The sequence below is a fragment of the Carlito syrichta genome, unplaced genomic scaffold (genome assembly GCF_000164805.1).
Source record: "Carlito syrichta isolate Samal-C Ts95f unplaced genomic scaffold, Tarsius_syrichta-2.0.1 Scaffold305794, whole genome shotgun sequence".
Lineage (NCBI taxonomy): Eukaryota > Metazoa > Chordata > Mammalia > Primates > Tarsiidae > Carlito > Carlito syrichta.
Genome location: NW_007249890.1, coordinates 592,678 through 664,766, shown reverse-complemented (window position 1 = coordinate 664,766; position 72,089 = coordinate 592,678). Strand labels below are relative to the sequence as shown.

General features: G+C 39.9%; 2 protein-coding genes across 2 annotated transcripts; both read right to left on the bottom strand.

Moving 5' to 3' along the window:
- Positions 1-16,467: 16,467 nt before the first annotated feature.
- ADGRF4 (adhesion G protein-coupled receptor F4) lies at positions 16,468-27,644 on the bottom strand. Its single transcript, XM_008062680.2, has 8 exons — positions 27,558-27,644; positions 26,647-26,701; positions 24,077-24,228; positions 22,738-22,983; positions 20,403-21,782; positions 18,069-18,110; positions 17,576-17,635; positions 16,468-16,515 (listed from the first exon to the last, which is right to left on the bottom strand). Exons 1-8 carry the CDS (start codon positions 27,642-27,644, stop codon positions 16,468-16,470), a joined length of 2,070 nt encoding a protein of 689 aa, XP_008060871.1.
- Positions 27,645-34,211: 6,567 nt separating this feature from the next.
- Positions 34,212-61,163, bottom strand: ADGRF2 (adhesion G protein-coupled receptor F2). The gene is made up of 8 exons (XM_021714814.1): positions 61,092-61,163; positions 56,839-56,881; positions 56,282-56,433; positions 54,054-54,287; positions 51,524-52,885; positions 45,580-45,621; positions 42,576-42,635; positions 34,212-34,397 (listed from the first exon to the last, which is right to left on the bottom strand). Exons 1-8 carry the CDS (start codon positions 61,161-61,163, stop codon positions 34,212-34,214), a joined length of 2,151 nt encoding a protein of 716 aa, XP_021570489.1.
- Between the last annotated feature and the right edge of the window lie 10,926 nt (positions 61,164-72,089).

Genomic DNA, 72,089 nt, shown 5'->3' with positions numbered 1-72,089 from the left:
TTTCTTTTTACGGCTGAATAATATTCCGTATTATTGAAGGCTGAATAATACTCCATATATAGAGACTATATATATATATATATATATATATATACACATACACACCACATTTTGTTTATTCATTCATCTGTTGATGAACATTCAGGTTTTTCTACCCCTTGGCTATGGTAAATAGAATTGATATGACATCTTACTTTCTATTTTTTCAGATATATGCCTAGAAATTGAATGGATGGATCATATGGTAGTTCTATCTTCTATTTTGAATTTTTTTTTAGGAGGTGCCATACTGTTTTCCACAGCAATTATACCATTTTACAATCCTGCCAACAGCACTGTCACCAATGAATGGTGATTCCTAAGCAGGTCTTGCTGACTTCTTGTTTTCTGTCATGTGTCCTTGCAACAAATACTGTATTCCTCAATGTTTACAAGTTGAGCTTCTTTCTCCACTGTATTATTTGGCGATTGAAATGAATCTTTTTAACTTTGTCACTTAACCACAATCAATAGGCCTAGTGCTATGCTTGGAGCATTTTACTTCTAGTCCTTTAGAGCGAATTGCTACACGTTGTCATTTCAACTATCATTCACCGTAAAATTTCAACCAATAGGTGTCACCTAAGTGTTTAAATTGTTAGAGTCAATTGTGTCAGCACTGTTAACTAACCAAGTTTTAAATTAATTTGCCAGTTAATTACTTGTGACTATCTAGTTAGCAACTACTGTGTTGGTTGCATATTATTGTAACAAACTGCCATGAACTTTTTGGCTTAAAACATCACAATATATTATCTCACAGATCTGCAGACCAGAAGTCCAAAGTGGGTCTCACTGGGCTAAACCCAAGGTGTCAGCAAGACTGTGTTCCTTCTGAATGCTCCAGGGAAGAATCTAATTCCTTGCTATTTCCAGCGTCTGGAATTTCTACCTGCATTCCTCAGTTCATGAAACTTCCTGCAACTTCAAAGCCAGCAGCAAAGAAGCATATTTACATCTCAACACTCATTTCTTTCTTTCACTTATAAGAACCCTTGGAATTACATTGGATCCACCTGGATAATCCATAATCACCTCCCCACATCAAAACAAGCTAATCAGCAAATTTCATTTGCAACTTCCCTGTAACCTAATATAATCTCAGGCTTGAGGGCCATTATTCTGCCTACGACAGCTACCATATATTCTGGAATTATTATTTTTTGAGATGTCGTCTCACTCTATCACTCAGGCTAGAGTGCAGTGGGATGATCACAGCTCACTGCAGTCTTAACCTTCTGGACTCGGGTGATTATCTACCTCAGCTTCTCGAGTAGGTATAAAATGATATACTGGAGAAAGCTTTGTACTTATTAGAAAACCTGAATTTTGACACTCAGTCACTAGTCCCAATTTTCTATCCATAACTTGTACCCTCTTTCTCATGGAAAAAAATGTTGATGTTCATGTGCATTTTTTTTTTTCATGTTTCTACTTGGTAATGAATACCAGTCATGGTGTCAATAAATTATTTTGGGGAGTACATGTCTAATGACATAAATCTAAATATCTGAACCATAAAATCTTATACTGGATAAAGCTCTTCATCTCATATATCTCCACAATTGCTCCACTAATAAAATACAAGATGTGAACAATTATCATAATACTGTAAGAAAGGGATTGACAGTAGCAGGAAACTGCCAGGGGAGGGGGGATGGGATTGACAGTTGAGGAAAACTGCCAGGGGAGGGAGGGGCACACCACATCAACAAGGGTACCTGCATAATGAACATTTGTATACTTAACCCTGAATTGTACCCCACATCTTCAAAATAAAATACAAGATGAAAACCTTAGACGGTGATTATCAAGATTATCATGGCCAGGCTCGGTGGCTCAGCCTGTAATCCCGCGCCTTTGGGAGGCTGAGGTGAGTGAATTGCCTGAGCCCGCGGGTTCGAGACCCGCCTGGGCAGCGAGACCTCATCTCTACAATAAATCAAAAAATCAGCTGGGCGTGGTGGCGCATGCCTGTAATTTCGGCTACTCGGAAGGCTGAAGTGGAAGGATCACCGGAGCCCAGCAGGCCGAGGCTGCGGTGGCCGGGAGCGGCCACTGCACTCCAGTCTGGGCAACAGAGTGAGACTCCAACTCAAAAAAAAAAAAAAAAGATTATCATGGGGGAAGAGGGGATATCAGTATTTGATACCCAGCCAAAAACAAGTAGAGTATTTACTAAGATTAATGATAGGGTGGTTCTCTGAATTGGGGGCTGGGTGCTACTTCCTGAGACTCTCCAAAACAGGAATAAACAATGGCCTCTTCAGCATAGGAATAAAGCAAGCATTGAATTTACCCAAAGTGAATCATGATTTTATTTCCTACTCCCTACTGTGACTTCATAAACCTCACAATAATATAGTAAGGTTCTCAAGGCACTATGACAGTAATGGCTGTAAAACAGGAAAACGATGTTTAGGAAAGTTTTTAAACAACATCAATCTCTCTCTCTCTCTCTCTCTCTCTCTCTCTCTCTCTCTCTCTCTCTCTCTCTCGTTTTTGAGGTGTTGTCTGTGCATTATAAAAATAAATACAAGGTAGTACTAACAAGTTTTTCTGTGAGCTGTGAAAAATAGAATGAAACCCTTAGTCATAACTATGTCACAGAGAAAAGCTCTCATACAGTTTCACAGGTCCACATCTTAGCTCTGTGTGCCATCTATTCCTAACTAGCTGACATCAGAGTGTAGACTAGATAAGGGTCACTGATGAACAAGTCTCAGTGTTATATAGTAAAGAAAACAAAAACTTGTGAAATCAGAGAAGAGTTTATCCTATGACACCCTAATTATTCATCATTCATTCAGATAATTATATGATGTCAGAATAGTAGAGCAAGAAAAATAATAAACAATGTAAGTATTAAAAAAGAGAGATGCTGTCTTTATTTGTATAACACTAGATTGTATACATAAGGAAAATCTATTTTAATAGATAAGCTATTAGAATATATAAATTAAGTGGGCTCGGTGGCTCAGCCTGTAATCCCGCGCCTTGGAAGGCTGAGGTGAGTGGATTGCCTGAGCCCGCGGGTTCGAGACCCGCCTGGGCAGCGAGACCTCATCTCTACAATAAATTAAAAAAAAAAAAAAATCAGCCGGGCATGGTAGCGCATGCCTGTAATTCCGGCTACTCGGAAGGCTGAGGCAGAAGGATCGCCAGAGCCCAGCAGGTCGAGGCTGCGGTGGCCGGGAGCAGACACTGCACTCCAGTCTGGGTGACAGAGTGAGACTCCAACTCAAAAAAAAAAAAAAAAGAATATATAAGTAAATTTAGCAAGGATGCTGGATGTAGAAACAATATACAAAAATGATTTTTTCTACATAACAGAAAAACAATAAGAAAGTGATATTTTTAAACATCAAAAATACTAAAAACCTAAAAATTAAAAATATGCAAGAGACACAGGAAACTATCATGTAGAGAAATTAAAGAAGACCCTTTGACCAAAAGAATAATGTTATTGAATTAGAAGACAAAATCTTGCAAAAATCCTAACTCTCCATAAATTTGATGTAACTTCGATAAAAACACAGCAGACTGTTTTTGTGTTATTGACAAACTTTATTTAGACCCATTATTGCACAAGATTAGACTTGGCAGTATAGCAGAGCTTGTCTGACTTGGGTTTTAACCCTAGCTCTGCCTCTTTCTGTCTATGTGACCCAGACCAACCTACTTTACCTATCTGAGCCTGACTTTCCATTTCTAGTAAAATGGAGATAATGTTTCCCTCATAGAGTTCTTGTGAGGATAAAATAAGCTAATTTTGATAATATATTTTGCTGTTATATGCTACTAGTATTTCCTGTCTAATTCTCTCTCTCCTTCAGTAGACTGTAAACTTCTTGAAGAGGGACTTGGTTTTGTTCACAATGACAAGCCAGTATAGATGTTTAATAAAAGTCAAGTCAATAAATGTATTTTTGAAATATTACAATAGGAAATAAATGGCATTTCAAGCAAATATCGTGCAAGAAGGAGTTCCTAAAGAAGATAAGAAAGGTTTCCCAGTAAGTGAGAAGTACATGGTAAAGGCATCTGGGAGCAGACATTGTCTGCTCAGGTCAGGGTAGGATCTGGGAGTCAATCCCTAAGGAAAAGGAAGGGACTGGAGCACGGTGGAGGCCTGGATTTATGCGAACATAAAATTAGAGAGGTGCATCAACACATGGCTCAGGATTGCTATTAGGGCTGTTACAATATGGAAAGTTTGTTTCAAGTTTGTTTCAAGAGAAACAAGGCCAGTTACTGCAACTGGGGCACGTGATCAAAAAAAGCAATGAGTTGAATTAGATACTGAATCAACCAGCTCACACTGAACAAGATTCCTTATACTTCCTCCTGATTAAGATTAAAAGCAGTCCTAGAGTAGATTGCCTGAGCCCGTGGGTTTGAGACCCACCTGGGCAACTTGGCGAGACCTCATCTCTACAATAAATGAAAAAATTAGCTGGGTGTGGTAGTTCCGGTTACTTGGAAGCCTAAGGCAGAAGGATCGCCAGAGCCCAGCAGGTCGAGGCTGCGGTGGCTGGGAGCGGCCACTGCACTCCAGTCTGGGCGATAGAGTGAGACTCCAACTCAAAAAAAAAAAAAAAAAAAAAAAAGCAGTCCTAAAGCCTAAGGCAAAGCTAATTCTGAAGTTTAAGATAAAGTGACCTCAGCTGGGGAAAAACATTTCTTCAGAGCCTGCGGTCTAAGTAGGACCATTACATACTGGAGACCCTTGTTATACACACTGACTAAAACATAAAATAATAAGTGAAATCATTGGTTTGTTGAACCCTGTTGGGGAGGACTTGTTATTTTAAGGTCTTCCCTATTTATCTCCCTTTGGTGACAGGGCTGGATAGCAATAGTAAGGTGTAGGATGGCAAGGCTGGGGTTAGAAGAAACAGTCCTACCTTGAAGTTTTCTGAGATGTTAGTCAAGGAAGTTAATGGTAAAAGAGAGGAAGCAGCCAGAGCCTGCTTGCCTGGAGGACTGGTCCCAGGAGGAGCAAACAGGTCCCTGACTCTCAGAGTCCAGAGGAGCTGAGGAACTGGAGCTTAACTGGGCCATGAACCAGTTCCTAAGGTGTCTAGGGGTCTAGGATACTGTACAAGGCACAGCAGCCTGACCAGGAGTAACTGGTTGACAAGTGATCTCATGGGGGCTGACCAATGAGGCAGGGTTTCAGTCAAGGCATGGGATTGCATCCAAGGATGAAGCTGACCAGAGGTGTCAGAGCTCCTGGAAGGCGGAACTCAGATCAGGGAGCCACAGCTTGGCAGATGGTTAGTAAACCAGACTCTGCCGATGCAAGAGATCTAAGGAGAACAGCAACAGTCTGAAACCTCCTCAAACCCAGGGCTCATCCTCAGCAGACCAAAGTCAGGTTGATGGTAGCAAATCCCAGACAATAATTACTGGTGTGTGTGAAACTCTGACATGCATTCCAACATGCTTGGAATCTGCCCAGAAGTAGGCAGAGCTGAGCCGATAAGTAAAAGGCATCAGAATGACAGTGACAGATGCTGGGAGATAGAGGCTGATGGCAGATCCTCTGCAGAGAGCATGATTCTTAGGAGGCCCCAGTAGACCACGGTGGAAGCTTAAGCAGGAAACCTGGAGACTGCAACTTGGGCCACAGCTACAGTATCTAGAGAGAAAGATTCACTTATACTGAAAACACTCTTCTCTGAGTTAATTTTAGACACTGAGAGCCACGATTAGAGAGGAAAGAAACTAAGAAGGACATGCGGCCTTTAGACCAGAAAGACAATAGGAATCCTTGTGGTTCCCCTGTGTGTCGTCTAGCAACATTCAAGACTGACTTCCCCATACAAATATTACTGCACACGGAAGTCCTCGTGAGAAAGAAAAGTGGTTGAAGCAGCCCCTCTGCAGTTCTTCTTTGTGACAATAGCAAATCAAGGACTTGAGATTCAAGAGTGAGTGCAGCCAGCCTTCTTTCCACTTTGTCCATGGTGACAGGTGAGGAAACAGATGGAAAGAAGGGTCACGACTTTCCCCTGGTCATGTGACTGGTGACACTCAGGTACTCTCAGAGCTCAAAACAGTTTCTAGAGCCTGAGGCTTTTCTTGATTTGTTTACTATATATCACTCTGAAAATTAAGAACACTAGACCATGGACTACTTGTGCACTACCTCAGAGCTCCTTCCAAAATGTGTTGCCTGCTCCCTGGGTGAAAAATCACGTCTCAAGGTGCAATCAGCATAGGGGGCCATACTCAAGGTCAAGGGCAGTACTTTCTCTTTCTACAGTCCTAGCAGCCTGCAAGGTCATTCATTGGCAATTTCCTAATAATAGCCGAGTAATTCAAAATATTTGGATCTCGATTCCTTTGGCTGCTATGTGGCTTTTTTTTTTTTTTAAATGAGACCTATTTCCACAGAGTACATATTCTCAAATGTCAGAAAATGTTCACCAACATTCACTCAGTGTCGTGCAGAACAGTCAGACTATCAATTACTTCCACTTACTCTGAGCAAAGACTATCACTAGTATACCGATAAAAAAAGTTTTCTATAAATGTTGTCATTGATCACATGCCCTAGAAAGCAAATCCCAAGATGGAAGTTTGCTTGCGTAAAGTTTACTGGGGAGTATTTCTGGGAACACCTGTGGGGAACTGAAAGCAGCCGAATGGGGCAGAGGGAGGAGTTGAACAGTAGAGCAGTCAGCAGTGGCCTCAGTTGATCCCACAGGAAGCTCTGAAGCTGGATGATCCTTTAGAAATGTTCCAAATTGAGCAAGGCTCTTACAGTCGGCATCAGTCAGTCACAGATGCAAGCTGACACTGGTATGGAAGGGGGAGTTTTCTTTGGTTCTTGGTGGACAATGCTTAGAGAGAAGTTCAGCAGTGAACCCTCAGCCAGTAACATACCTAACAGCTGGAGGAATAAGTGCCTTGATCCTGAAAGGAGGGGCACAGAAGTTTGTCACCACATCTACTATAAGATGGCAGCTTTGAGGATGTAAATGGGTAGCCCATTTTCACAGTTAACTCCTTGTAATGGGGCTTTGCATCACATGTCTTTACATATACTGTACTATATTCATTGCCCTAATGCTCTCCAAATACTAAATTTCAACAAATATTTAAATTAGATTTGTCTTCAATAAAATCTGCCCTATTATTGGCATATTATTTTTTAATGGAATTAAAAGAATCTCCAGTGAAGCTGAGAATAAAAAATTAGATGTGCAGGGCAACAACAGGATTTTAATGACAGTAATACATTGTGTCCCCTAAAATGCCTTTTGTTCTAAGAAATAAATGCCCATTCTCATGAAGCTTTTCATTGACCTAAAAACATCTCTGGCATATATATTAGCTTGCTAGGCCTGCCATAACAAAGTACCACAGACTGGGTGGTTTAAACAACATAAATTTATTTTCTCATAATTCTAGAAGCTAGAAGTCCAAGATCAAAGTATTGGCAGGGTTGGTTTCTTCTAAGGGTTCTTTTCTTGACTCACAGATGGTTATCTTTCCCCCTATGTCTTCACATGATCTTTTCTCTCTATGTGTCTGTCTCCTAATCCCCTCTTTTTGTGAAGACACCGATCGTATCGGAAGAGGGGGGCAGGTGTTTTCACAGACATCATCTTCTTTAAACAATACCATAAGTTGTGTTTTATATTATCATTTTATGGATGAGCAAAGTAGTACACTTCAAGAGACTAAGTAGCTTGCCCAAGTCACCTGTTAGAAAGTATAAAGGACAGAATTGAACACTCACCTGTCTGTCTCCAAAACTTGGCTTCTTTCTAGTGACCCACACTGCTTTTGTAGAGAGAGTATCACAGAGCCAAATCCCAATTCAGTCTACCCACTCCAAAAATCCTCAGGTCCAAAGGCTTAGTTGTTCAGTCTTTACTCCCTGACTTTCTTACCCAACTTATATATCTGACCAAAGGTTCTATGTACTGTCTTAAAATATCTGTATCATAGACAGGGACACTTGATAATTTCCTGTTTAATGAACTTAAACACTCTAACCACCTCATTTTAACTTAAATATTTATTTAAAAGCCCTCTCTTCAAATTCTAAAGTAGTGGGGATAAGAATGTCAAAATATGGATTTAGGGGAAGACATAATTCAGTCTATAACCACATGTGAAAAGGGCTTATGTTCTTAATATTATCTTATAGACAGAGAAACCAGGACAGGATGTTGAACAACTTGGAGCACAAGTCATGTTACCTATCCCAAAGGTTGATCTTCTTAACTCTAATATGATTGTAGGGACATTGCTCTAGCTAGAATTTTAGCATACAGAATGTCCTCACCACTAATCTTCCCAAGAACTGGCACTGGATTGCAAAATTAAGTGACTAAAGTTATTCAAGAATGGAATTTATCTTCTCCTCAATTTGTTTCCTCTGAAAATTAATGTTCTCCCACATAGGGTTCATTCTCTTGCAGCAAGTTCCAGATCTAGTTTTAACTTTTATTCCTGGAGTAGATCTCTTGCTCTGAAACTCTGTCCCCTTTCCTATCCTGTGACTAGAGGGACATTTGAAGTCCTCCTCTAACTCTTGCTCTTGAGCCTATTAAAAGTCCTAATATATAAAACTTTGATTTCACTTCTCTAGTCCACCATCATTCCACTTGATATGCAGAGCTAACAGCACCTTTAAAGGAAGAGCAATTTTCTCACACCCCCATCCCCAGATAAATAGAGGGATAGGGGAGGGGAATTAACATATCTCAAGCATCTGCCATGTGTTAAATGTGGAGACCGGTGCTTTCACAGACATCATCTTCTTTAAACAATACCATAAGGTGTGTATTATATTATTTTATGGATGAGCAAAGTAGTACACTTCAAGGGACTAAGCAGTTTGCCCAAGTCACCTGTTAGAAAGTATAAATGACAGAATTGAAAGACTCACCTGTCTGTCTCCAAACTTGGCTTCTTTCTAGTGACCCACATTGTTTTTGCAGAGAGGATATCACAGAGCCAAATCCCAATATGGCCTATCCACTCCAAAAATCCTCAGGTCCAAAGGCTTAGTTGTTCAGTCTTTACTCCCTGACTTTCTTACCCAACTTATATATCTGACCAAAGGTTCTATGAACTGTCTTAAAATATCTATATCATAGACAGGGATAGTACTCTTCTGTACACACTTGATCATTTCCTGTTTAATGAGCTTCAACATTCTTCATTTGCTTTATCAGCTAAAATTTTTTCTTTGCCAGCTCATCACATCCTGCACTAAGGACTGTTACATCTCAGCATGCCCCTTCCCAGAGGAAGTTGTGAGAAATGGACAGGATGAGTTCCATTCTCTGGCCGCCTCTTTCAGTGATGCCACTCATTGACTGCCTATTCCCCAAAGGTCCTGGAACTCTCCACTCCAACTCTCCATTCCCTGGGCAGATTGCCATCTCCTGAAGAGCTGGGTTGGCAAACCAAACATAAATTAAAAGCTACCCCTTCTGTTTGCAATACATGCTTTCAGTCACATCTCTTAATGGAATGAGTGCAGTGTGGAGGTTGGAAGAGATGATAAAATACCATGTCACAATATGCCGGTAGAAATGAATTTTTTTAAGGGCCATAATGAAACCACAACCAGTGAGTCATTGAATTATGCCCAAAGATAACATTTACCAAGAGGGAGAAAAGTTCCAAGGAGAAAAGTTTGTATTCAAACTGAGTTGCTCAGGGCTAAGCTATTTCCACTTAAAGTTCATGCCTGGATACTGCAGTATGATCAAAGAAGTCATCCAAAGGCCTCTGCAGTGCCCTCCTAATGAATACCCTGTCACTCCACCCTGATATCCCCTCCACATTTGACTCTTTGGCAGCCAACCATTTTCCTCCTGTGCAGGACTATATATTATCTCTACTACAACCTCTCATACCAAGCCTCAACACCCCCACCAGTCATGCTAGGTCTTCCATAATCTGACATACTCTATGAACAACACAGCTCTCCACTCAGATGAGGCTCCTGTCTTCATGATGTCCCACGAGTGACTTCTTTATTCTTACTTACGTCTCATGCTCTCCTCCCTGCCTAAAATTAGCATCCACCCATACCTGTTCAAACTTTTCCCAGTCATTCCCAGCAAAGTTCCATCCTTTCTGAGAGCACTAACCAATTTCTCAATTCTCTGGTGCATTCATTGCATCAAGTCTTTGCATAATAATGTAACATTGGATGGCATGGTTTTATATCATATTTATTTTGTAGGTAGGCATTTGGTTATCTACAGATTTCATTTTCTCCACTCATACACCTCAAAGTAGGGACATATAGTATAGTAAGAAATCAACTAGTATTTATTTGAATTAAATGTATTGAGCAAGAATTTTTTCTTTTTTTGTTCTATCACCTAGGAAGATCCCACCACCACCACCCACCACCACCAAAAACTAATTGAATAAGAATCCTAGGGGAGTTGGGCTCAGGCTTTCATGGTTTGGGGGAGCTTTCCAGGCAACCTTCAATATGTTGCAGGGCTGGGAATCACTGTTCTTTGAGTGACTCACCACAAAGTAGAGTAAGTTCTGCTACAACCCTTGTTTTGAAAGCCAAAACTTGTTCTAACTGGATGGCTATATTAGGGAAGAATTTGAACATAATGTGAGGTTCATGTTTGCTTATTTGTGATATCATCTGCAAGAAACATTCGGTAAATGCAGAAGATTGCATGTACATGGACCAAGTCATAGAGGAATACACAAAACACACACACACAGTTATATAGACTTCAAACATCTGCCAGGTCTCTCAATTCATTGCTTGTGCCCCAAGTCACAACTTTCTGTCATAAGTAATAAGCAGCAACCTTTTGAACAGTCCCTTCCAAAAAGAAACTTCAGGGAGAGTGCCATATTTATATTGTAGTAGTTATGTATTTCTTAACCGTTTAACATGAGTAAAAGTGAGCTACCATTTTAATTAGATTATCTTTTTAAAAAAGCATGTCTCTGACAAAATTTCGGCATGATATATCTTTAATTCATTTTTCCCATAAACTCTGGTTTTTATTGCCAATTTTGCATAGCTAGAAGATCTTCAGAAATGCATATGTGGTGTAATTGCAAAACTGACTGCACTCAGTCCCATATTTCTCTTAATAGGTGCTAAAAAGACAAAGAGCTTAGGAAAATATGGCAAAGAAAAAAGACTAAATGGTATAGCATATGGGAATTATGGATTCGACCTTGTTAATAGTGGCAAATAAATCTACCAAACTAAAGGCAATTATGTGGCTTGGAATTGCAGAATGCTCTGGAATTTCCGGATTGGGAGAAATAAAAGATGTTTTTATAATGGCAAGAGTCAGGAAGGAAATGCAGATCAGTAAATTAGCACCCAGGGGATTTTATAACTCTAAAAGCTAAATCCATGTCCCTTCAAAAAAATATTTTAATTTTACAAGAGGAGAATAATTTACAATTGACTGAGAATTTTCATCTTTTTCTTTCTTTTTTAGTCAGAATCTCACTCTGTCACCCAGACTCGTAGCCACTGCAGCCTCTACTTGCTGGGCTCAGGTGATCCTTCAGCCTCAGCCTTCCAAGTAGCTGGAACCACAGGTGTGCACCACCATGCCCAGCTAATTTTTTTGTTTATTGTAGAGACTGTTTTGCCATGTTGCTCAGGCTGGTCTCGAACCCCTGAGCTCAGGCAATCCTCTCGCCTCCACCTCCCAAAGTGGCTAAGATTACAGACATGAGCCACCATGCCCAGCCTGAGAATTTTCATCCTTTAAATAATCACTGTTTGGTCTGAAACCAATCCTTGTCTTGTTTCTGCAACATTACTGAAGGCTTTGACAGCAGCTCTGCAAAATTATACTCACTCCGGTTTTTTTGTTTGTTGTTGAAAGGGTGACAATGGCATTTATGACTTCCTTTAGGAAAAAACTGCTCTACCCTCACCTCTATGCCCATCTTCAGCCTTTCCCAATGCCTTGCTATTTAAAGACAAATGGGTGATAGAAATTTCACTGAGACACTCTAAAAGACAGTAGTGCTTTTTGCCAAATATTCTGGGTTCCCACCTGGGAGGACAGCATACGGCCTCCTGTAGGTCTGGCTACGAGCTGAGGTGGATGAATAACAGGGTTGACACCCTAGAATGTTGCAATACCAGTGGAGAAGTCCACCCTGAACTCACACATGAGTAGGTTGTTAGAGGGTAAATATACTCATGTTTTAATTACTGAAATAACAGCCGGAATCTTCTCTATATATAGTGGTTTAAAATGACACACATACAAACACATATATACATGTAGGTATACACAAACACAGAAATATTCATGCTTACACAAATGTTTTTCCTGTTTCACAAATGAGGAAACTGAATCCTAGAAACTAGACTGTTTTACTAGAGGTCTAAAATAGACTAAAATAATCAGGACATTACATAGTTTTTCTACTTTTCTTCTGTTCTCTATCTTTAGGAAACCTGCCATGACTCAAGTGTCTCCAAAGTAGATTCAGTGTTCTTCCTGCCACCCCATCCTGCCACTCCCACCCCCAACTCAACCCCTGAAATTGGACCTAATCCCCATTTTCCAAAGTGTCCAGGATATACGCAGAACGATGGGTGACTGAGCCATGGAGCCACAGAGCAGGCCTGGGAGCAAAAACAGATCAAGTCCAGCAGGCCCACAACCCTCAGTGGCCACAGAGGCCACAGAATGGCTTGGAGCTTGATTCTGAATCTTTGCCAAGGTTGACCAAGAAGCCAGCTTCTTTCAGGTCACAGGTAGACCAAAGGGTCCGTGGATTAGCCTCCTTAGAACATAGTCACCAAATATTATCCTCAATTTTTCCTCAGCAAACGTTTTCACAATGAGTGTGCAGGAGTCACTCCTGGCAGGAAGAGAAACTATTTCAAGGAGACATGGCCGTCCCTCCTCATTCCAGCTGGGTTTCCACGTCCTCCTTCTCCTGGAGTTTCCCTCTCAGCCCCAGGATGTCCATGAGGAATGAGGCGGCCTGGGCAAAGGGTTGAAACACAGTTAATAGAAGGAAGAATCACTTGCACTGATCGACAACTTAATTTGAGGCAGGCCCTTGTTCGAGGGGTTGTTAATGTGTTTGCTCATTTAATCCTGAGACTGTCCTGGGAGATATGCACTATTATTACTAAACCCGTTTTACAGATGAAGAAATGAAGTACAGAGGCATTGAGGAATTTCCTCAAGGTCACACCGTAGAAAGGCTGTCCTCCTCGCTGTATTTTTCTGTGCTCTTTCCCTTCTCTGTGCTGCTCCCTCAAACCTGAAGTTGATGCTCAGCGTCCTCTCTCCTTCTCCACTGTCTGAACTTGCTCTTGGTAGACCTCTGCTGCTCTGAATTTACAAACTTACACTGTGAATCACGTTACTCCCTCAGGGTATTTGATCAATTCGTCTCATAGGTCATTGTGGAATGAAGAACTCTGTATCCTTTTAGGTGAATTTAAAGCATGAACAAATATGTGGACCATATTTGGAGTAACCAGAGCTTTCTCGTACCCTGAAATCAGACCGCCTCTGCTTTGGGTCCTATAAAAAGCCTGCTCTTGATATGAACAGCAGAGGGCGCTGTGCAGCTGTGGCCTCTTACAGAATGCTGTTCCTTCTGTCCCAGGAGAAGATCCCCAGTGAGAATCTATACCCAAAGCAAACTTCCAGGTTTTCACACCTCTGGAATTCTTTCTCTGACCCCAGGAGTATTCGACAGACCTGTCTCAACAGTCTAAAACAATCTGACCTGAGGTCATTGAGATTTGAGGAGCGTCCACCCACACTGGAAGCATCAATTCCCACTGCGAGTCCAGCTCAAGTCCCATTTCCTACCACCAGAATTCCACCTACCTCCTGCAGCCAGTCTTCCATCTTGTATTCTGGTTTAAGTCTGGTATAGTAACTTTTCCCCGGGGTTCAGCCCTGCACTGGACTGCAGCCCCTCCTTGTGCTTATCAAACATTCCGGGTGTACCTGGACTGTCATTATGCCCTGAACCCTCTGCTTGGACCCTACTCTCTGAGGAGAGACTGCCCTGGTGCTGCCTGCTGTCCATCCTGGAATCTGTAGAATCACCAACTGTGAACATCCTGTCCCTGTACACTAATGCTTTCCGTGTCCCCAATACGGCCTGCTGCACTTACCAACCCTGGCCACACCATGTGTATCCAGCCACAAGTGAAAAATATAGACCTCAATTTCTGAGAAAAGGCCATAGTCACAGGGCCACCATGAGGGATATGCTGGAGAAATGCAATCCTCAGTTCCTCACCTACCTCATCACTTCAAAAACAAAATAGGTTGAAACTTAGAGACATGTGGTTAGGGCTTCATGGGGGGGCTTGTTGTTAGTGCATTCCCACCTCCTTCCTGGGCTTCCTTCTAATCCTGGCAGAAGCCCTTGTACCTCTCCCACCTCAGTGAGTAGTGTAGCTCATCATTTTGCCTTCTACTAGTTTTCTCCAACTTCCACTGCAGCAGCCAACCAAGTATGCCCCACAGCTTAAGTTAAAGCCTGCACCACACTTTCCTCTCTTGAAGGACTGGATATAGTATCCCCCAAAGGCAGGGCCTCCTCGCCCTAAGACAGTGCAACCAACCTAAAACAGGACCTTACTAGAAAGACCAGCTGTGTTTTTAATAGGTCATCTGAATGAGTGACTCGATTGGCGACAAACTGAGACATGTCATAGTGATGACATGTCTATCCTGGAAGAACTTACAGACTAGAAAATGGACAAGAGTCGAGTCAGTCCTTTTATAGTTCTCCCATAAAACCCCAAATGTGAAGACAACTACTAAGAATAACAGGCCTAAGCCAGGCTTGGTGGCTCAGCCTGTAATCCCGCGCCTTTGGGAGGCTGAGGTGAGTGGATTGCCTGAGCCCGCAGGTTCGAGACCTGCCTGGGCAGCAAGACCTCATCTCTACAATAAATCAAAAAATCAGCCGGGCGTGGTAGCGCATGCCTGTAATTCCAGCTACTCAGAAGGCTGAGGCGGAAGGATCGCCAAAGCCCAGTAGGTCGAGGCTGTGGTGGCCGGGAGCGGCCACTGCACTCCAGTCTGGGCGACAGAGTGAGACTCCAACCCAAAAAAAAATAAAGAATAACAGGACTGATTTTTTCTATGTTTTCCCAGCACACCACACGTGTCAGTCCATTATATGATAGAGGCCTCTTTCTATCCCTCCCCTGGACCACATGCCAATGTCCCACACCAGCACAACCTCAGCTATGTAGGATCCATAACATGGAAATCCCTTAAGGCAGCAATCCCCAACCTTTTGGGTATCAGGTACTATTTTTGTGGAAGACAATTTTTCCACGGACTTGGGTGGGGGGGCAGATCATCAGGCATTAGATTCTCATGAAGCACACAGTAACACAGTTGAAGGATACACACACACTCAATAGGGTTCACAATAGTGCAGTTCACAACAGAGTTCTATGCTTCTATGAGAATTTGATGCCACTGTTGATCTGACAGAAGGCATAGCTCCACTTGCCTGTCACTCATCTTCTGCAGTGCAGCCCAGTTTCTAACAAGCCACAGACTGGTATTGGTCCATGGCCTGGGTGTTGGGGACCCCTGCCTTAAGGGTTCTTCCAACTCACAGTGTCTTTGGTTCTGTGACATTCAACCCCTTGTTCTGCTGCATTGCTCAATACACAAACTATGACTCAGAAAGAAAAGGAATGCAAAAGGGGATGTGGCTGCTGCCAATTTTTTTTTTTTAAGGTAGAGTCTCATCTATATCCATGGAGAAAGGCCATGACAAGCTCTCCAAGACAAAACCATTCCCAAGGTTCATCATCCCTGCCCACATTCCCCTATTACCTCTCAGGCTGCTGGCTGCCATTTTGTAACTTATTCTCCCCTTCGGGGCAGCCTAATATGTGTCCTCCCCTGGTTTTTCCTGTGTAAAATAACTCTCAGGGGTTGGCCGTGAGTAGGCAGGTAGTTTGCCACAACCCCACCCACAACCCCTTGGGAATGATTCTGGACTCCACTTCATAAGGGAGAGACAGGCCTGTTGCTTTGTGATTCCAATCAATCAAGTCTCCCTTCTCAACAATGGAGCTATTATAAGTGTCACCACTCAAGGACAAGTTGGAATTAAGGTATGTGAGCACCGAAGACAGCAAGGGTGTATACTGTATCAGAGTCTATGCAGGTGTGATGACGGCATCCTCTGACTGAGGACAGAAAACAAATGTGCTAAAGGTTTGATTGAGTAAGCTGAGATGATGTGGGTTTTAAAGAAGATTATACAGTTTCATTTATGTACTGAACAATAAATAAGATTCCATTCTCTGAAAGATCTGTCCCCCTGTTCCCTTCCTACCTCATCCCAGCAGGGGCATTGAGTGGATTGACACAACTTGCAAGTGAAATTTCTCTTTGAGTCATTCATACTCACACTTCATCCTCAACGATTCATTAACTTAGACCCATTGGTTGGGCTTAATGATGCATTCTAAATGGAGACAAAAATAACAGTGGTGACAATGAGTAATGATGCTAACAAAAAAGTACGTATAGTTATATTTATGTATATGCCTGCCTACAGTTAAACATGTGAAAATAAAGACATGAAGAGAAGAACCCACACGGGCACAACTACAAAGAATTAGATTATCATATTTCACTGGATCTAACAGTATAAGCTACATCATTATTTTTATGTTCTGTTAAAACATAAAATGAGAACAAAACTTGCCAGTTAAACTATGACATACCATTGTAAGGTACATTCCAATTTCAGAAATGTTAAAAGATGAAGAAAATGCCTATACTAGAATTGATAAACTGTGCTACTAAAAATCATAGTCAACACTAGCTAACCGCAAATAATGATTGTCAATGTATCCAGAAAGTTTTTTGTGTTTCTAAGGAATTTGCTCTTAATGAGAATCTGTAGGTTGAGCAAATAACTTCTAATTAATACAACAATGCTGGTAATTTTAGTTGGTGCCTTAAAAGACAGATAGCCACGTCCAAAGTCTTCAAGATCTACAAGTACATAGATACTCTAGTCCAAGGAAGAGTGGTTTAAATGAAAGAGTCCTGAACAAGGAGAATTGAAAGAGATTTTGATGCCAGTTGGTCCTAGTTGTGATTCTGCTCCTGGTAGGCTGAGTGGTCTGTACACATCTTTTAAGTGCTCTGGGTTTTAACTTGCTCACCTATAAAATGAGTAGGTCAGGCTAGAATCTCATTTCTAACTCCTCTCTCATTTTTGAGTTTTCACATTTTATTAATCTATGATCTTGGATTCAAATGGTCCCACCTTGACGGGTTCAATTGTCAAGCTGAAATACATCCAGTGTGGAAAATTCTCTTGACTGGTATACTCTGCTGACTTTCCATTTTAGCAGGCTGCTCCAAATTTACTGAATGAAAAAAGGAATGAATGAAGTATGCCCTATTGATTCTCTTTGCTAACAAATCCTGAGTACTGAGTTACAGTGTTTGTCTCTACATAACTGATGAGGATATTGGACCTCCAGTGCTGGAACTGAAAGGGGAAGGTTTACCTCTGCTGCCCTCGATTTCCCCTTCAGCGAAGACATCTTCATCTTCAGAGCATCTCTTATCTAAGGAAGCAATGAGAAATACCCCTCAGATATCAGAAGAGATAACTCTCAAATGACAGAATCCTGAAACGTTGAGCCCAGCAACTTTGACAGAATTAACATCAGATTGTTCAGTATAGTGTCTGGCAAGTAATAAGACTCAGATAAAAGTTGAGATACAGTTGTAACTAGTCTTGGGACTGATAAAATTGTGGTCATAATTTCTCATCTTTTCACCAGCAATACTCATACTCACACATAGCTTCCTGTTGACTTGAAAAAGAGCAAGAACTAAGAAAACGTAGTTTCTTCCTTCCTCCTCATAGCAGATTCCCTGAATCACCTCACAAACTCAACTCCCCTGACTAAGCTCTCCATTCAAAACTGCTTCAACCTTCTACTTCCCTCAGCCATGTGGAAATTATTTACAATGAGTGAAGCAAATTCAGATTACCTTGTGATCCATAATGGTTCCAAACAGCAAGATGAAGAAACCCTGTGGCAAAGTTCAACAGAATCATGAGAGTTTTTCAAACAATAACCCAGTTGTTATTTTCATACTACTTTTCTAGATACTTTCAAGGACTATTATTGGACATTAGAAACTTCAGATTCTATGAATGCAGAGATAAATGCATTGATGGATATTTCCTTTGAGTCCTTCCACCCCTGGAAGATGATCACCCTAATGGAACTGTGCAGGACCGTTAATGATATCTATAGAATAGCTATAGATGTAGTATAGAGTTTTCAACCTTATTAAATCCATCTACTCTCTTCCCAAATATTGAAGTAGCTATCCTTACTCATGATGTCAGTAAAACGTGACATGGAAACTTGTAATTCAAAAATCACAATCATGGAAGGTGTCTTAAGAAAATGAAATCTGGCCAGGCTTGGTGAATCGGCCTGTAATCCCAGCACTTTGGGAGGCCTAGGCGAGTCGATTCCCTGAGCCCTCGGGTTCAAGATCAGCCCAGGCAACTAGGCAAGACCTCATCTCTACAATAAATAAAAAATTAGCTGGGCACGGTAGTGCGTGCCTGTAGTTCCAGCTACTTGGAAGGCTGAAGCAGAAGGATCGCCTAAGCCCAGCAGGTCAACGCTGGGGTGTCCATGAGCGTGCCATTGCACTCCAGCCCAGGCGATGGAGTGAGACTCCAGCTCAAAAAAAAAAAAAAAATGAAAATGAAATTTGTACTATATTCTAGTCAACTTTGGATTGTAGTTGAAAGTTAGTAAATAGGCAGCCAGGACCTCCAAGCTAGTGGAAGAAATTTCTACAAAAGAGAGAAAGTTACAGAGACTTGTGAGGCCAAGTTCTTTTCACTGTCCAAGGACAATTTAATAGTGAAGAAACATGGGCCAGACGACTAAAAATTGTAAATGTTAAATCACAGAGAAAACTTACTGAGAAAAGAGGATTGTATAAAACTAAAAGTGTCTGGATATTTTTCTTTTTATCAAGAAAAGAGAAACACAAATGATCTAAAAAAGAAATACAGAGCAAAACTTCTTGCTGTATGGTTAAGTTACAAAGTAAGAAAAAAGGTGAGATCATTAGTCAACAAAATAACTTCAAGAGTGGAGAAATTTATCAAAAGTCCCAGAGTCTTTGATTGCCAAAAAAAAAACCTTAAGTCAGGGGTTTCTCTTTAAAGCAATGTAATAGGGACAGTGAAATAGATGTGATTCTAGTTATTAAAGCATTTGGAGAAAGATAAATTATTGATCTAAATTGGTATTTCTTTAAAGTCTGTCTTATATTTTACATAATGCTTCTAAATAGAGTACTAGTGGCATGTTAATGAGACTATTTTGCTGCTTTATTATGTAGTTATATTTATATTATTTAAAGCAGTAGTTGGAAAATTTTTCTGCCAAGAACCAAATAGTTAATACTTTATGCTTGAGAACCACACAGTCTCTCTTGCTACTACTCAAATTTGCCATTGTAACTCAAAAGCAGTCAAAGGAAAAATATAGACAAATAAGCATGACCCTGTACCAGTAAAACTCTATTTACAAAAGCAGACAGCAGGCCATCATTTGCCAACTCCCAATTAAAAGTATAATTAAGAATATGAGCTCACCAAATTTTCTATTATGGAAGGCAGTCTGGCTAATGACAGCCTCCCAAAAGTGCAAGCTTAGTAGCCCAGAGAAGGTAAGACAAGTTTTAGAGGGATGATCTTGTCAAACCAAGTATATCAGAGTGGAAAAACACAATAGAAATCATTCTAGATTCATGTCTTTATTTTACAGATGAAAAGGTTGAGGCCCAGAAAAAAGTGACAGTCCCAAGATCAGGTAGCATGGCAAAATCTATCTATATGCATTACAGCTTACATTTATTTCACAGGGACCAGCAGGGAAGAAATATAAGAATTCCTGACTGGTTAACACACAAAGTAACAGCCAAGAGCCATCTCGTCATACTATGGAAAAGTGGCTATTATTTCACTGAGTTCCTAAACCACTGGAGAAAGTATAAAAATCATGCTTGTTTTGTGATATGAGTACAACCTCACACATCAAAGTGAAGGTTAACTTCTTCTGACATTGAAACTTTAGTAGAGATACAGGTGGGTGAATGAGGGAAAAAAAGGAGGTTCCCACCCAGCCAACCTGATCAGCTAAATCCAACTTGACAATCAATGGGAGGGGAGAGGCCACAGCCAAATATCCCCATGATATGGAAGGACATGGAAAGAACATTTATATTCTATCATTTTAAATTGCTTGTTGTCCAGTCAAAATAACAGAAAAATTTCCTCTTGGAACTCACCTGGAAAGCATTGAGCAGGGCAAAAATTACATGGAACGTAAAGGAGGTACCTTCTATGAGAGTGGCTAACCCGAAACCCCACGTCAGTCCCAGCAGTGGGGTGAGGATGGCAACATTTTTGCTGATCCTCATAATTATGGCCACATCCTGAGACTTGGAACTGCCAATTGATGGTCTCTGAGTGTTGACAGCAACGACCAAAACCACAATGAGATTCACAGCCACAATGACCAAAGCTGGAATGGCAAATGCTAAAAGGGCTTTGGTATTGTCCCAGTTAAGCCAACAAGCATCAGATCTCACGTAGCCTTTCTCTGGCTCTGTCATAGCAACCGTGGTGACAGCAATGACCAATGGGCACCCATAGCCAATGGCAAAGCCAATGACCATCATTCGGGACTTCATCATCCTCTGGAAAATGACCAATATTCCATAAATAATGAGCAGTGCTTTGAAGAACATCCAGAAAAACAGAGAGAGGTAGAAAAAGTGGCTGAAAAACGTCACTGCAACACACCATCTGTGGTCCTGGGCCTTTATGTTAAAGTTAGAGCCTATGATGAACCACACATTCGCCATCAGGAGTGACAAGGCTATATTCACGATGCACACGTGACGCATGTATGATATCTCTGTCACAACCACCCGAGACCACACTGTGGCTTCAATGAGCAGGCAAAGAACCAAACTAAGGATTGAGATGCTGAGCCCAATGCAGGTGATGTAGTCCAAGACTTTGTCCGTCATAGATGTAGGGGACATTAGAATGGAAAAAGACATCACTACATTGGTGTAGTTACAGCGGCATTTCACTTTGTTCATGGTATCCAACTTCGTTTCACACGCTTTCTCATCCCACCTCCTTTGCCTGGAGTGCCAACCAACACACTGGGCCCTGGCATCGCGGGATTTATTAATCTTTTCAAAGGTGAGTAAGATTTCTTTCAGTCTTTCTGGCAAAACCATTGATAAGACCAGACCATTTACTGGCCTGGAAAGGCTCACGTTTTGAAAGTGGGCTTCTTTCAGAATCGCCCCCAGGGTTGGGAAAGCTATGCTGATGGCTTGGTATGTGTTTGGCCACAGTTTCCGTAGTTCTTGCCTGGGAATCTCCGCCATTCCTAATACACCTTCTGTTGCATTGCTCACGCTCATGGAGAAACTGAAGCTTTTCTCTGAGGCATTGTGGTTGATGTGAAACCCTTTTGTCTGAACGAAGAGTTCATTCACAATGTTCTCAGATTCATTATGGATGTGGAGTTGCCTGGCAAACAAATTCACTGACTGCAACAAATCCGAGCTGGCATTTTTGTCGGGAATGAAAGCCCAATTTGAAATGGCTGCTGTGTCAAGGATGTGGTTGGTAACTTCACTATAGCTCTGCAATGGAGAAAAGTGGATAGTATTAACAGAATTTATACATCATTATACAAAGTTAACTTCTAAAATCTGAAATTTCTAAAGATATTTTCTGATCTTATTTGACATACGTCTCTTTGACTTTCCTGTGTATAAGAATCCCACATTAGTAAGGCTGCACAGGGGGAGGAAAAGTAAAAGAATGCAAACTTTTAAAGGTATCACAGATGCTGGACATGGTGGCTCATGCCTGAAATCCCAGCACTTTGGGAGGTTGAGGCAGAAGGATCTCTTGAGGCCAGGAATTTGAGACTTGCCTGAGCAACATAGTGAGACCTGCTGGAAGAGGAGGAGGAGAAGGAGAAGCACAACTCCTTGACTGTTATATCCAGGACAGCATTTCCAAACTGCAGTATGTAGGACTCAAGTTTTCCATGAGATCTTAATGGTTACTTAATGGAGGGGAATGTGGGCGGATTCTATGGTAATCTAAGTTTGAGAAAGACTGCACATCGTATTCCTAAATCCCCCCTCCCCTATTATGAAGAGTTCCAAATTTCATTAGGATGTTAAAGGCCCTAAAAAGTCCTGCCATAAGGAAACCTGCTTAACTTTGTTCAACCCAGAACATCCTGCAACTGCTGGGTTACAGGTCTCCATTACTTTTTTCAGAACAGTTATGTTCTACTGAACATAATTTTGGAAACACTAGCATAGACACAGTCTTGCTCACACCCATCACAATGTGATATTTTTGTGAAAGTATTAAGTGTCTTAAAAAATGTACTAAAAATATTCTAACTTCTTGAAAACTTTCATAAACTAAAGTGACTCAATATCCAAAATTGAAATGAAATGCCTGCTGTTGTTGTCATATTTGTTGTAGTTTTTACCTTGAAAAGTACATTTGAAACTGTTAAGATGCAAGACTGTGAGACAAACATTGCCAGTTTTTAATGATATTAAAAAAAAATACCTTCATTTTCTCTTGGGTAACATTATCAGACAAGTCTATAGAAATATTTTTTAATAATTCCACAATAAATGCAATATTTCCAGATGTGGCTTCTGACAACTTCACAGCATCAATTATGCAGGCATAATCCAGGGGACAGTTCTTGCGAATTCCTTGAGCGACACTCTTAATGGGCTCCGGAGCTCGAAAGTCAAGCAGGGATATGGATGGTGCTGCTACAGAAAGGCGAGATGTTCCAGTTGAGTCCTGTTTAAAGAAAAAAAATACTGTTTCATTCAAAACTAAAGGAGCTAAAGGTACGACCAATCCACATTGGGAAGACAGATGAGATGCAAGTGGCCCTAAAAGGTGGTTTTAACATTGAGATGTATGGAGAGGAGAAGGTGGGGTCCAAGGAGGCAGGGGATGCCACTAGAATTCCCCAAGATCAGGATATTGACCTTTTATATTGGAATTTGCTTTCAGGACAGTGATTTTAACTCAAGCATCATAACAAGACAATTTTGTACAGAGATGACAAAGAAGAGCCATGTGGGATTTTGGGGGTTGACAGATCAAACACACAATGCTAAGGAACTGCAGTTGGAAGACATTTAGAGTTCACTAATTAGAAAAGGCTCTTTGCTTAGTTCCTGATACTTTTACCTGGAATCCCTCAGAATGTCACTTTGAATAAGACAATGTGACGGTATTTCCTTCAATTCACTTTTGACAGTCACCTTTGCAAGGACTTTTGCATAATTACCTATGACAAAGACGCCATCTGCAACCCCTTTATAAAATAATTATTAAAATTTTAGGAAAGGCAAAGATCCATATGCCTCCATGGGACTGGAGGGCAGGTAGAAGGAAATGGTAGCTAAGTGGAAGGATATAAAACAGGAGAATTTATTTTAACTGAAGTGTGTTGAATTCGTTCAGTTTCTATTTTCTCTAGATTGATCACATATCTGTCCTTTCTGTTCATCAAGTGATGGAAAGTATTAGAGATACCAAAATAAATTTGATTCTAGATGCATTTAGATGATTAATCAATTAGCACAAGAAGCATACAAATCTACCTGTAGAGCTTAAATTTAACCTCTAAGCAGTCATTGACACCATAGTGTTAATGAAATTCAGATCTTTATTTGAGAAAAGATTCTTAAAGGGAGAAATAGAGTGGGGAGAAGAGGGAGCCTGCCTGAGAGTCTGGGTAAGGAAGAAAGGACAAGAAACAAATTGAGCCCACTGTGTAGATTTTTCTGTCTTATTGTCACATTCAACAGATTGCATTTAAACTGACTCTACTACCTCCAGGGGGATACCTCCTGTTGCCAATAATTTGCAAATGCATCACCTTGAAGAGTGTTTCCACAGAAAGACTTGTACATGTTTCGGTTGATTTTTGCCACTTTTTTTGAATACATGTAAACCCTATTTCTCCATGAAAGTGCTTAGCACAAGGCTGACTGCAGTTGGAAGAAGAGATGCAGGGTCCATGGCATTTCTCTAAAAATGAAAAAAGAGAAGCCTAATTAGCATTTCCACATTCTAACTATTGCATCTAATTCATTTTGGGGAATTAGCTATTGCTTCCCAGAGGAAATGACATTGAACCAGGCCCATAGCAATGAGTAAGAACTGCCAGGGAAAATGTTGTCCAGGCAGAGTGAGCACGTGGAAAAGGAAACTGCAGGTCATTCAGTAAGGCTAGTTCAGAGCACCTGAAGAGGAGAGTGTCAGAAGATGAGGGTGGGAAGGAAAGCAGGGGTTAAGTCATGAAGGGCCTCGAATGCTCTGCTAATGTGGGAGTTACCGGAAAACATGATTGGATTTATTTTTGAAAAATAACTGACAATAGCATAGAGCAGGTGTCAGTAAACTTTTATGTAAAGGACCACACAAATGGAGTTGCCAGATAAAATACAGAAAACCCAGTTACAAGTTAATTTTATTTTCAGATACAGTCGATTCTCATTATTCACAGGATTTGTGTTCTATAAAGTCACTGAGAACTCTAAATTAGCAAATACTGAACCACTGCTCCTGGGATAATAGAAGGTTAGATTCCTGAAAGCTTCTGCTTATGTTTTAATTAACCGATCAATATATAAACCTGTTTTATGTGTGTTTCTATTTAAAGGCATCTTGTTTAATATATATTGTTGATTCATTAACATTGAACTCATGGCCAAAAGCACTATAGGTCTACCTGAATGAAGCTTCTCTAACACATTTTTTTTTCCAAAAAGCACATCACAGACCTTTCTGGCTTGAGAGCACTAAACAGTACTTCAGCACTATTGTCAGGGACCGTTTTGAACAGCAAAATCACCAACAAAAAGCACAAAAATGCACACACAAAAAAAATATCATTATGTACCCTATGTACCCTAGGAAAGGATACTTGTTTACAGTATGAGAACTGGAACAAGAAGGCAGAGCATCACCCTCATCCAGCCTCTGCTGGAAACATGGGCATCAGGTAACTCAATTTTCTGCTGATCTGTGCATGTCTGTGAATGACCGCAAAAGCACTGTGAGTATTAATTTAGGGAGTACAAATAAATTTCAGTGAGCGGGCAAATTTGCAACAAATAATGAGGGTTGACTGTAAATTCTCAAATAGACAACAATTTCTTTAGTGTCTGTATGGCCCATGCAATATTATTCATTGTTTATCTGAACTTCAAATTTAATGAGACATCCTATATTTTTATTTGCTAAATATGGCAACCCTAGCCAGAAAGTAACTATTTACAGTATTGCAGGTCACATGGGTCTCTGTCACAGCTACTCAGCTCTACCTTTGTAGTATGAAAGCAGCCAAAGGCAATATGTAAGTAATAGGCATGGCTGTGTTCCAATAAAACTGTATTTACAAAAACTGACAGCAAGCCAGATTTAGCCCTCATGTCAGAGTGAATTGACCTGAATGAGGCTGCTGAGGTAATCCCAGGAAGAATTACCTTAGGATAGCAGCAGGACAGTGGAAAGTAGATGATGCTTAGGGCTATTAAGGTGCTGAAATCAATAAACTAAAGTGGCCAATTGGCTGAGAGTCAAAAGAGTGCACCCACGTTTACGCTTGGACAGTTCTTTGGATGAATCCATTAACCGGGAAAGGAAACAAGGAGATTGGCATCTTTCTTTGACATCTACCAAGTTTATCAATTTTTGAAGCTAGTTAATTGGGGTAGTTCTCAATTTCTTCATCTGTAAGTTTAGAGATGATACCATAGTGTTGTTACAAATATTGAATGATAGCATCTTATACAACACTTAGATCCACATTGTCATAAATGCTCAAATAATGTTAGTTACCTTTCTCTCAATTTCCCTTCTCAATTCCATGTCTACATAGAGAGATATTTGCTACCAAAACTATACCTGGCCATGACTGTGCAGAATTCAGTTATTCCCCACTATTTAGGTGAGAAGCACATGATTTCACTACATTACTACTAATGATTACCCCCTTAACTTACGTCTCACCTCTCAAGAGTAAGTAATCTCATCATGATATCCATCTTACATCATTTTAATAGACCTCTGAGAACCAGAGAGTTACATTCATTTAAGCACTTAAAAAATTCTTTCAATGAAGAAATGAATAAATCTTGACCTCTTCCCTCTTCTGCCTTCTGTTAGCTCATTTGTTTGAACAAATTTCCCTTTGGGGTTTAAAAATCTACACTTGTCTACTATTCAAGAGCACATGTGAATATTTGCCAACTCACTTCATTGACTATGCCACTGATAATGGTATAATTGTAAGAAAATCTATCAGTACTGATAAACATGGAGATCTTACTAGAGACTGATATTCAATTGGAAAGCATGCGGTCTGAGGACACGCTTACAATATCAATGTCCTTCCTTTATTTCTATCTCCAAGTGGATAAAGACTATTCAATAGTCACATACCTTGTATCCTTCCAGTCTTGAGTTTCCCTTCAGGGTTTTGAAGTTTATCTCTAGCCTGAGAAACATAAATTTCCAAAGGTCATCTTTACTGTGGGACTCTCCTCCCTCATCTCAACTTAGAGGCTTCATATGACTATGAGGAGGAAATGTGTTCAAGTCTAGGAAGAAAATTGCTGCAGATTCATGTTTTGATATTGCAGGAACTTGCTGAAGGAAACAAGGATGAGAGCAGAGACTGAGGATACACTGCCCTCCAGTGAGGAAGGAACTTTAATGGTGGTCACTTGGGTTCGGAAGGTCAAATTAGTGAATGGAGTACACCTGTTGGGAAGCTTAAATATCCAGGGAGAACACAGAGATGACAAAGATATCACTAAACTGTTCTCTGCCTGTATGAACTGTAAGGATGAAATGGAGCTATGTGGCCTACGAGATACTACATGTTCTTGGAAGAAAAAAATGAGCAGATACTAGGAATAATCATGAGGTTGCAATAATAGAATCATAAATCTTTTGTACCTATAAAAGATTGTAAATATTATCTTTCAAAGACTTCATGTTATAGATAAGGAAAGTGGGACTCAGAAAAGTGAAATAATTTGAGCTAATAAGAAGCAAAGTTAAGATCTGATCCTAAATTGCTCAACTTACAGGCTCATACTCCGAACAGCTCCTGTCTACATTCTCTGTGGCTTGCAAAGTGATTATTCTACAGTACTGTTGCTCCCCCAGCAAATCCCTGCCACCTCTCAAATTTTCTCTGTTTCCCCTTCTAAAAAGTTACTATCAGCAAGAGTAAAGTTGTCACCATTTGGAATTTTATTTTAAATGCCATGTTATTTATCAGAAATTTAGCCACCTAGAAACTGAGGAATTTCTCTTGGGACCAAAAAAAAATGAATCAAGCTTACTTTTATGTGACTCTTGGATCTATACTGGAAACATTCTGTAGCCAGAAAGAACACTATACAGCAAAGCATGGTTGCCTGGGGCTTCATGTTCACACATTAGGATCTTCACCTGCAATAGAGAAAGAAGGTGGATCTGACGGTGACAACTTCACTCAATAACACAATACTTAAGGCTATTTAGTGAATTCTGAGATATTCACATCATCTCAACCTGCCCCAAAAATGATACGAATGTCTATTTTCAAGCCAAATAAAATGGAAAAAAATGATCTGCACCTGCAGTAGAGAAAGAAGGTGGATCCAACAGACGATGATAACTTCACACAATAACACAATACTTAGTCAACTACTTAGGAACCCACTGGGTACTCTGGAATATTCATACCACCTCAACCTGCCCACAAAAGGACATCAGTGTTTATTTTCAAGGCAAATAGAATGTGAAAAAGAAAAAGATCACTTTCAACTATTGACCTCCCTACTGCAGAAGATAGAATAATGGAAGCATCAGGAAAGATTTATGTTCATCAAAGCATCATTCCTTATTTAATTCACAAGTTTCTTTAATAGTAACATTTATCAAAAACTTCTGATTCTTTCTACAACCTGAAGATAGTACTTAAGTTTCTGTAACTCATTGGGAAGTTGGTTCTTCATTCTGAAGCTTCCCTTGTATACACATTAAATAAATGTATATGCCTTTTTTCCTATTAATCAATTTGCCTCATGCCAGTGACTTTCCAGTGAACCTTTAGGAGCCCAACAGCCATGACCCCCACAGTATGGCACTGTGAGAAGAATGGTCACGCTTCTCTTCTAGAAACCACGATGAAAAACTAAACTAACTCTGATCCACCTAGGCCCACAAGGCAGTCTGTGACCAGGGAGCAAATAAAACTCACCAATCTGCCATCAGACCCTATCTGGGTGGAGTCAAATATTAGAGGGACTTTCATGAGTCCGGTGAGCCTTCAACTGAGATACGAGCCACAGGCACTTACAGGGAATGCTTCCCATTTTCTTTGAGTTTAAATTTCCTACCAATGAATGGGGGAAAGTATTTTGATTTACAGCACCATCTTGTATAGCAGGTCTGAGCAAGGGAAAGGGAACATAGCAAAATGACAGGGAAGGTGTGGCGATGGATTTGCATAGGCATTGGGATTATGTGTACGGAATTTTTGATCTCAATGTGGGTGGAAGGAAGTTCTCATATATGCAGTAAATTGGTGGATGGGCACACTAAGGAATTTGCAATATGGATATTGTTTAGGGTTGATTCTTAACTGATCATTACAAAAGAAAGTACCAGAGAACTAATATACATTGTCTTAAAAGTATCTACGTATTTCACATATACAACTATGACTTTCAAAAATTTTTGACCATGACATACTAAGAAACAGATCTCAAACTTCTCATGTACATAGACCACTTATATACCTAATCTTGACCTGTACCCCACATCTTTAAAATAAAATTTTAAAAAAGAAACAGATCTCACATTATGATTCAGTGTGTACAGACATAAATAGGTATGTCTATCAATCTCTACAGATAAACTGAAAAAACACATCATTTTTAATTTTTAAAAAAACTTATGTAAAAATACTTATTCTTGCTACCTACAAGAAAGAAATTCTGATATGTTCAATATTTTTTATCTTGTAGTACACTCTATTCTATTTGACATTTTTGCAAAGACTGGTTGCCACCCACTAAGTTTAATTCACAAGTCTCTAATGGATTGTAACCCTCAATTTAAAAAACAGAAATACAGACGATAAGACTTATTTTTAATATCAAGTTGAAAATTGTTCAATTCTCTCACTAAAGGGGTCCTTGAATCCTCTCTTTTTGCTGCTTTTCACAACTATACTGAAATCTCCCTTCCAAGGTACAAGTATCAGGGAGAAAAGATATCTACATTCAGGACCAAATAATATGACTGTTGTTAAAGGTAAACCCAATTCTTCTCCACTTAGAGAACATGGTCTGAGATACACCGTGAAATGGGTGAAAACAAGACAAAGGGGGTCATAGATCTGCAGTCTGAGGCTTCAGGAAAAGGGCCACTTTTATGTCTGCCTGTCATCTTCAATATAGATTTTCTTAAAGCTAACCTTGTTGGAAGAAAGTTGGGCATTTGGCACAGTGATGCAATGTGATTTTTTTCAGGGTCCAAAAACGTTTCCCCAACCAGTGCTAGAACCTTCAAGCAAACATAATTCCTGAAAATGTTCAGGAAGTATCCAATAGCCATGGCATTTTCTTGTAGGTCATTATGATCTTTGAGGAACATTATGAAAAATGACACATTTCATATATTCATATAAACTAAAAAGAAGTACAAACAGAAGATCCATATATAATATGAAATCATAATTTACACAAACTTTGGACTGAGCACAATTGGCTGGAGGGTTTTGATTAAATAATTTGCTACTTAATCATCCATGTTATTATACTCTGGTATATGTAACCTACATACCATTTGGGGTGGTAGTTATGTAGTAAATTTCCTTCAGTTATTACAAATGTTGGACATCACCCAAGAGGAGTCATAGCATTCTCATTTTTGCACATTTTGATCAGCAGGGATGGGTAGGATGTTCTTATGATGGCTGATGGCTCCCATTGAGTTGTTTCTCTTCTCACTAGAAAGAGTTAAATGGAATCTCTTTCAACAGAATTCAGATGTGGCTGAAGCCCAAAGTGCTATGTAGAGCAGAAAATGAGCAGGGCTTACAGGCTCTAAGAACAGGGAATTAGAAAAAAATTTTAAAACATTGGCAGGATAATTCATCCTCAGCGGTTGATATTTTATATAAGACATAAGGGAGAAAATATACATTCTTAGATTTGCCATGATAAAGACTTAATAATGAAAATGAACTTGGAGTTTTGCATAATTCCAAATTGAAAAGTTTCGACAGTTACAAATAAAGTACCTCTTCAGTGCCTAGTATATGTCTACATGTAGTAGGCTGTCTCTTGAAAGAATGATAAAATAGAACAGAAGAAAATGTAATACTGTGGGCATTTGTATACACTGACTTACATTTTCTTCAAATTCATGGAATCAGTCTGCTCTACTTTTAGTAGGCAAACAATGTAGAGTTTGATGTCTACTGCATTTGAACAAAGCTGTGTGTCTGTGGAACACTGGTCTCATCAAAGACAAAGGGATTCTGTAGTCAAATCAGTATGGGAAACATCACCACCACAACTCACCCTTACCCCTAACACACACACATACGCATATCAAAGTTTTTGGACCTTGAACAACTACTGTAATACTATAAGGATTGACAGTAGCGAGAAACTGCAGGGCGGGGGTGGAGGTGGGATTGACAGTAGCCAATATCTGCCTGGGGAAGAGGGGGCACACCTCATCAACAAGGGTACTTGCACAATGAATATTTGTATACCTAACCCTGAATTATTCCTCACAATTTTAAAATTAAAATTAAAAAATTTTTTGATAAGTCTTGTAGTAAAAACACTGTTTCACCCGATTCTTACTAAATTAAACTGATAATTAAAAATGCTTTGAGGACTTTAAGGCCACCGTTCCATGACAATGTGTTAGCTTGAAGGAAAATAACATTAATCTATCCAGACTCAGGCTTCATGTGTATTTACTGAGCATCTAGCTAATGCTACTCCCTGTGCTAATATGTCCATAAGGGTTCTCTAATTCATTCACACAACATAAGAGATAAATAAGGGGGAGGAGAACAGATTCAGAAATGAGAATTTAAAAGTAGAAGAGAAAACAAGATGCAAAAGAATTCCTGCCCAAAGCTATCTGTGGCAATGATGTAACTAATGAGTTATCTGTCATTTATAATCCAGGTTCCACACTAGTCACCCAGTAAAGTAACTCCACGTCTTGTTTCCAAAGTATCTGAAAGATGACTTATTTCAGAACTAAAAACAACTTAACCACCTAGAATGATGGCTTCCTGAGATCTACAAAAGCCATGTCCCAAATTCCACTTCCCCACTTTCACAGTCGACCTCTCTCTCTGTGCACCCTTATAAAAGTGTGATTTACGCTCGACCTCTCTCTCTGTGCACCCTTATAAAAGTGTGATTTACGCTCGACCTCTCTCTCTGTGCACCCTTATAAAAGTGTGATTTACGCACTACCATCCACCTTTGTTTTTCACACAATGATAAAAAGCAATTCTAGGCTGCTGAATGAAGGCCAGGCCCCCTGCTCTTACACCATCATGGCAAAGAGAAAGAAAATAACATCTGCTGGCTTCAGAGGCTTACAGAAAAATGCAGCTAGACCCAATCATCCCAGAGAGAATGTGCAGAAGGATCTACCTCTCCAGCAAATTTACAGTAATCAGCACCTCCCACCCACACCACTGCCCAAGTCCACTATGGGTCAGCAGAGCACAAGAATTTGTGCTCCTCATCCCAGAGCCTGAGAGAAATTAGGCCACACTTAGGGGAATGGACCCCAAAAAATCAGGTTGTCATCAGTCAGAAGATGAACACATGAGGTTTCTCCCTCCTCAGCACACAGCAGAGCATAAGGCGATAATAGGCAGTAAACATTTGTTGGAAAAGTGAATAAATGAGGGAATGATCCCTGCAGAGTGATGCTAGCATCTGAAGTTTTTGCTTTAATATCATGAGGCAATTTTTCCGTCCAAGAAGGGCAGGTAAGCATAACTACAGTTCTGGAACCTGGTGACTTAAGTAGAAATGTTTCCTAATGCCAGGTCTAGGGTGGACCTCCTGTTCATTAGACAAAAAGGTTTGTGAGGTCCTATCTATGTTGAGCAAGAAATAATACCACACTGGGTTAAGAATGTCTGCCATGGTCCCAAGAGGGTGGCATGACAATGCTCGTGTCTCTTTCCACGCTGTCAGATCTAATAAAAATGCTGATGTCCCTGACAGACCCAGATAACCCCAGCTGTTCTCGAGCACCATCTTCTGTTGGTCCCATTTTCCTTGTACCTAGAGCCGAATTTCTAGATGAGTTGTCATTTAAAATTACAATTGGTCTGCCTGGGTACTGAGGCTTATTTCTGAAACATGCTATGTGGAACTGTAGGAGATGACTCACACAGACTGAGGTACTCCCCACGCGTCTGAACGTGCTAAGTGAGGCCTGGCACAGGATTCCCAGGGAAAATAAAAAACCATCACCCAGGAACTGTGTAGTCAGTGAGGAAGGAATGTATCAGAAGACAAGATCTCTCAACTCTCTTCATGCAAAACCCCTTAAGATGAGTGGCCTGGAAATATTTAAAAACCAAGGGGACACTTTCCCAAAGTGTTCTTCTCCCCCAAACTGCCCAACAAGGTGAGAGGGAGGGACTATTCTCACCAGTTTGCTAGCCTTCCCGGTGGCAGTTCACCCCTACTCCTGAGCCAAGTCAATTGTCTGACGAGAATGACCAATTCAGAAAGGTTAACTGGAGAGTAAGGAACTTAAGAGTTTAGGTGATGTGTGTGTGTGTGTGTGTGTGTGTGTGTGTGTGTATGTGTGTGTGTGTGTTTCCCCTAAGCCTAATTTTATAACCATGTGCCCCATCTACTCCAGTAGAATAATTAGAATATTGATTATACCATCAAATGGTTAAACAAGTTGTTTATGTGTTTCTTGGCTTCAGTAATGGAATCTATTTAGTTACTCTTAGCAGTTCTCCCTTGCCAAGGGTGAAGTGCTTCATACACAACCTTGGGGGAAAGAGAGATATCATAAAAGATCTATTAGAATCAAAAAATCTCATCCTTGGCTATTTTAGATGGCTTCCAGCCAATTTCTTTGTAGCTCAGTATCTTTCTAAGAAGTGGAGTCTGGATTCAAATTTCGATAGGTCTCAAGAATCACATAATTTCAGAGTTGGAAGGCACCCAGACAACTCATCAACTATCTTGATACTTATTTAATTTTAAAAAAATTAATAATCCCAGCAATTGCTCTGTTCCATAAAGAAAACTCATGGAGTGCTGACTCTGGAAAAAAAGAAAAAAAATTGCATCTAATAATGCAAAACTTTAGAGCTCCCACAATTGACTTCAGAGTATATGGAAACAGACTTTCAAATAGCATGTTATTGGTCACTCAAAACAAAGGAAGATGGCTTTGCAAAAAGGTTTCAACAGTAAATGGAAGAAATTTTTCCCTTTAAGTTGATTTTAAAAAGGAGCTTTGTCAGGCTCACTGAAAGGAGAAACTACTCAAGAGTGTTTTTTTAAAAAACAAAAAACAACATTACATTCAATCTAAAGAATGAGAATTGAAATGTATCAAGGGAGGGGATAATGCAGATGCTTTGCATTTTCACTCTTAGGAGTGAGGCTTTAAAGCCTGACAAATGACTCCAAAAGAAAAACACATGTAAAAGAAGCTTAGGAAATACAACAGCGTTGAGCTAGCCAATTTCTAAATAATGTAAGGGGAAGTTCCTGGAGAATCAAGCATCCCAGAAAATACAGTCATAAAATTACACATTTTCCCCATTCTGGAATTTGTGCAAAAACAAACTTTCTCCACTAGGAGAAAGGTGTTGGTGTGGGGCTTGTACTCACGGCACCCAGGAAGTCGATCTAGCAGCCCCAATGTGGAAAATCATCCCTCAGAAAGGTCAGCGCTGAATGTTTCAGCATGGCGCCCCACCATCACATGCCCAGGCCAGTATCTCCACAGCCCCACTTCAGTGGCTGTGACATGTCTTCTCCATTTTTGAAAGGGAAATCCAGGAGGCCCCGGGGAGAACCAACTCTCTGTTGTGAGAAGCCACTCAACTGTAAAGCTGCCCACAGTTTCAAGGCTTGTGCAAGTCTGTGATTCACTCCACAATGGATCTGTGAAGCACACCTAAGAGAAATTACAGGTTTCTCTTGTCTGAAGCCAATCCATTAAAATGAGTCACTTGTTTGTCCTTCAGTTCTTCATGTTTATCTCCGATGATCACATGAGACTGTGTTGCGTCTACTAGACTGGTGCAATTAGAAAGAGGGTGATAAAATGCAAGATTGTGCCACTACTGTTGATGATTTAAAAGGCTATTGCTTTTATTTTTTTTGCCTGTACTGATGTTGAACTTGGAGAAAATTAGTGGATTCACTGGTCAGTAAATTGTGTTCTAATTGCTAATTTAGCCCTGGAGAGATTTCTATTTTATATTTTTAATGGCTGGGACAAGGAATTCTTACTGAGTCGCTACGTGGCTATGTGTAATTCAGACACAGAAAACATAGTTCCCACTAAGAAGTTTCACATGCTCTGACTTTGGTCAGGGTAGCCAGTCTGGGTTGTTCTGCTCACCACCAAATAGTCCCACACATCCCATTCTGGTGTCTTCTTTTTGCAGGCCTTTCTTCCCCAAAGAGCTAACACAAACCTCCATTTAGATATTACCAAGGGAAATGTTGACCATTAGGTGAAATAAGTGAAAGGCAGCTTTGTCCCATGTTTGCAACAGTGAAGGTCAAGAAGGACATGTTTATGGAAATGGGTCAGTTCCATTTAGGACAATAGCTGAGTACTGGGGTATTTGGGAATTGGAAAAGTTAGTATCACATGATTGTGTAATCAAATAACTTTATTGAACATGTTTTACAAACAGAGTCTATGTACAAGGCACTAGAGGCATACAAACGTGAGTAACGTAGGAGTAACAAAAGTGAGTAAACTTGTTTCCAAATATATATATGCACACAAAAAGAACAAAAGTAAATAAACAATATAACTACAATTTACTATTGTAAAGTGAATGGCACCGATTATAACTATTACAAGAAATTAGGTGGGGAGAATCAGCACTTCTGGTTGGACCAATCAGGGAAGAGTTTTTAGAGAAGGCAGAAAGTGAAGCAGAGCTTACACACAGTGTACAGTGAGTGAAACCCTGTGACATGTACTCTTTTTTCACAGGCAGGGAACTGTGTATTATGATCATGGTAACCTTAGATGGCAGGAATCAGTTGTAAGCTTAAGCAGATTTTGCTGGCTGATACCCCTAATGTTGAACAGACCAAATTAACTCTTTTATTTAGGAGTCAATGAACTAGTTCCCATGGGAGCATCTATATCCAAACTCATGTCTAGGGCCATGGCTGTGTTTGCTTGTGCGTGTGTGCGTCTGTGTGGATGCATGTATTCACAGGTACTCTAATAACAAAAAAACCCTAATATTTTAATGAGCAATTATTTTTTGTCAAACACTATTCTAAATACTTTACATGAATTTATTTAATCTTTGCCACAATTCTATGAGGTAGGTTCTGTTATCCTCAATTTATAGATGAGAAAACTAAAGTCTAAAACATTTCAATGACTTTCCCAAGGATTTCCATGTATTAAGTATTCTGCCCACAGATCTGCTTTGGACACTGCTAGTACCAGTATCTCCTTGGATCACCTGACCAAGACGCTTCATTGGTGAGCTGTGAGCAGATCACTGAATGGGCACTGACTCTCAGGGTCATTTATAGTTAAGCTAATCCAGGCAGTTTCTTGACATCTTTCAATATGGCATAATGGGGCTTTCAAGATGGGTTTGGGGCTGCAGGAGAGAGGACACACCTTCTTCCAGGAATTCCCAAATAATTCCAGAGTTTCTCCATGGCCTTTTTTGGTTAATGATGAGCCCAAGGTGGGGTGTCATTCCCACCATCCTGCCTCAGAAAGTGAGCATACCTGAGTAGAGAGTGCTTTCGTACTAGATGTAATTGCTCAAAGTATGATACAAATGAAAGGCCAAGCCATCCCCCTCTCCCTAGTGCACAGAGTTCTCATCTGTAAAATGAGGCAATTGGATTTAGTTGTTCCTAAAATTTGTCCAGATTTACAATTCTATAACTATTTATCTTGATGAGATTTCATCTTCATTTTAATATGTTGACCCTTAATAAGTGACATTTGTGTCTAAATCTCTGCATTGAGAAAAACCAGTACTATGACTATCCCATACCCTTCTCTTGAAGAGACCCTGCATTTATACTGGTAAATGGTAAATTAAAACGAATTTCTGACTTTATTTGAAAAGGATGTTGTTGCTGTCCCAAGATGAGCAATGTCACTTGAAAAATGACTCTTTATTGTTAGTGCATTTTTTAAACTTCTGATTGATCTCTTTTTAAATTATTATCATTTAAGCCTTCTCAAACTTCCCTACTTAGAGGAGGATTATTTGTAGTAAATAAAAAGAGAGAGAGAGAGAGACCACACTCATTCACAGTGGGACTCACTTTCCCATTGTAATGTAACATCACTAATACTGGCACCTTTTTAGGGTAATTAAGGGCTACCAATTGTCCCTTGACCTTTATTCACTAGTTTTCTGCTACAGCAGCTGCCCATGTGCTTGCTTTGTAAAATGGTTTCTTTTTTTTTCTTTTCCTCTCAAAGGACTTCTACCTGTTCTATCAGACGGCACCTAGTTTGAATGTTGAATTTATTTACGTACAAGATTAAGAAAATTAGCAGCTCTGTCCTTGAAATATGACATTTTCTCTTTCCCATCTCAGGCTTCAGAAAAACAATGTTGGTGAGGGTTAATCTTATGTTATTAGTATAGACAGAAAACTTTTCAGTGGCTACATGGTCTTGAGGAGAACGTCCACAGTTAGGAGCCAGCAGGCCTGAGTTTCTACCTCTGGCTCACTCCATGATTAGCTGTGACTCATAACTCCAGGCTTCTGTCTCCTTAACTTAAAATAGACATCTTGTCTGGTTCAAAAGCATTATGCTTTTTACTTGGCTCATGGCCAAAGAATTGCATCTAAGCCCAAGACTGGCTGACCGTCCAATCAACTTAAATTTGAAGGAGTGGAATATACTGGCAGTTGGATTCCTTTTGTACAAAGAACCAGCAATGACCCACTTAGAGTCAGCCTAGCTGCTGGTGATTATTCATGAGCGCCCCTCCCTGAGTAACCCACAGATTCCAGCCAGGTGACATCCCAGGCCACCTTTGCCAAGATCAGCCAGAGCTCTCTCTTCCTGAGGGTAAATGTGATCCAACAGCCTGAAGACGGAAGCCCTGACAAAACCGTGGTTATGGCGCACTTTGTCTTTTTGTTCCCTTGTGGAGGCCCAGCATGGAATAGATACAGTTGATGGATGAGAAATGGTTAGCAGCACAGAACAGTTGAGACAGAGGGTCCGTCTGTCCTTTCTGCCCACCACGCCCTCCTCCATCTGTATCACAGTGTGTGAAGCTTCCTTCATACTCTCCAGAGGCAATAAGACAGGAAAGAACATGCTCCTCCTTTGGGCTCTGCCATTCCTGGAATATATGACCTTGTCAAGAACAGAAAACCACAGCTTTAATGCACAAGTAGCAAGACCCATAGGCTTCACAACAACTGCATGATAAGTTCACCCTTGCTGGAACAACAAGCCCCTCTGGGTACAGCCCTTTGGGTAGATGGAAAGTGTCTTCCCTTTCAGTCACCCTGGAATCCAAGGAACTGTCTTTTCTAATGCCTACAAATGCTGAGGGATACATCTTATCTTTCTCTAAGCTGAGTCTCTTCCTTTTGAAAAAGGCTTGGAAAGGATCTGTTTTTTATACGAGGCCCTGGTCTGCTGCAGAAGGCAGCAGAGGCTCCTGGACAGCTACAGAAGGCCGCAAAGGCCCCTGGGCTGCTGCAGATGACCACAGAGGCAGCTGAAGTCTGCATGTCTTAGTAAAGGGTTGAGAGGCCCTCTCTACATATGAGTGCCTCTTTCTGCACCTCCCTCTGCTTCTATCTCTGTCACATTGTATGTGTCTCTGTGTGACATTCTCTCTGTTTCTTTCTGCATTCTCTGGGTCTCTCTATGTATCTCTCATCCTCTCCCTGTATCTTCCTGTCTCTGTGTATCTCCCTGTGACTGTGGGTATCTCAGTGTAGATATGTCTCTCTCCCTCTCTTATCCTCTTTCTCCAGATCTAGAGGACCATCCACACACAGGATTGGGAGATGTGCATCTGCACATGTCTGCATATCTGAGGAATTCTCTTCCAACCTTGAGATACCATGTCCCTCGGTCTACGTGTCTGAATTTGTTTCCCCTTGTGGCTCTCTTCTCTAACTCTGTTTTTTCATAGATCTTTGTCTCTCAAGTCACTACCCCAATTGTAAATAAACGTCTACATTTTCCCTGAGGTCTCTCACAGGTATTGTTTATCATAATTCATAGATCTTTTCAGACTAGAGAAAAGAGAGGGCCAGGGTGGGAAATTTGGGGAGATTGCTGATATCCTACAGTATGTCCTGGGACAGGGAACTAGAGGAAGATGGAGAAGAAGAAGCGGCCCTTCTGCTCACTCCCATCTTAAAGACCCCCAGACTCATTTACGAGCATTCTCAGACATGCCTGATTGTTTTTCAGAGATAAAGAAAAAAATCAGTAGCCTACGAATTAGAAGTGTGAATACATTTCCAACCATAGCTAGGTGAAACTAGGTTGTATAGGAGAGTTTGTTCTATCAAGAAAAAAATTATTTCTAATTATAATTAATGCGACTGCAATTTTAAAAGAAATGGCATATATATATAACACTTACAGGGGCTCCTTTCTTTGCACTTACCTCCCAAATTAGGAATATAGTCTAATTTGTTAGCTTGGCCCTTTGGTGGGATGACAAGAGAATTCAGAAGAAAAGTTCTGCTGAAGACAAAATACAATTGCATTGATCATTATGTCTGTTTGCAATTATCACAGTTATTCAAAGCACATAAGGATTTATGATCCACAGCAATTTATTTTACCCTTTCACTTTGTCCTCTTTATATTGGAAGCTTTGACATCATAGAAGCAGGCTGGTGTGAGAGGTTCTCCTCCTTCCTGGCCTGGCCTGGCACTTTCTCCCAAAGGGACTTCTAGTTTGGGAGTTTGGGGAGCAGCAGAGAAATGCATTGAGGGTCATACACAGAGAAATACCAAAATGCCTTTGAGCTCTCAAATAGCTCCTTCTCAGCTGGTCTGCTCAAAACCCCAATGTTAACATCATCGCCTTGTGATGCACCTGTGTCCAAAAGGTGTCTTTGTGTGGATATATGTTGCCTAAGATAAGTAATACATTATTAGCTCACTGGTAGAATTACTACCACATGGGCATAGGCTAATTAGTCACATCAGATATAAAATGAACACAAGCAAGTGCATTTATTATGCTGGGGTTGGGGAGCCAGGACTGACATTACCCAAGCAGGTACCATGAGAAGGCAATTAATTCTGGACTACAGAAGGTCGCTACCCAGGGATCAAAGCAGAAGAGAAGAGTGCAGCAAATATATCTGCTTCTGTTTCTCTGAGTAGGGTTGGTAAAACTAGTGACAGTCAGTGGTTGAAGTTACTCAGCAGAATGGAGGGTTGCAAGGATAAATGTACCTAGTACCTAGACCAGTGGCTCTTAACCCAGGTAGCACATTAGAATCACTGAGTAGCTTTAAAAAAAATGTTAGCTCTTCCCCCCAGAGTTTCTGATTTAATTTTTCTTTTTTGTTTTTTGTTTTCTTTTGTTTTTGGGGGAGGGTTTTGGGGTTTTTTTGAGCTGAAGTCTCACTCTGTCGCCCAGATTGGAGTGCAGTGGCACACTCCTGGCCACCGCAGCCTCACCCTGCTGGGCTCTGGTGATCCTTCCGCCTCAGCCTTCCAAGTAGCTGGAACTACAGGCACGCACTACCACACCCAGCTAATTTTTTGATTTATCATAGAGGTGAGGTCTTGCCAAGTTGCCCAGGCGGGTCCCGAACCCGCGGGGTCAGGCAATTCACTCACCTTGGCCTCCCAAAGCGCGGGATTACAGGCTGAGCCACTGAGCCCAGCCTAATTTTTCTTGAGTGGGGCCTGGGGAGATTTTTTTTTTTAAATTCCCTAAGTGTTCTTTTTTTTTTTTTTTTTTTTCTTTTGAGTTGGAGTTTCACTCTATTGCCTAGGCTGGAGAGCAGTGGCACTCACATGGCCACTGCAGCCTCCACCTACTGGGCTCAGGCGATCCTTCCACTTCAGCCTTCCAAGTAGATGGAACTACAGGCAGGCGCCACCACGCCCAGCTAATTTTTTGATTTATTGTAGAGATGAGGTCTCGTCAAGTTGCCCAGGCTGGTCTCAAACCTGTGAGCTCAGTCAGTCCTCTCACCTCGACCTCCCAAAGTGCTGGGATTATAGGTTCCCTAAGTGTTTCTAAGGTACAGCCAGCATCAGCAACCATTGACTCAAACAACCAACAACTGATAATGAAGTGCTGGGTATCATTTTAACTTATCAGTCACATAAGAACCCAAAAAATAATTGGGAGAAATGGCTATTTTTTTAATAGCACAGAAGAATAGAATTTATCTATTGTGGCCTGAGTGGATCAATACTGAAAATATTAAGGAAGGGACTAATGTTAAGTTGGAAGGACCTGAGAGAGTCTGGCCTCTCTTCTGAGAGTGCCATGGCAGACCAGAGTGAGGCAGAAGGCAAATGTACTATCCGGATTTCTGGTTGGAGGAAAATATATGCCATGCTGAGACACTTTAGGAAAGCTTTAGATGAATGATTCTCAGCTTTGACTTACCTTAGAATTACCTAGGAAGCTTTTAAAACTCTCCAAATATGAGTCATACTGCAGACCAATCAAATTAGAATCTCCAGAGGTATGAACCAGGCAACCCTATTTTTTGAAGGTTCCCAGTTGATTCTGATGTGCAGCCAAGGTTGAGAGCCATTGTTTTAGATAATTATTAATGACTATTCTCAGTAAAATTTGCCTTTTGCTGGAAGGAATATAGAGAAGTCAGTAATCTCCCAGGTATGGAGTCCAAGGACTAAGAATAAGATCAAAGCTTAGGTAAGAGAAAAGCCGAAGAGAATTGGAGAGGGGAAATAAAAAGGAGAGATGATAAGGAGAGGGCTAAAGAAATCAAATGAAAGGGAATTAAAGGGTGAGAAATATGGGGAGGGGGCAATACTACTACTCAGGGCCATGGGTACTCAGGCCCCTGAAGGACCCTTGTCCATTGAGAACTCCTGCAACACCAGTCCATGACAGGCGATGTGGACCCTGTCAAGTGTTGGCATGGGAAACTCTAGATTGCCCCTTCTCTCATTGCTCTGGTGAAGTTCCTTGGGCCAACCCCAAACCAGGGGATGCGAGGACCAGCTGGATACCCAAATTTCACCTGCATGCAGCCTTCTTGTGTATCTAATCCTTACACGTACCCCACATCTCTATAATAAAATACAATTTAAAACAAAATAAAACAATACTATGTTTTTTAATATAAAAAATAAGAATTTTATTTATTTTTTAAAAATAAATTTTTCCATTCCTACCCTTTACCTAAAATATTCACGCTATCTCCTGCCTCTCCTAAAAAAAATAAAATTAAATAAAACAAACATGTTCTGGGAAAAAAAAAAAAAGAATGATTGCTAGTTTTTTCCTCACTCAAAACAGCTGGTGGGTCACATTCTTTGCATAACAATAAATGGTTTCTAAGTTAAAGGATTAGAAAAGTTAGAGGGCACATCATAGTCTAGCCTATGGTCCAATGACTGAGCCTTCTCTGCAGCACCCCTGAGAAGACCCTTAACCTACTTAATGCCACTCCAGTAACCATGGCAGCCTGGCCCACTTGGAAATTGAGCTATTAGGAAGTTCTTTGTGTAGGATCAGAGTTTGTTTCCCTGAAATTTTCACTCTGGTTGTGGTCCACCTGCTTGGAGTTACAGAGTAGGCTGTCATGGGAACCCCAGACTTCTCATCTTCTCTGTTTCTATTTCATCACCCGCTATCCTGCCACATGGTTTAAGTTTTACCCTTCAATACTTGCCACTTTGCCATGGTCATTTAAATTCATTTAAATCTACTTGCATCACTTTGGATGTGGTCCTCATACTCCAGAAAGAATCTGGACAGCCCAATCAGCACTCAGCACTTCTGGAAAATCCATGGCACAGAGTGGTAAGTGATAGTTTTACCAACACTCCATGTACCAGAAACTCCAATATTGACATCTTGGCAAACTTAAGTGCAAAAACAAATATGAAAGCTTTACCTCTGATATTCTGGAGATCCATTTTGTAGAGGTTACTCGACCCTTTAAGGCTCCTCTTATCTGGATATTTAACAAAAAAGGAGTGAAGAATTAAAAGGTCTTAAGAAGCTAGCACATGGGCTTGGACCTAACAATATTGCAGCAAGGTAGTGACTTTGCAGCTAGATCCTGTTGGTGGGATATGGAGGGATCAGTGACCTGGTGGAGTATTCTGAAGACGGAGAGACAAGAGAGGTTGGTGCTGACATGAGAGATTCCTATTCAGGGCCTTAGACATGGACTCAATGGCTAAGAAATACAGATTGCCCCTAGTTTGAGGATTCCTTGACATAGCTTTAGCATTATATTTTGGAGCATGATTTAAATAGTTCATCACGTTCCAAAGTTTGTTATTCAAACCTCCTTTTCTAGAGGAAAAAATAATAATACACAACATAACAACCGTCTATGGACTTCAAGTTCCCTGACTCTAGATCATCCTGCCCTTTTCCCTAAGTCACATCTGCTGAGTAAGGTGCTCTTTTGATTTCCTCTCCCTTTTTCCTTCTGCTATGCAAAATATTATTCACCTTTCAAGGCCTTGTAGAATTTCTGTGTTCTCAAGTATGCCAGAGTCCTCCAGCTCAGAGTGACTTCACCTTTCCCTGCACATGTAATATTCTTCATTACACAGACTCCAAAGCACGCCTCAGGGTTGAGAATGGTGTGTTCAGTGGTCCACTGGGATTTGTGAAGACATATTAGCTTCTACTTACATTTCTTTATTCTCACTTTTTTATCTCTTATGTTTCATAATGTATATAATACAGATGTTATAAATTAAAAATGATACATCTGAGGATACATGCTCACCTTTGTACTATTTTTAACTGATCCTACAAGTTTGAAGACTACTAGTATATGCAACTGTTTGTCAATTAATCATGTATGGTACTGTGATACTTTTGAGTATTTACCTTTTTTTTTTTTTTTTTGAGTTGGAGTCTCACTCTGTCACCCAGACTGGAGTGCAGTAGCCGCTCCCGGCCACTGCAGCCTCGCCCGCTGGGCTCCGGTGATCCTTCCGCCTCAGCCTTCGGAGTAGCCGGAATTACAGGCATGTGCTACCACGCCCGGCTGATTTTTTGATTTATTGTAGAGATGAGGTCTCGCTGCCCAGGCGGGTCTCGAACCCATGGGTTCAGGCAATCCACTCACCTCAGCCTCCCAAAGGCGCGGGATTACAGGCTGAGCCACCGAGCCTGGCTTGAGTATTTACCTTTTTTAGTATAACTTTAAAAGGTAAGAAGTTTTGATCTTGATAGAAGTCTTCATGACTTAGAGTTCTTGGCACATCTCACAGTGTTATTATACTAAGTAATAACACTGATGTAATGAGAATAGCACTGGTATACTAAGTAATGACACTGGTCTACTAAGTAATAACACTGGTCTACTAATTAATAATGCTGCAGTAGATACTTTGGCTACAGATACCAGTTATGCTATAGCAAATAATAAAAATAGTCACATAGTATATATCTGTATAATACCTTAAATGCTTTGTGTTTTTACTTATGAAAATACATTTGTTCTTTATCAAAATCTAGTGGAGAAGGCAGAAAAAGCATTATCTCTGCTTCCAATTGAGGAATCTCGGGTTCATGAGCATAAAGGTACAGCACAGAGTACATGCAAACATCAAGATGAACACTCTTTTACCTCTGATTAATTTTCACTAGATTGATATGGTATCCTCATAAGGCAAGGAAAGGACCATTGTGAAACCTTTGATATTAACTCAATAGTAGAATAGCATTGACAGTAAAAACAAAAAAATCAACTCTATAGTGAAGGTGGGAGTTTTGGTTTGTTTTGGGGTTTTGTGGATTTTGGAAGGAGGTTTGATTCTTTGGTTTGTGTTTTGTTTTGTTTTTTGTATATCCAACCTGATAGTGTTCCTTTTCTTTATTTGTTTGTTTAAATTGGCAGAAGGTGTTTGCATCTATATCTGAGAGGGTTGTTTGCTTTGCCTTTTCCAGGAGGCAGCGTGGTGCAATGGAAAGAGGGTGATGATCTTAGAGACCTGGGTGATCATTTGATGCTTTCTTCATTTGTTTGGTTTTTGTTTGTTTTCAGCATCCAGCACCTATCAACATTCACCTGCATTTGGAGAATTCCCTTCCTTGAGTCCACTGCTACTCCAGGTAGATGTCAATAACTCTATTTTTCTACCCCCTTGCAGCTAAGATGCAGCCATATGACCTGAGCTCAATCAGCTAGGACAATGCAAAAAAGCAGGAGCCAGTGGGCAGAACAGGCAGAGTGGAGGTGATTCCCCCAGGCAGCAGTAATAGCAACACTAGCTTAAATGTTCACTGCCTGACACAACCTGGTAAGCTGTGCTCTGTGCCAGCAAAGGGGGAGTGGATAATGAAACCTCTCATGGAGCAAAGAGATACTATGTGCTGTGCATAGGAAAATACTCTTGAAGTAGAGCCTCCAAGGCTTTAAACCAAAGAGAGGCCCTCCCAAAGATGATATTGAGATTCAATAGTTCATTTTCTGCTTCAATTAATCAGAGTGGCCTTCTTTAGAGATTGTAAGAAGCCATTTCTTCACTATGGATCCCGGTTTCTTCATCTGTAAAACTGAAAATAGTAATACACACAATTGCTTGAACAGGGTGTGGGACTGGCAGTAGTGGGAAACTGCCAGGAGCAGGGGGCACACCTCATCAACAAGGGTACCTGCATAATGAATATTTATATACCTAACTCTGAATTTTATTTTAAAATAAAAAAAAATTAAGAAGGATTAATGCTAATATACATAAAACACAACCCCATAAGTGCTTAAAAGGTAGTCAATGGCATTTGCATGGTAAAGAGCAATGATACCCTGTTCGTGTGTCTGCACAAATGATTGAGGTGAAAGCTCTCAACAGCAGTCTTCACAAGTGAGTATGTCAGGGCCAAGTACTAACAAAGAAGAAAAAGCAACAAAGAGATTTTACATGCAGTACCTTTGGATCCAGGATTGTCCCAAACACCAGGATGAAGAAGCCCTGGAAAAATGGAAGAGGGAGGAAAAACCATTTACAAAAGAGTGATGACAATAATACATGCCAGCATTTATTATCAGTTCCTTATTAGGTAAAAAGAAAAAAAAATTAAACCTTTAAATTTCCCATTTTTAGGTCACAGGACATAGATTCATTCATTCAACAAGCATCAATAGATTGCCTTTCATGTGCCAGTCACTGTTCTAGACATGTGAGACACCTCAATAACCAAAAAGACCAAGGTTTCTGCTTCATACAGGAATGCAAGGGGGACCCCAAAGACTCAGGATTTATTTTTTTTTAATGTGTATTTATTCTTACAAGTCTAAACTTCAGTCACTTTCAAAGTACACTTCATTTGATGCAATACACCTATTAAGATGCTTTTTCCACTGCTCAAAACAGGTTTTGAAACAACTTGATGAAACAACTTGATTCTGTTTCTAACTGCTAAGGGTCTCTGTCATTTTTTGTTTCACCTCTTCCATGTTGACAAAACATTTCCCTTTGAGGATATTTTAACTCAGGAAAACAAAAAATTTGCTCGGAACAGGATGGGGTAAATGGAGAGAGTGGGCCACAGCAGCGGTCATGCTGTTTTTTGGTCAAAAACTTCCAAATACTCAGCATGGTGAGCAGGTTGTTCATGAAAATCACCCATCGTGAAAAGTGCAAATGCATTGAAAGAATCTCCAAAAAAAATTACTGAAACCCAACACAGCCTCTCACAAAAATGCTAGCTGATGTCAGTTAGTTAGTAAGAATACGTACCTAGCATGAGGAAGCCTGTACTACAAAGGGGCCCACCCTCTGAAAAATAATTCTGGGCTTTTTTAGGTCTCCCTCATATTTTAGAAACTTCTTTTTAAGTTGGGCAAGATAAAAGTGTTTTACATTTAGCAGGAGCTGTGCCCCTCCTCAGAATATAATGATCTAAGAAAGAGTCAGAGGAGATATTAGGCAATGGACAGCAGCCTTGTAGCCCCTGAGCAATGTCATGAAAGAAACTTCTATGGAAAAGAGCAGAAACAGCAGTGGTTACCGTCCCAGAACACCCTCAAGCTCCTTCTCCCACCCAAAACAAAGAATATTATAAAACTTGCAAAGAAAACATCAAGTATATACATCCTCAGAAAAAAATAATAAGACAGCAAATAGACTGAGTTTCTAAACATATGATATGTATTCCCAATATGAAGATATAGAGGGAATTAATTAGATTTTTTAAATTATCCATACAAAGAAAAACCTCATGAAGTCAAAAGCAGGCTATTCCTCTACAGTTACCATGCATTTGAATTTTTTACTTGTTTTCCACATGCATTGGCATAAAAGCCACTCTGCAGGAAGGAAGAAGAGGTTGTGGTCCTATGTTTCCAATAAGGAAAAGGAAATTCAGAGATTCAACTCTCAAAATGTGATAGTGTCATTCATTAGACAAAATTTCTCTTAAATGTGCAATTACTTAGGTCATAGCTTTACTGAAAAGGAAGACTAGATAATGACCTTTCATTTAGGCATCCCCTAGTGAAACTGCTCTTATTTCATAAGTGAATGTGAACTCTTCTTACCCAGTCAGGGGACTGCTAAGATGCACAGCTTTAATACAACTGGCTCCAGAAAGATGTTTCAAGTTGCTGTTCATTGATGAGAGAAATGTCAAACCTACTGCTACCTCTGCTTGGTAAAAGCTCCAGTGAGAGGTGGAGGACTTCACAGGGAGTGGTGGGCAGCCATGCAGCCAATCCAGTCCCAAAAATACACACCAAAATACCACTTTCCATTCAGCCAGTCCTCAAACACTAAAAAGTTTGGTCCCTGTGTAGCTTTTATCAGATTGTTTTTCTGTGTGACACTCTTAGCCTACAAGATAATTATTGAAGTCTGTCACTGTGTCTGCTAAGAAAACATCTTTGTTGGCATGATTCATTATTTTATAAAGTATCCTTCTTATCAGAAAGCTGGGGACAAATATATACCAACCTGGTTTTGGTACTAGACATACATTTTATTCAGAATTTCTATGAAATTGGCCCAAGAGTCTTTTTTTTTTTGAGTTGAAGTCTCATTCAGTCACCCAGGTTGGATTGCAGTGGTATGTTGCTCACGGCTCTCACAACCTCAACATGCTGGGTTCAGGCAATTCTTCCTCCTCAGTCTTCCAAATAGCTAGAACAGCAGGCATGCAACATCACACCCAGATAATTTTTTTATTTATTGTAGAGATGAGGTCTCGCCATGTTGCCCAGGCTGGTCTCGGACCTGCGGGCTCAGGCAATCCTCTTGCCTCTGCCTCCCAAAGTACTGAGATTACAGACATGAGCTACCGCACCCAATCTAACAGTCAAATTCTTAAAAGATGTGGGAACCACAATCTGTTACCTCCTCTAATATGCTAATGGCCAATATTCACTGACTAAAGGAATAAGAGGCATTTCTTTCCTCATAAGTCTTGAAATTCCTTATTTAAAAGATGGGATTGGACTATATATATTTATAACTGCAATATTTAGCATAATGTGTGGCACAAAATAAATAATAAATTGGTGTCTCTGTATGTGTATTTAATGTCTTCATTATGCAGCCTGCACCCACATAGCCATAAATATTTAACTGAGAATTACTCCACTAGAATTCCTTTTCATTGATCCATGCCACCCTGGTGAAAGTTACACAAAATATCATTCAGAAGACTTGGATAAAACATGAATCATAAAGCTTAGTATCTCATCAAGAAGGGATCAGAGAATATACCTAAAAAATATTCACTAGTAGCAGCTTCTTTGTATTTCTTCTAGTAAAGCACAACTTGAGCAGGTAAATCTCAAGATGTTCTCCCAAAATCTCACCCAGCCCACAATTATTCTTAGTAAATATAAGAGAGGATGCCAGGCAGAAGTAAGGGACTGACCAAGTGGGCAGTCAATGCAGCAACTGACTGGATAATAAAACTTCCTGAGTAAAAGAGATGGTTGAGCTTTAAAACCAGTGGAGATACTCCCAAGGGGCTAGGCCTAGAAAATCTCTTAAGTTGTTTTCCTCCTACATCTTCTGGACCTTCCACTGTGTTTCAGAATCTCTCCCCTCTATCTGCTGCATCAGCCTCTGCGGCCTCTCATCTCTCCTTACCCTATAAGCCTCCACTTCTACTTCTTCCTCTCAGTTGATTGTGTTTCCCACTTCCGTACATCCAAGGTTCCTCTTCTCTTCTCCCTCGCTGGGCATCCTGAGGATGCCCTGGTCCAGTGATGTGTTAGCAAGTAGCCAATCTCTATGGCTAAAAACTCCCAACCTGGCTGATGGAACTCTATCCATGTGATGTCACTAAGCACAGAGTTAGTAGATGGGTAGGAGCACATCATCATACAGAATTTCCAGCACACAAATGCAGGAGATACAAATAACCTCATCAACATGGGGAAAAGCAAACAAAGAATTAGGAAGTAGTGAATTCTAAAAATGTATGACGTTTGTTTTTTACCTAATTTACTTAATCGCTAGTCTATATAATTTAATCATTATTGATCATTGTGTTTATAATCAGCTCAAAAAAGTTCCTAAAAATATAACAGGCAGCTCCCAAGAGTCAGTACAGACCAGCTCCAGACCAGCTCTGCCCAGTGCCCTCCCTAGCATCTGGCCCACCAACACCTCATTCTCAGCTCCTCGCCACTCAGGTGGGCCCCGCCCTGCTCCTTGCGTCAAGGCAGAAAGTAAATTGAAATAACAAGTTGCTCTTACTATGACAGGTAAAGGTGTTTCTGATATCAAAATACAAGTGCCTAGACCAAAATAAAAGTGACAGGTAAGATGACCCAAAAAAAGACAAGGAAGAAAAATACTTTTGGAAGAGTCATGAGCTTATTAAGGTTCATAAATAATAGGCATGGGATATACTGATCCAAATTTTAGGAAAACTGGGGTGTTCCCCCATCCTATCCAAAAAGCTATACAAATATAGGGTAAAATTGATATTTTCTGTAGACATGCAAAAAAATAGAGATTCAAAATGTGAGATATCTCTATTATTATTCACATTGTTCTTCAAGGCATCTAAGTGTTTGTTATACAATGAAATTATTCATAGACAAATTTTGAATGAAAAAGATGACAAGATTCTCAATTTTTTTTTAACTTAGAATCTCACTCTTTTGCTCTGGTTGGAGTGCGGTGGCATGCTCACAACCATTGCAGCCTCAACCTGCTGGGCTCAGATGATCCTTCTACCTCAACCTTCCAAGTAGCTGGAACTATAAGAATACTCAATTTAAAATTTCTATTATCAACTAGGTAAAATATTTACTTGAAAATAACATTACTGGCTACTGAATGCATTCAGAAGAAAGTAATATTTTAGAATCTTTAGAAAAAATAAAAGTTGCTTTTTAGTTATTATCTACATATCTAACATTCAATATAATAAACTTTGGCTCATGGCACATTATAAAAGAAAAGCATGAAAACAAAATTTCAATCAAGAAGAAAATTATTGAATATGGAATACTGTGCAGCCATTAAAGTCATATTCATAGATGATAACCTGGTAAAATTTTAGGGGTATTTTTAAGTGCAAAAGCAAACTGCATAAAAACATGCATTGTTTTAACCCCTATATTATGTTAAAATGTGTTTGGGACATTTGGGATAGGAAATTCAACCAGGAAACACATGAAATTGTGAACATTGTTTAATTCACAGAAGTGAGATAAGAAAGGAGAGAAACTGTTTATCTTTAATACCACTCTGTATAGCTTGCCTTTTAAAAATAAGATGGTTTCCAATGGTAACTAAAAATTCTAAGTGAAAGGAATGATAATAAATGTACAAATTTTAATATCTCCAGTTACACACCTAAATTTTGGGGAAGATGTTATTGTTTAATTTCTAAACCATAATAACTTGGCCTATTATTAGACTATCTATGACCCTTTCTAAAATCTTATTTTATAAGCCAGGCTCGGTGGCTCAACCTGTAATCCCGTGCCTTTGGGAGGGGAGGTGAGTGGATTGCCTGAGCCTGCAGGTTCGAGACCCGCCCGGGCAGGCGAGACCTCATCTCTACAATAAAATCAAAAAATTAGCCGGGCGTGGTATTGCGCGCCTGTAATTCCGGCTACTCGGAAGGCTGAGGTGGAAGGATGGCCAGAGCCCAGCAGGTCGAGACTGCGGTGGCCGAGAGCGGCCACTGCACTCCAGTCTGGGCAACAGAGTGAGACTCCAACTCAAAACAATAACTAAATAATAAAATAAAATAAAATCTTATTTTATTATAGAAATGTAGGGTACAAGTGAGGATTAACTACATATTAATAAGTAGGCTGCATGCAGGTGAAGTTTGAGCTTCTAACTGGTCCTTACCCCCCCAATAATGGACCAAGTACGCTTTGTGTTGTCACAAGCACCCCTCCCTCCTTCTTCCCTCCTTCCCCTAGCAGTGCCCAGTGACTCCTGATCCCTCCCTTGTGCTAATGTGACTAATGTTCAAGACCTGCTTATGAGTGAGAACAAGTGTTCAGATCTTTGTTTATGTGACAATTCACTTAGTATAATGATCTCCAACTCCATTCTATGTATGATCTTTAGATCATTTTAGTTCTTGATGCTTTCCCATTTACCATTTTACTTCATTTTCCAAATACACCTATACAGTTGGTGACATTATACCCACTTCATATGTGAGGAAAAAATGACTTGAAAAACTTAAGTAAATATCCCAAACTCATGTTACACATTATTAGTAAATGAGAGAGTCAGGATTTGAATCCAAGTCTTTCTGGAACAAAAGCTTATTTCCTTACTCAATATGCTATCCTTTATGTAGAAATCTAATTTCACAAGCTCCTGATCACAAAAACTCTTCATTAATTCTCTCACTCTGGACTTGGTCAGAAGCACTTGGACTTACCTGGAATGCATTGAGCAAGGAGAAGATAATGTGGAAGGCCAGAGAGCTGTCATTGATGACCGTGGCTATTCCAAACCCCCAGGTGAGCCCCAGCAGTGGTGTGAGGATGGCGATGTTCTTACTGATTCTCACAATGGCTCTCACCTCCTGGAACATGGAACTGCCAATGGCAGCTCGCTGGGTCTTGACGATCACCAGTGTGACTGTAATCAGGTTGACTACCACGATGGCCAGAGCTGGAACCACAAAGGCCAGGAGGGCTTTGGTCATGTCCCAGTTAAGCCAGCAGGCCCCAGGCCGTAGGTAGCCTTTGCCAGGTTCAGTGACAGCAACTGTGATTACAGCAATGACCAAAGGACATCCATAGCCCACTGAAAACAGAGATGCCACCAGGACGGACTTAGGCAGTGTGTGGAAAACAATCAGAATTCCATAGAGGATAAGGAGTGCCTTGGCAAGCATCCAGAAAAACACAGAAAGGTAAAAGAAATGAACAAAAAATGTTGCCACCACACATCCGTTGTGATGTGTCATCGGACCACTAAGAAAGGAAGCCACGATGAACCACACGTCAGCCATTAGCAAGGTGGCCGCGATGTTGGCAATGCATACATGGCGTAAATACGAAATCTCTGTCTTTGTCACTTGGCTCCAGACTAAGACCTCAATGGACAAGCAAATGATCAGGCTGCAAATGGAAATGCCCAGGCCTACATATGTTATGTAAATCAGAATCGGGCTGTTTAGGATGTGGGGTGACATAAGAATTGAGAAAGAGGTAAACAATTTGCTTGGCCTACACTTACAAACAGCTTGCTGGGGGTTTTCTTGAACCATTTTGCAAGCCTGCTGGTCCCATCTGCTCTCTATGGAGTGCCAGCCAACACACTGCGTCCTCTTCTCCTCTGACTTGCAGATCTTTTCAAAAATCAGTGAAATTCTTTTAAGTTCATTGGGCAAAATGACAGACAGGATGAGCCCATTCACAGTAAAATTTTCCAAAAGACTGGATTCCAAAATAGCCCCAAGAGTTGGAAATGCGATGCTAATGACTTGTGAAGGAGAAGACACCTTTTGAAGTTCATCTCTGCTGATCAGCACCCTTCCAGTGACTTTATTGCTGGTATCATTAACGCTCATTGAAAAAGTGAAATTTTTTTCAGTGTTATCTCCAGAGATGGTGGTGCCGATGGTATGAATGAAGACATCTGATATGTCAATGGAATGCTTATTTAGGAGTAGTTTTCTTGCAAAGGAATTGACTGAACGTAGCAGGACACCACCGCTGTTTCTGTCAGGAATGAAGGTCCAGTTTGAGATGCTTTTGCTGTTAAGAATGTGGTTGGCCATGATGCTGTAACTCTGCCAATAGGAAAACCGATATTAGTACTGAGCCTCTCTCTGAAACTGCCAGTATGTTCAAGACTCAGTTTTATAAAGTGTGGTCCTCCAACCAGTAGCAGAGGCATCCCCTGGGAACTTCTTAGAAATACAGAATCCTGGCAACGCCCTTGGGTCCCCTCTCACTCTGGGAGCTTTTCTGCTCTCTCATCAAATCCTACTTGAAAAAACAAAAAGAAATACAGAATCTGAGGCCCTACTCCAGACATCATGAATCAAAACCTGCATCTTAATAAGACTCCCAGGTGACTTACGTGCACACTAAAGTTTGAGTTAGAGGATAGAACTACAAGGGAATTGCCTAACCTCACGCTCTTGCCACTTATGCAATGCCTTCCTGAGAGCCAGGATAGTAGGCAGCCTTCCATGTGCTCATGTCTATCATCCACGCCACTTCACACCTGGGCAAAATTAGCAACTTGCTTACCCTGGTCAAAGTACCCATCATGTAATTAACATCTATTAAATCCTAAGTATATTGCAGAATGCTGTACAGAAACACATTAAAATGGAAGTTTACCCCAGAGGCTGAATGTACTTTTTACTATCTTTGCTTTTAAAATAAAAAACCAAAGAAATAGACCCAGCTTCATTTCACATTTTGCGGAATATGTATGACTGTTTTCTTTGCATTCAATTATTTTCCACTTTAGCAATCTGTTCTAACTCACAAATAAATACAAGAAACGTATTTCTCTCACATGACCCATCATGTTTCTTAGATTTTTTAGTAACCAAAACACACATTGGAAAACCATACTTCTGGTGGCTCATGCTTACAAATAATCCTGGCACTTTGGGAGATTGAGGTGAGCCCAAGAGTTCGAGACCAATCTGGGCAACAACAAAAAAAGAAAAAGAAAGAAGGAAAGAAAAGAAAACCATACTCCAATGTCACTACAGTAACAAGTGCTGTCTCTAAATGTTTGATTAAACATGATGACTTTTTCCATTCATTTGTTCTTTCTTTCTTCCATGAAGATTTGTTGAATATTTGCTTTGCTAGACATTGGAAGTACTGAGGTGAAAGACATGGTCTCCATCCCCCAAGACATTCACAGAATACTCCAACTAGCCTGTTTTCCTTTCCCACCGAGATAATGCTCCAACAGATAGCCAAGGCCCTCACCTGCATCTTTGTCTCATCAACATTTGTCACTACTTCTGTTGATATGTTGTGTAAGAGCTGCACAATGACAGCGATGTTGCCTGGTATCCGAGGAGACCGCTGAATGTTTTTAATTACACAAGACAAATCTGTAGGACACTTTTGTAGTACCATCTCTGCTATGGTCTCAGACTTTCCAGCATATTCATGTATTCTTATATTTTCTCCAAATGGCCGAACCAAATATGACTCCTCCTAAAGCATGGCAAAAAGAAAGACATTTTTATGATGTCATTTTTGTGTCAAATGTTAAAGTACCTTTACCAAAATTTAGGACAGCCTTATTATACATGATGACTTCCTATTTTATACTTTCAAAGTCACATCTGCTGTGAAATAACTTGAACAATACCAAGGTGTATGAACCAGAAAATAAAAATCCCTACTTTCCATTCATTTGTTCATTCTTTCTTCCATGAAAAGTAGGGATTTTTATTTTCTGGTTCATACACCTTGGTATTGGTCAAGTTATTTCACAGCAGATGTGACCCTTAACCTCCTCCCTGCAAACAGCAACTGTTATCTTTAGCATAACAGACACCTTCTGTGTATATACACTGTATGTATGTCATGTATATATGCACATTTCTAGCGCCATTTAAGTTCATTTTTACTATTTTTAAAGGCCAAGGCATGAGGCATAAGTCTATCTTAAAAATGGAAATTTTGAACTAGATTTGGATGAGTCAACTAGAAACCAAAGATAGAAGAATGGCTGAAAATAGTGATAGACAATATCTCCCACAGATTCAGGCTCCAGTTCCCACATCTCAAGGCAGGGGTGGCAAACTCTGGCCCAGGGATGGCTGCCTCATTTTGTTAATAAAATTTTACTGGAATTCAGCCAGCTCATACAGTTAAGTATTGTCTATGGCTGCTTTCATGCTACAAGGGCCAAGTTGAGTAATCATGACAGAGACCATGTGACCCACAACGCCTAAAATATTTCCATCTGACCCTTTACAGAAAAAATTTGCTGATCCCTGTTTTGGAGGACCCCTTTCTGACCCTCCTCCAGCCTACCCCTTCATATGGTGATGAGTCCATAGACCTGGAGGATTTGCCTTCCCAAAGCTATGCCCCTGCTTCTTGACACCTGAATCTCTGCTCAACGGCTCCAAGCCCACTTCTAGGACCTGGATGGGCTTCTTCCCTACATCTGTCCTGCCAAGAATGGACCATGTCACTGTGTGCTCACCGCTACCCCGAGATACGGTCAAGGGGCACCTGTTTTCAGGGTTATAGATAGATAGCCTTGACTGTCCACTCTCCTTGAGGTGGAGGATGGAAACTGGGCTGTGAGATGAGATATATTTATTTAGTAGTTTTTAAACTTGATTTAAATAATTTAAAGTTCAAAACACACAATATATGGGTTTCTGTTTGTATCTTTACTCAGGCCTCTCCACCGTGAGGGTTGGGTAGCCTTTTGAAGTCTGCTCAGTGACTTCTGTTATACCATCCTCCGACACTCCCACAGTCAAGTCCCAAAACAGAGGATGGGGATGTTTCTAAGACAGAAGAAATGTCAAATATGCATAGGCTCCTCTGAAGGAATCAGGAGCTGAACTGGAGAAAAGCAAACCCCTACTAGAAAAGGAGAAGAAATAACAATTTGACTTGATTTTATTTATTAGAATTTTATTTTGGAAATGTCTAATTACTTAAATATGTATGGAAATGTGTTCGTTTAATGATAAAGTCTTTCCCTTTAGGTCATCTGGCTTTTTCATTTGTTAATGAGAACAGAAATCATCTGGGGATTTGATAGAATATAGATTCTGATCGTGCAGCTCTGGGGTGGGACCCAAATTCCATAAGTCTAACAAGGATTCAGGAATGATCAGTGAGGGAAATTTGAATATTGAGGATTTGGGATATTTCAGGGAAAGTGAAGATGGAGAAGTCAGCCTTGATAATTCTAGGTGCCTTTTCTAGCTCTGACCTAAATGATCAAGTGCCTTTGTCTCAGGAAAAGGTGTGGGACACTAACCACACACTTTTAATGCCCAAAATTTAGAATGCCATTTTTGCATAGAGAGCAAGGATATGTAGGTGCTTGTATATTCACCTACAAACCTACTACATACCACGTTTCCTTCCTATCTCTTACTAAGGGCAACGTGCACTGCTCCACTCTGCTCATAGAGGCCACATCAGAATCCATATTGCAAGAGAAAGTATATTACCTCAAAGATGTTGAAGGCATTGAGAGTCTGGCAGGTATCAGTGACCTTATGCCATTTCTTTTCCCTGCATGAAAACCCCATATTTCCCTGAGTATCTGGAGGGCAAGGTTGAGTGCAGTGGGAATTGTCCATACAGACACCAACACATACACCTGGAAAAATAAACAGAATCCACATTAGATGGGAAAGTCTGAGCTCTGGGCTGCATTAGGTCAATCACTAAAGTGTCGCTGCAGTGATGGCCCCTTAATCCTGTGGACATCAGGTGTCTCACAAACCTGTTCTAGCCACTGTCCTGGTTAGAATCAGCTCAATTCAAAGGATCTATGGCAAAGAACCCTCAGACCAGGATGGAGCAGAGAGTGCTAGGAAGAGAGAGGAACAAGGTTTGGGTCAAAAGTACAATTTAATGCGAGAGAAAGACAATCAAAGTCCAAATGCAAGCCATCAGAGGTCCCATCTGCCATGCCATAAGACAGAGCCAAGAATGGCCCTCTATTATAATAGATGAACGGTAAAATGTCTGTGTGATTATATGATTATTGCTGCCCACATACCGTGTGGCCTGGCAGACGCCTTCTCCTTGCTCTTGCTGGCAGCCTAGAAAGGGAAAATAGAGTTCATGTCAAAATTAATTGTCAATATGCCAGCCCAGTAGTTCACCTTAGTCACAGAATAGCCACCACACCTGAATCATGGGCACCAAAAGCCCAAGTCAATGAGGTATGGGTCATGACCCCATTTTCCTTTCAACCTGGGTAGCTTTCTCTCTCACTGCTACTGAGTAGGAGCTCTCCTCTCTCTCTAGTAAGAAGGGTTTACATTCTGTCCAAAAATGCATTATAAGCTTCAAAATTCCTTATTTGTATGAGTCCCTTCGAAGCTCTGGGAAAGAGTCTAGCAATGTGTTCATATAAGCACATGTTTTATTAAATTTTCAAAAGTGAAACATTTTAACCTCTGCCATATGTTAAGACCAACATTTTTATCATTCCAGCTCTACCTCCTTCATATTCTCCATAACTTTGGGCATTGCTAGAGAGGCTGTATCTATTAATGGAATGTGACAAGAAGAAGTTAAGTTAGGGATACATTTGGTTTGGTCTTAATCGGATATACAAATGTAGTTTCTAACCACGTCTGCATTACAATGAGGGCATCAACACATAAAGGACACAAATTCTAAGAATATTCACAGAATAGGAAAATTCGAAGTGTCCTGATACCTTGCAGCTCACATATGAAAGAAACTTGATACAAGTTTTCCAAAATTTAACATCAGTCCTACATGTATACATACATTACTAATAATGAATTGAGAAACTGAAAGATACTTTTTTAAACTAGTAATAATGAGAAACAAATTTGATTAACAAGGCTAAAGACTAAATAATCCTTCTATTCTCTCTATTTAAAAAAATTACATTGTAATTTTTGGCATGCACATATGTAGTCAAAAATGTAGGAACAAAAAAGTGGGCACCCCATTAATAAAAATATTGTTTTTTTACTGAATTTATTACTGAATAATGCTGAATGAATACTAAATATAATACTCTTCACCATTTCTAAACTTGAAATTTGTTGTGATTACTTTTCCCATTCTAAGTAAATATTCACTTTCTCCTTAATTTTATGTTCTTTCATTTAGAAGTCTCCCTTAAAACCTACTTCCCCTCTTTTATGAGCATTCCCACCTCTCTTAATTAGAAGCCCCTCTCTCTGTTATCCCCCCTGACAATACCTGCCTCTCACTAAGAAAATGTCACATTGTGGTCATGGGAGGCACTCTGGGAGCAGACTACCTGAGTTCAAATCTCAGCACCAACCCTTGAGACCTTGTGAAAGTCCAACTTTTTGAGTCTCAGTTTCCTTATTCATAAAGTAGGATAGGAACTATAATACTGTAATTGTATGATACTTGTGCTAGAGCATTTTTATGAGAAATAAATGAGCTTATCCATAGAAAACACAACAGTTTCTGGAATAGTGTAAGTGCTATTTACGATTTAGCTACCGTTATTAATCTGAACATACACTTACTGAATGTGGATTACATACAAAGCTCAAGTTTCTCTCTTCCAAGAAGTCTTTCATGATTCAGTTCTAAAAGTGGTACATCTTTTTCTCTGGCATCTGAGGATTTATTATCCATATCACCATACCACACATTCAATGTTTGGCATACACTCACCTGAATTTTCATTTTGCTACTCAATCTTTTCAATAAAAGCATATTGTAAGTTCCTTAAGACTATAGATTGTATATTATTATTCTTTAAATTCTTCTGAGTAGCTAGTTCAGTGTCTTTTACATATGCTTGTATGCATACACACATAGTGTGTATATTTATAGTGACATATATCTTCATGAGTGTGTGTGCAGGTGAGGAGAGAGAGGAAGACTCAATTTTTCTGTTTCTGCACCAGAAGAATGTCCTGTAGTGGCTGGGAAGAACCTTGGCCCAATTACTCCAACTTGGGTTCCAAGATCTAAGCCGTTGGGGAAGAAACTGGAAATTCAGCGCTATAGCTCTATGACTAACTCTTGGGTTAATGTCAGCTCCATGGGGTTTTTTTTTACAACATTGCTTCTCAACTTGCTACCAAGAAACAAAGCTGAATGTTTCCTCTTTTCTCCACCAAATATGAACTTATAGAGAATCTGAATTGAACTTTCAGAGTCTCTCCAAGGTCAAGGAGGTATCACTGAGGATTCATGGAACACAATATCCTTGAAATCACTTATGTAAGATACCTTCTCTTAATTCAAGAGAATTAAACATTATTATATAAGTGGAAGAATTAAAGTGCTTCCACTGAAAAATAATTCTAAAATATTTTTAATTTTTGGAAGACTTTATAGATTATCCAATCCAACTCCCTTATTATACAGATAAGGAAACTGAGGTTTTGATAGTGGGGCAACTTGCACAAGACCATGCAGGAAATTCCATTTGCAGCTAGAGCTACAACTTAACTCTCCTACCTCCTACAGTAACCTCCTACAATACTGGTCTTTCCAAAAAAAACCAAGCCTATTTCAAAGTGCAATAGGCAGAGGGGATGTGTGGAAGAAAATACAGGCATCACAAGATACTCAAAACCTATCTTGATGATACCATGATCTTCAACACACTATGATAAATGCAGTAAGAAGTCAACAACTCTGGATGATACTCGTCTCACTAAACAAACTCTAATGAAGTCACATTATATTAATCAGGTATATGGGCAGAAAGCCATGATCTACTGTTTACAAGGAGTTCTGGAAACTCTGTTTTCTTAAGTGAAAGACCCGATTCATTTCTTACCAGCTAATTCACAAGTCAGAACACATCACACAGTTCTCTGGTCATTTCATTTGTAGGATGGTATCCAATACAGACAACTTTAGCTTTAGATATCAACAAATTCTAACCTAATACCATGAAAAAAGATACTAGCAAACCAGCAACCTGCTCGACCTGCTGAGCTGCCTGAGTGTGTAGGCAGACCAGGAGGGGGTAGCATCCAGCAGCTCAGTATCCAGCAACTTGTCTAACAAGAAGATAGGGAAAGAGTGTTCCTGACAAGGTGAATCCCAATAATAAAGAACAACAAAGTCAGCCTCCCATGCTCTGCCTTCTCTCCACACTCTGTCTCATAGAATATTGTGGATGAGAAAGCGGAATGAAGAGAGGATATTGTACCACGCTGTGGAGCTGGAATGCCTTCAGGAACAGGTCTTTCCAAAGGGGTCTCAAACATCTCCCAGGAACCAGGTACCAGTTTAGTGTTAGAGGGGAAAGAGGAGTCATGAAGATTCCTACCAAGGGCAAACTAATTAGAGGGCAAAATAAATAACATTTGAAAACTCGTGGAAAGAACTTTTGAAGTCATTTTTGCCTAAAGAGGATCGTGTTATGAAGGCACACGTTAAAATGAAAAGAGCAAGAAACTGAGAGTCTGAAAACAGGAGTTCTGGCCTTGGCCCTATAGCTAACAAGCATGTACCTCAAACAATTCACATTCCACACCTTGGGCTTCAGTATCCCCATTTACCAAATAAGGGAGTGGAGTTGGCCTCAAAACTCTTCCAGATCTTGTGGTCAAATTATAATACTCTCTTCTGAAGATGCTCAAAATAATTTTATATACTCTCTCAGTGCTTCTCTGCATCTTTTTTAAAATAAGAAACTAATAGAGAAGTTAAAATAACTCATGGTATGAGAAAAATAATATTCCAGAAAAAGCCATAGGGCTCATTGTTCCACAAGATTTAAAATAAATTCCACCCTAGTTAGGCCTTGCTTAATTTACTATCTGAGCTGTTGCTCCTTCTAGCCATTTATGGTGTTCACTATCAGGTTTCTCAAAGGAAATGCTGTTGCCATTTTGAGTGGGACAATGCTTCACTGTGTCAAATCATTGCTAGGTCCTGCCACTAAATGCCATTAACACCTCATGGTCACTGTGGCAAACTTCACCACCCACATGTTTTCCAGTGCCCCTCAGGAAAGGGTACCGCCCTGGTTAAAAGCAACTGAAAGTTTCGCGATCAGAAGATAAGGAAAGAAAAGTCTATTTTTCTTAATTCATTTGAACCTCATTGCATCTTAGGAACTTAGGGGAAAAGTTGACAGAAAAGTAATTTGCAGTTATTGGCTAAAATGGGTTTTGGTTCGCTGTAGTTGCAATTTCCTCTGACTGGACCAGTCACTCTGTTCCCCCTTCTCCTTACACTTTAACTCACAGGTACCTGAGTGCTGGTTTTATTGTCCATTTGCTCCCTCACCCGTTCATCCCCCATTCTTTTCCCTTCTCTTACCTGGCATAATGTCCTATTGGACTCTGTGGGCAAAAGAAACGCCAAGCAGTATAGCAGAAGTGTATGAGTCATTGTCTTCCACACAGATGATTTTCTTGCTTCTATAAAAGTAAATAAGAAGGCAAAATGTCTCCAATCTGAAACTTTCATAGTTCCAGGCCAAGCAGACCCAGTCTGAGAGACTGAGCTGTTTCAGTGCTGTCTACTCAGACCTCTCTGCTCCAGAGGTGGTGTCTTGGTGGTCTCCCCTTGACTTCATCTACTAGGAGGCTTCAGGGGTGAGCATCAGCCTGCATTAGGAGGCACAGGCAAATGCTGAGATATCCCTCACCCTCTGCTGTTGGCTTGCACGTCACGCCTAGCATGAGAGTCTCTCCAAAGGAAGCTGCCACTTGCTGGATTTCACCTTGCCTGCTGGGGTATGATAATAAATAACAGCCTGTGTTCTGGGAGCAGGAATGATGGTTTAGTCTCTGGGCTAGGCAGGGCTGAGAAATGTGTGGGTGGTTATAGCAGAAGATGAACTAGGGTTCCTATGGGCAAACTCAGCCTAGGAATATCTTTTGAAGGGGCATAAATACCAGGTTCGCCCTATTATTCCTTGCTGTCACCTAACTCTGGATCTGTATTGTCATAGGTAGGTAGTAATTTCTTGAAAACTTAGCTTGTACCTGGTCTGTTACTGTTATTCCTACCAGAACTAACATCAAAACTAAATTGATTCCTTGACACCTAGAATAGTTCTTCACACTTGGTGGGCACACAATAGACTGAATAAAAGAAGAAGAAAGAAGGCATGGGGGGAAGAGGGAAGGAGGAAAGGAGGAGACATGACTGAGAAGAGATGACAATGTATATCAAGGTGCGTGCTCTATAGAGGGCTCACCTAAGTTAAGAATTTTCATATTAAACTTTAATAATTTTAATATGTTTTAATTTCGAGTGAGAGAATCTCTTAAAAGATATTTGATGCTTCTTTGCTTTTAGGTAAAAGGATTTAGAAGACTTGGATGTCATCAGCAAAGTCCAGGAGCTGTCACAATGGTTAATATTCTCTATTTGACTACTTTTAACCAAAAAGAAATCTTTAGCCTAATCGTGCATAATTCTATGGCAAACGATGGCATTATTTTAAAGAATGGGCAAAATTGTATTTTCAATCATATTTCCTGCACTAAAATATGTGCCTAGCTGAAATTCCATTCAAATCCAATGATTATTTAAAATATTTTGTTTTGCCTATTTCAGTCTGTTATTAATACATTTTTCTGAAAATCTGTAGTTCTTACTTAAAGATATAATTCTCTACTCATCACTTTTTAATGTATTTAGTAGCAACACAGATGAAAATACAATTTTAAGTAAAATTGCCAGCTATATTTGCATTCTTTATTCCAACCAAAGTCATTCAAATAGATGAAAATCCCCGTGTGAAAATCATCAAAGTGACCTATCAGAATCACCACCAATGCAAGTACTGCCTTGGGTAAAATCATCAAAATTGAAAAAAATTAAAGTCATTGATTAATTTGTTGACATGATGCTTATAAAACTTGAGAACGAGTCCATTTTTTTTCAGAACCAAGCTGACGTTCTCTCCCAGAATTCTTATCGTACAGAATAGTCTTTCTCTTAATTAAAACTAATTTTAAAAAATTATTTAGAAAATGACACAAGACAACAAAGTTTCATGGAGTTAGCACTACCCAGCCCAGAAACTCAGGTAGATTTGAAAAATAGAAGTTGAATGATTAGCTGAGTTCTACAAGTCAAGCAAACCATTTTGTTTGCTTAAAATTTTAATGTACTATGTTCGGAAAAAAATCTTTGTTTAGTATGTTATCATTTTGCATTAAATTTTAAATATTGTTGTTTTAATTTTTATCAAAAATGCACTTTTATTATTACTAAAATTATGTTTCTATGTATATCAAAAAAAGTGCTTTGCATTCCCTGTGTTAATAACTTTCATTAGATTTGCATTTTGACCTTGTTTGATAGTTACACAGCCTCCCAGAGCCCAGTTATTTACCATTTCTTTACTACACAGTTCTACCTTGTAATGCAAGAACTGAGAGCAGAACTCCAAAATGCTGCCTTTCCTGAAGTTTCAGCAACAGTGTCACTCTAATTTTTATTGCCTTTTGAGCATTTTCTCAATTCTTTTATCACGAAGAAACATTTCCTAGAGGTGACTTTTTTTGTATTTAGCTTGTAAAACTGACTGTTCTTTAAATAAAATGGCATGTTTTAATCTGGTCCTGAATGAAAGCATTTTTCCTTCAGATCTGTTGACATTAAGCCACAGTCATTAGCACTTTTTCCAATTCTATGAAGCAGAAAGTTTAGAAGAAGCAACAGTGTTGAGTGGCAAAACAGTTGCATGAATCTAATCTTTTGACCACCCTCTTCTCATCCTCCATGTTCTTTTGAAAAGTCATATGTGTGTAGGGGTTCCCACCTCCCTCCCCCAGGTCAGCAGGGGTAGTTGGAGTATAACTCTTGTCTCTCAATCAAATGTTTGAAATGTTGACTTCATGTAGCCTAAGCCAAAACAAAAATCATTACAGACATTTATTTCAGAAAAGGCTTAAACCCTTAAGAAAATTCAACCTTAAGAAAGTCACTGCATATGATTCACACACAAAAAAGAGCAAATGTATCAATATTGAAATATCCCAAAGTGAAATGTGCCAAGTCAAAGTATTAGAATTTTTTTAAAATTAATTTTTTTAAAAAAACCGCTTCCCCTTTCCCTTATTTAAAAGAAAAAAAAAAAAAAAAAAAGGCAAAGAACAGCAAAGTATACAGGAACAATGGCTGGATCTGCCAAGAAATAACATTCCCAGTCATCAAATTTCCCATTCTCTGTTGTCTGCTTTCCAAACCTGAAGAAGGTACTTAAGATGTTAGTTGATGTGTTTATTCAACAAAAAAAAATGAGCCTCTCATTTCCAAGCAAAGTCCTAGCAGCTAAAAATAACACATCCACAAGAATGGCTTATTTCCCTCCACCTCCTCACAACTCCAGGAACTCAGTATAACAGGGGGTCTCCTGCTCAGTCTGGGGATGAAACTTGAATGGGACTTGCTCCCTAGAGACCTAAGGACACTAAGAATCAAAGCTGGTCTAATTGACTTGACAGGAAGTAGTCCAAGATTCAAGATTCCACGAAAGGATTCTCTTCTTTGTTAGCAATTGAGTTTTAAAATATCCCTTCTTGTTTCTGTGTAGGCTTCCTTCACCTCAAGACCATGTGGTTGACTAGCAACAGGCACAGCTCCCTAATGTAAGAAAAACAGGCAGAAAGAAAACATGTGGGCCGTGTGCTGGAACGTGTTCAGTGTGTGGCTACTTTAGAAGCAAACATTTGCTTCACTGAAATACACACACACACACACACACACACACACACACAAGTAATGGAAACAGAAGCAATTTTATGGGATAATTTTGGAAGAAAAAAAAAACTCTCCACAGCTTGAACTCTCACACCATGATTAAGAAAAAAAAGAAAGCACAAATCACAGTAATCAAAAAGGTAAACAGAACTCCAGACAGAACTTTATCAGCCAACCAGGAGTGTTTCAGTCATCAGCTTTGTCAGCTGGCAGTCTGTGGCTACTACTTGCATAATTAGGCTTTGTAATAAATTGCTTTAATTTCAAGTGAGATTTCACAAAGTGCTGCAGAGGTTCCCAGACAGACTGTGGGTATATACTTCAGATGATCTCAGGGGTGGATGATTCCATAGCGTCTGTCATTAAACATCCCACTGTTTTTCCTTTAGTCAATGACCAATCCATCCCTTCCTGCTTAAATGTAGACATTATGGAAGGGAAAAGAAGAATAAAACAAACAGTTACTGTCTGTTTACTCTGTGTTAGGGAATATGCCTATGTTCGCTTTTTAAATGCCATCAAGTAATTCTGTGCTACAGAAGTGACTCCCACAGTTTTTCAATATTAAGGAGCTGAATGTTGGCCCTGCCTGATACCACATTTGGTAGGCAGCATAGTTGGGATTTGAACCCAGGTTTGTTTGTTTGTTTGTTTGCTTTTCTAGTATGTCATGTGGTTTATCTAAAAAAAGAGAGCTGATCTTTGAATGAGAGATGGCTTCTTTCCTTTAACCTCATAAACCTACCTCTGTTGGCTTCAAACTTTTCTTCTACAGCTTCCTTGCCTCTTTCAGCCATTATAGGACTGAAGAGAATTAGGGGTTTGCTCTGGATTAGGGTCTGTCTTAAAGGAATGCTGTGTCTGGTTTGGTCTTCTATCCAGATCATGAAAACTTTCACCATATCAGTCATAAGGTTGTTTCACTCTCTTGTCATTCATGTGTTCACTAGAGTAGAACTTTAAATTTCCTTTAAGAACTGTTTCTTTGCATTCACAGCTTGGTCAACTATTTGGCACAAGAACCCTAGCTTTTGGCCTGTCTCTGCTTTTGACATTGCCTTCCTCACTGAGCTTAATCATTTCTAGCTTTTGATTTACAGTGAGAGATGTGGGGTTCTTTCTTTCACTTAAACACTTAGAAGCCATTGTAAGGTTATTAATTGACCTAATTTCAATACTGTTGTGTCTCAACAAATAGGGAAGCCTAAGAAAAGGAAGAGAGGAGGGGGCATGGCCTGTCCATGGAGCGATCAGATACACACAACATTACTCAATTAAATTCACCATTTTATATGGATGCAATTCATGGCACCTCAAAACAATTACAATAATAACATGAAAAATCACTGATTATGGATCACCACAAAAGGCATAATAACATGAAAAAGTGTGAAATATTATGAGAACTACCTAGATGTGATGCAGAGACACAAAACGAGCCTGGGCTGTTGGAAAAATGGCACTGGTAGACTTGGTCAATACAAGGTTGCCACAAACCTTTAATCTGTAAAAAATGCAATATCTGTGAAGTACAATGAAGAAAAATGCAATAAAACAAGTTATGCCCATATAACTTTCATCTTAGTATCATACTAGTTTTATTGAGGTAGGCAGAGAAGGTATAGTGTTTCTTCCTTTATCAAAGAGGAAATTGCGGTTCAGATATTAAGTGACTTTCCCAAGGTCACACCCCAAGTTATTGGAAGAACCAGATGCTCTTTTCGCTCATGATCCAGAGCTTCTTTAACTACATCATACTATCCAGGACCTCATCTCTGTCCTCATTAAAATGCACAGGGATGGTCACCATCTCTTGAAAAAAAAAAAAAAGGAATGATGCTGATGGTTTTGTGGTTTTCATCATCCCAGGTAAATGTACATTTTAACAGAGATTTTTAGAGGCCTCTCCAACAATAGGACGTATAGGCACTATCTCAGGTCAGACACCAAATATTTAGTAACAACAAGGATGAATCTCTATGTCCCAAACCACATACAGAAGCTGTCTACTCATATGATTGGGTGAGCCCTCAGTTTTCTCCAGAAGCACGTTTTTAGACTTTAAATCATTTTCACTGGTTTTTCTGAGCCACCAGCCAGTTTCTCTAAACATTTTGAGTTGGACACTCTCCCTTTGTGGTTGCAGTTTCAAGCAGTGCTGAGTAATGAATGGCAACTCATGTCTGAAATGTAAACAGTAAACAGGGATGAGCATGTGCAGATGGCATCTGTGTCAGGCACTTGGTCAAGGTGTGCCCGAGACTCATTCACTTTATGAGTCATCAAAAATCCAGTGAAGGAATTTCATCTGACTGTCAGAGCCTGCCAGGATAAAGATGGTATACAAAATTTGGCAAGGAACTTTAACCATTGAGCACAAACAATAACAACACTTGCAGCATTCTGGAACTCTGTTGTATAGAAATAATTGACAACTGACAAACAGAAAAAAGCATAAGGTACAAGTGCGCTGATGGCAATTATATAATACAGTAGCAAAAACAGAATATGGAAACAGTATAGCTGTCAAACAACAAAGAAGATAGTAAATTATGATACATATATATAAAGGAATATGATGCAAACATTTAAAAATGCCATGAAGTGTTTTGACAATATATTAGTATGAGTCAGTAATATTATATTATATATTATTGTAGTTTTGTAATATTTGTAGAAGACAATGAGATACACTATGCACACTCATTAAAAAGCACTGGTGGGATTTCTTACCCTCTTGGACATGAATCATAGAAAATTTTCAGCACCTAACAAAATATCGAAATTTCACCAATTGTAACAAAATGAAAAAAGTAGAAAGACAGTAGAACAACTCAAAAACTGTTAAGGAAAGAAATAAAAAATTCTGAAATGGAGTAGAGTGCAGTAGCAGAGCACAGATCCTAAAGTTTATTCTCCTTTGCTGTTCCCCCATAACCAAACTGCAGAGTAGATAAAATCTTTTTTTAATATCTTTTATTTTAAAGATGTGGGGTACAATTCAGGATTAGGTATACAAGTGGGCATTGTACAGGTAACATTTGGGCCTCCCTTTGATCCCCAATTAGCCTGGTTTGAGATCAAGTACCATTATTGATGTGTGTCTCCACTCCCAACCCAGCAGTATCCACTACTGCCAATCTTTTTCTTATAGCATTGTGGTAAATGTTCAGGGTCCACTTATGAGTGAGAACATATGATACTCTGCTCTTTGTTTCTGTGATAGTTCACTAAGTATTACAGATTCTAAATCCATCCCAAGTTGCTGCAAAGTTCATATGTTTGCCCTTCTTTGTGACTGCATAATAGTCCACCTTGTATATGTGCCACATTATTTTTATCCTGTCCAGTTTCCACGGGCAGCATAGTTGGCTCCATGTTTTGGCTACTGGGAATAGTGCTGCAATAAACATGTGTGTGCAAGTATGACAAAATCTTCAGCATCACTAATAGTAGAAACCTAGAGAGAACCAAATATGACAACAGTTTTGTTTTTCCTCACCCAACTGAAGAGTTTTAGAATTGGATGTTGAGGATGCATTGTGAAGCGGGGAGAAGAAACAATAAAATGGCTTCTCTCCGGTAGAAACGAAGACTCCAGAGTTGTGCCCAGAGTCAAAGAAACAATCCAGAATCTTAAGACATCTGCCATTAGCCTGTACAATACATGAAAATGGAGTGTGTTTTGACACCATGCACTTAACAAAACCACAGCCTCAGAGAGCTGAGCCCAGGTGGGAGGGCTGCTCTCCATGTGTTCCCACCACCCTTCAGAGTTCTTCTCTGTCCTTCCACATCCTACTCTTTGCCCCAGAACTTCTGCAGACTGCCTTGCCTCTGCTTTCCAGTTGGGTTCTTCCAGTGGGAGTCATTGACGGGAGAGTAGAGGGTAGGAGGACAGGAGGATGAGGATGCATATCCCTCATTTTCTCTCTCTCCATGGTCCCAGGCTCAGCAGAGCTGCTTTTCTTCAGCTACAGTTCCTGTTGGGTCTTCTCTCTTCCATGCCTCAGTTGGCACCTAGACCCAACAGTTCCTGCCTCTTGCCTCTCAACTCTTCAGGTCTAGGGATAGTAATAATGGTTTTCCACTCGTGCTGTTTCCCTGTTGCTTTACTTGCTGGGTCCTTTAGCTCTGCCTGTACCTCGTAAAGAATCTCTTTATTAAATTATCTTCAGTTTATCCTTTTCAGCTAAATCCTTTTCAGGTAATTGCTATTGAGAGTGCTGGTTATTCTGGCCAGGAGCTTGACTAATCACCAGAAGTCCATGCTGCTGCAGAACTCCCTTCCTCCTGTTACTCCTGAGACTGCAGCAAGGCGAAGAAAGCACAAAATGCCCAGAAACCAAACCTTATCCTGGCAAAGAATGTCAGATGTGGAGAGAGAAGAGTCCAGAAGTCACCTACTGGGTATCAGAGCAATTTAAGCATGAGCAAGGCAGAAAAAGATACGTCCCAACAATGTAGACATATCATGGAGTCATATCTTGAAGAAAAACACAAAAAGTGAAGCTTAGGACAGACGACCAAAGGACCCAGCATAAAAGTTAATATCACACACAAAGAGAGAGGAAATTCTTCACAATTTATTTAAGACACAGGACAGGATGTATACACATGGTTTTTTATTATACGTGAGTTCAAAGAAGAAGAGAGGAACAAACAAATCAAGATAAAACTTCAAAATTCAAAAAATATGAAATTCATAAATGAATCAGGAGCTTGAAGTAAAGAGACAATCAATACAAGGTATCAGCATAAAAAATTAAGAAAATCCAGCAGAAATACTTTAATGACAGATTCCTATAGATTTCATTTTAGATTGTTTTTCTGACAACACAGTGAGTAGATTAGAAGGAGGATGCCAGAACCAGGACATCTGTGAAGATGCTCCTTAATATGGGTGAACAATAACAGGGACCCAGATCAAGGCAATGGCAGTGAGATGGTTTCATAGTTGACAGGACCGGATGCCCAAATGAGTAAGAGAAAAGAGTGAAGAGCAGAAGGTCACTAAAAACTGGGTTTATGACAGGCATGGTGGCTCATGACTATAATCCCGGCACTTTAGAAGGTTGAGGCAGGAGGACTGCTTGAGCCCAGGAGTTCGAGATCAGCCTGGGCAATGCAGCAAGACCTCATCTCTACAAAAATCAAAAAATGTTTAAAAAATAATAACTAGGCATGGTGGCATTTGCCTGTAGTCCCAGTTACTCAGGAGGCTGGGGCAGAAGGGTTCCCTGAGCCCAGAGGGTTAAGGCTGCAGTGAGCCAGGTTGTGCATTCCAGTCTGGGTGACAGAGTGAATAATCAACTCAAAAAAATAAATAAAATAAAAAATTGGGTTTAGAGAAAAAGTCAACAGCTTAGGGGACAGGCATGTGTAAGAAAAAGTAGCAAAAAAAAGAGGATACTGGTTTTTAGAGTAATAATTTTGATGCCTTTAACCGAGAGAGGAAATATGAAGAGAGGAGCAAGTCCGTAAACAAAAAATGAGTTAAGCTGATATTAAGGGAGTAAGTAGCCTGAAAAATTTATTTTGAGATGTATGCATTTCATTACTCAAATATTTTTCTGAAGTTCTTCTACTATCATTCAGATTTCAACAGACTTTGGCATTTTTTTTCTCTGAAAGCTATGCTGCTATTATGACTGCAGGACAATTTGTGCCACAACACTTAACACTTCTGCAAAAGCATCCCAGGACCTCATCATTCACAGGAGTAAAGACTTGGAAATGAGAAAGCCCAACATGAAATACACGATAGTTATAAGATAGCTGTTATAAAAACACATACAAATACAGGAGAGTTCATCACACATACAAAAAATATATGACCTATGGATGTATCTGAGATTATTTCATTTGAATATTTACATAGCATAACATCATAATTGGGCTCATTGATAATAACTCTATTTCCTTTTTCACAATATAAGACTATTAAAGCAAAAAAAATTAAGTAGCATTTCTATCCTGATCACATGGCAGAAGAGGGATTTAAAATGTGGACCTCTTGATCAATAGCTTAACAATTATACTAAAAATGCGGACACACCCAGTCAGTGATATATTTTAATTGCATCATAAGTTGGGGTTTCAGATTCTTCATGAACTTTAGTTTCAGCTTTTTGCTTTTGAGATAGTTTTATGATTAGTTTTAACTCATGTTTGGCACTTTCTTCTCTCTATCTAGATGGATAGATGTTAGTTGGGTGTGGTGATGGCTGCCTGTAGTTCCAGCTCCTTGGAAGGCTGAGGTGGAGGATCGCCTGAGCCCAGCAGGTGGAGGTTCCAGTGGCTGTGAGCATGCCACTACACTCCAGCCTGGGTGATATAGTGAGACTCCAACTCAAAAAGAAAAAAAAAAAAAGAAAAGGATGGATAGATAGGTAGATGCAGAGATAAGAGAGTTACAAATACTTGCTTATGATTAATTACTTCATAAATGGAAAGAGAAAAATATCCTCAAATGGATTGTCCAAAAGCAAAAAGTAGTATGAAAAGGAGGCACTCTCTAATGCCTACTGGAGTTTATTTCCATCCTTCTCAAAAATGGAGGACATTTACATCCCACATTCTTTCTAGTATTGCATCTTTTTTCTCTCTGTTTGCTTTACTTCTTGTTGGAATGTTTCCTTTTTAATGAAGACTTGTAGGTAAAAATTCTCTTAATCTTTGTATGTCTGATAAAGATTGTGTTTCACTCTCATTCAGGATTCTATTCAAAAGGTGACTTATTCACAATTTGGTTCTCCACCAGAAAGGGGTGTTGGCGCCAAATAAGTTTTGAAATGGTCTTTCTGGCATGAGATCCCAGAAAGACCAAAATCAAGGAGGACCATGACACAGAGGCTCAGGAGAAAGACAGTGCATCTCAGAGGCACAGCCAGCATTCTGGAGGAAAGCAAGGCCTTCTAAATCATCAGCTAAAGAAGAATCGGTACTTGCAGTCTGAACTTAAGAAAAGTGCACAGAGATTATAACTCTGTAGAGCAGTCATGGAACTAAAGGGGCACAGGTGTAACTCTTTTTCTTTCTTTTTTTTTTTTTTTTGCATTATAACCAAATTTAATCACCACTGGAACCCTTATTTGAGCCAATAATGGAAAACTTGCCCATGCGAGGTAATTCATTGACCTTTAGTTTAAACTAGATATTTTTTGATCAATTCAGCATTTCCTCCTCCTTTTTCTCTTCCTTTTTTTCCCTGGGTGATATCCTAGCATCAAGAGAAAGGCATCCCTAGATAAACCTTCACTGTGTTAGCTTCCACTGAGATGTACAATCATTGCTGGTCATTGGGCATTGTTGCTTAGCCCTCCTTGACCCACTCTGATATATCTGTGACCCACTCTCCTCTTTGGTAGCCAAGTCTCCATAGATCACATGAAATCTTTGTTTTCTCGGTGGCCAAAGACTGTCTGGGTCAGACCCAGTCTCTGCCACTTCTCAGGGGTGAGGAAAACTGCTCATCCCTCCTTCTGGGTTCCTCTTTCTTCCTCTTCCTGTTCTGATGCCTTCAAGAATCACAGAGGCTTTCTGTCTCCCAAAGCCCAGTTCTTGCTACAGAAAGCCCAGTTCTCTTTTCAGAGA

What these genes read in the sequence shown, in the direction of transcription:
- ADGRF4 (XM_008062680.2), bottom strand. Translation starts at nt 27,644, where the DNA reads ATGAAGCCCCAGGCAACCATGCTTTGCTGTATAGTGTTCTTTCTGGCT. An exon ending in CAAGACTGGAAGGATACAAG is followed by an intron (nt 24,229 to 26,646) that starts GTATGTGACTAT and finishes TTTCATTTTTAG; the next exon opens with AGAAATGCCATGGACCCTGC. An exon ending in GGAAATCGAGGGCAGCAGAG is followed by an intron (nt 16,516 to 17,575) that starts GTAAACCTTCCC and finishes GTCTCCATTTAG; the next exon opens with AATGCATCATTAAGCCCAAC.
- ADGRF2 (XM_021714814.1), bottom strand. Translation starts at nt 61,163, where the DNA reads ATGACTCATACACTTCTGCTATACTGCTTGGCGTTTCTTTTGCCCACA. An exon ending in GGACAATCCTGGATCCAAAG is followed by an intron (nt 42,636 to 45,579) that starts GTACTGCATGTA and finishes TTAAATATCCAG; the next exon opens with ATAAGAGGAGCCTTAAAGGG. An exon ending in GGATCTCCAGAATATCAGAG is followed by an intron (nt 34,398 to 42,575) that starts GTAAAGCTTTCA and finishes TGTGCTTCACAG; the next exon opens with ATCCATTGTGGAGTGAATCA.